This window comes from Oncorhynchus gorbuscha, unplaced genomic scaffold (assembly GCF_021184085.1).
Source record: "Oncorhynchus gorbuscha isolate QuinsamMale2020 ecotype Even-year unplaced genomic scaffold, OgorEven_v1.0 Un_scaffold_2113, whole genome shotgun sequence".
Taxonomy (NCBI): domain Eukaryota; kingdom Metazoa; phylum Chordata; class Actinopteri; order Salmoniformes; family Salmonidae; genus Oncorhynchus; species Oncorhynchus gorbuscha.
Window position 1 is genome coordinate 7,223 of NW_025746705.1, and position 72,089 is coordinate 79,311.

A 72,089-nucleotide genomic window follows, 5' to 3' on the forward strand; every position below is an offset into this window, starting at 1 on the left:
GAGCCCTAGGACCGTGCCCCAGGACTACCTGACATGATGGCTCCTTGCTGTCCCCAGTCCACCTGACTGTGCTGCTGCTCCAGTTTCAACTGTTCTGCCTTATTATTATTTGACCATGCTGGTCATTTATGAACATTTGAACATCTTGGTCATGTTCTGTTATAATCTCTACCCGGCACAGCCAGAAGAGGACTGGATACTACGTTGATACTACGGTGACACTACGGTGATACTATGGTGTTACTACGGGGATAGTATGGTGATACTATGGTGATACTACGGTGACACTACGGTGATACTATGGTGTTACTACGGGGATAGTATGGTGATACTATACGGTGATACTATGGTGATAGTATGGGGATACTACGGTGATACTACGGTGATAGTATGGTGATACTATGGTGATACTCTGGTGATACTATGGTGATACTACGGTGATACTATGGTGATAGTATGGTGATACTACGGTGATACTATGGTGATACTACGGTGATACTATGGTGATACTACGGTGATACTATGGTGATACTATGGTGACACTATTGTGATACTATGGTGATACTACGGTGATACTATGGTGATACTATGGGGATACTATGGTGATAGTATGGGGATACTACGGTGATACTATGGTGATACTAGGTGTTAAAATGGCCAGCTCTAATGTAGTAGTTACATCAACCCTAATCTAGTAGTTAGTTAGTACTTGTTCTCATTATTGGTACCTACAAGATCCCACTTGTATCAGCCAATCACAGTCCACCATTCCCTGTGCACCTCACTGAACCTCGCTCCTGTCTTCAGAGTGAGATCGCGGTCAGCAACAATGTTTATCTTTAATGTACAATCTGTATAAACTATGAGAATAGAAAAGTTCAGAACTTTTGTGAAACATCACAGCACAGTTGAACAATATATATAGCAAATATAAATCAAACTGGATGGTGTTAAAGTTAGATGGGAGGGGTTGAATGGAGCTGAAGGGTGGGACTAATAACAACAAGATAACTGATTTTAAATACACTGTGTCTGTAAAATGTATATAGCTTCAGAACCTCTGTGAAACAGCACAGTTAAAATATATATGGCAAATGGAAATCAAACTGGATGGACATCCGAAAAATACGGGAGATGACCATGTTTGTTATCAAGATGTTGCTAAGTTCATATTCACCATATTTAACAGGTGTTTTCCTGTCATGTGTGTCATGTTACTACTAGCCAGCTAAGCCAGAATATGAGCCATTAACGCTAGCTTGTTCGGCTTGGTGATGAAGCTCACATGTACTGTTTCAAGGAAAATATATTCTGTTTATGTTGTCTGTTGATGCGTATAGCTGTGTTTATGTACCTTTACAGTCTTTATGTAGCCTCATGCTACCATGTACTGTGTGTAGCCGTATGATGTATGTATGTAGCCTACATTTGCCTGTGCCTTCGCTTGTGGTGCAGTTGCTATTCCACGTTGGTCGTGGTCTTGTGCACATGTGCAGACCTTAGTTACATGGCAGTCATGTTGTATATATGCTCACCAGTCACTGGGCCTTTGTCCTGTCAGTGTGTTCTACTAGCTGTGTGTATTTGGCTTTGCCCCGCACGTTGTCTGGAAGCCCTGCTTATGCTTATTCTTTTCTTGTATCTTTCCATTGAGCAACTTTTAGAGTGTGGCGTGTTGAACCCAATATCTGCAATAAACCTGTTCTGAAGACATCTGATTAGTTCTTGCCAGACAGACCTGTGGTGGCTGAACCTTATCCACTACCACTTGTATCTCTCTATTAGTGCTGCTCTACATGGTCCCGACCCAGCAGCCTTTAGTATTGCTCACTGGGGTGGAAGTGTTTCACTTGTCATCTGGCACGGACACACACAGACGCACAGTGTAGCCACAAGTAACCACATACAGGAAACTTCAGTCAATATGAAGCATGTTTGGAAATTCCCCACAGGATTAACGATCATTTCCACATCCTCCTTCCATGGTACAGACATCTCTTTCACCATCATCCTTCCATGTTACAGACATCTCTTTCACCATCATCCTTCCATGGTACAGACATCTCTTTCCCCATCATCCTTCCATGTTACAGACATCTCTTTCACCATCATCCTTCCATGTTACAGACATCTCTTTCACCATCATCCTTCCATGTTACAGACATCTCTTTCACCATCATCCTTCCATGGTACAGACATCTCTTTCCCCATCATTCTTCCATGTTACAGACATCTCTTTCACCATCATCCTTCCATGTTACAGACATCTCTTTCACCATCATCCTTCCATGGTACAGACATCTCTTTCACCATCATCCTTCCATGTTACAGACATCTCTTTCCCCATCATCCTTCCATGTTACAGACATCTCTTTCCCCATCATCCTTCCATGTTACAGACATCTCTTTCCCCATCATCCTTCCATGGTACAGACATATCTTTCCCCATCATCCTTCCATGTTACAGACATCTCTTTCCCCATCATCCTTCCATGTTATGGACATCTCTTTCACCATCATCCTTCCATGGTACGGACATATCTTTCACCATCATCCTTCCATGGTACAGACATATCTTTCCCCATCATCCTTCCATGTTACAGACATCTCTTTCCCCATCATCCTTCCATGTTACAGACATATCTTTCCCCATCATCCTTCCATGTTACAGACATCTCTTTCACCATCATCCTTCCATGGTACAGACATATCTTTCCCATCATCCTTCCATGGTACAGACATATCTTTCCATCCTTCCATGTTACAGACATATCTTTCACCATCATCCTTCCATGGTACAGACATCTCTTTCACCATCATCCTTCCATGGTACAGACATATCTTTCCCCATCATCCTTCCATGTTACAGACATTTCTTTTGCTGAAAAAGCAATAAAAACATGTATTGTAGTCAAACATGGTTTGTTCTACTGGAAAACTAGGTCAATTGTGTCTGTCTGTGTACATATGTAAATGTCAAGCATCCCACCATCCAGTGTCTGTGTGTACTCACAGGCATGCATGTGTGTGTGTGCATGCTTACATGAAGGTATGTCAGTGTGTGTGTGTGTGTGTGTGTGTGTGTGTGTGTGTGTGTGTGTGTGTGTGTGTGTGTGTGTGTGTGTGTGTGTGTGTGTGTGTGTGTGTGTGTGTGTGTGTGTGTGTGTGTGTGTGTGTGTGTGTGTGTGTACGTGTGTGGTGTGTGTCTTCAGTATGCATGCATGTGTAACCGGTGTGAAATGGCTAGCTAGTTAGCGGTGCAATCATTGACGTCACTTGCTCTGAGACATTGAAATAGTTGTTTTCCCATGGCTTTTGTGGAGAGAGATAGGTAACAATGCTTTTGTCAATGTGTTCAGAGAGTGCCTGGTTGAAGCCCAGGTTGGGGGAAGGAGAGAGACGGAAGCAACACATTATACATGGGAGGTGTGTGTGCGTGCAGGAGCAGGCCCGTACCTTTTATTTTCTCTCAGGCTGTCTAAAGCTTCAAAGACCTTAGTACCCAGACCAGGAAGTGATGACAATTCTACTTTAAGCCAGAGGGGTGTGTGGTGGACGAGACGGGACAGGTGTCTACTACCCATCCCACACATGTTTAGTCATCTGAGAAACACACCTCTCTACGTAGGTGCTGCTACTGAGTCATCTTGACTTCCTGTTGGTCCTGACTGGGCCACCAAAGACCCTCTACAGTAGGCCTGGGCAATTCCAGTCCTCAGGGGCCTGATTGGTGTCACTTTTCGCCCATCCCTAGAAACACACATGATTTAAAACAAATTGCATTTTTAACTGAAGATCAAGTTTAGTTGGTTAGGTTGTTAGCTGGGACAGGTGTGTTAGCTGGGACTGACAGGTGTGTTAGCTGGGACTGACAGGTGTGTTAGCTGGGACTGACAGGTGTGTTAGCTGGGACTGACAGGTGTGTTAGCTGGGACTGACAGGTGTGTTAGCTGGGACTGACACTGAAGTATTAGCTGGGACTGACAGGGGACTGACAGGTGTTAGCTGGGACTGACAGGTGTGTTAGCTGGGACTGGGGGAAAAGTGTGACACCAATCAGGCCCTGAGGACTGGAGTTGTCCAGGCCTGCTCTACTGAGTTATCCTGACTTCCTGTTGGCCACCAAAGACCCTCTATTCCCATCAGGTACCGCAGCTCAATGACTATAGAGAAGAATGGGGCATGTTGAGCCATATTGTACATTCAGCATCACTATGTCAAGTGAAATATTACATTCTTTCTAACAAAGATATCTACAGTATATATATTCTAGGATGTTGTGTATCCCTGAAATAATCATCATTTATGTTAACATAACAGTTTTGAAAACATAGCTTGGTCTATTGGCATGACAGCAGGTATGGGGTATAGGGACAGAGTAAGTTGAGCTGCCTTGGTGTAAGAGTAATGGTGTCCTGTGACATTGGGGTTGATGGTGCTGGTAGGTCAAAGTTTCATTCATGGAATGGAGTTGCGGTATATTGTATATCTTAAATTTATGCATACATTCAGATATAGATTCTCTCTGTTCAATATCACTTACCCTTCCATTTGTTGACCAGTTGTCTGGGACAGGGATGTTGTTTTGATGCGCCAATTCGTAGACAAGTTCTCTGTGTTTGAGGCTACTAAGCCCATGAGACTGATCTGTGAGACTCCATGTCATCAGATATGAACTTGTGTTCCTCTGCTACTCTGGCTTTGCAGCTGTTCCAAAGGACTTCTACCATTCTCTCACTTCCTCTCTCAACAACGTCAAGGGAACCAGACCACTGCTTGTTTTACATTTGTACACACGGGACACGATGATGTCTGCTCTGTTATAATACAAATGCACTATCGTGAGTTCATATGCATGACATATCACAAAAACACTATGCATAAACCTGACCAAATGTAATCAACAAAATAGAATCATTATTTGTATGGGTTGTGGTGGCTATCGGCTCAACTTACCCCGAGGCAAACATATAGACTATGTTAATCCACACAGCTACAAGGATGCACTTTCCTGCTAGATTTAGGACCTCATATTTGAGCCAGTTTTCTACAGCAGGAAAATAATCTTGCAGCAACAGAAAAAGTGATTATAATTCATGGACATTTTTGCAGATGTTGATACATTTTTTATAAGAGGAAATCAAGTTTAAAAATTTAAATGACAAACTTCAGAAGCCTTTTTAAAACTCAAATACACTTTGATTTTTAAAATGTCCTTTCATTGCAGGAAAGTTCTCCTGAAACAGAGTGATCAAATGAAGATCTGTAAAACGATCTACTTTGGTTTTGATACGAGCATCATGAAACATATTAATACATTCATTTGACTTGGTGAAAATATATATATATTTTTAAATCTAACTTGCTTACCACTTTTTCCATGTGGTTTCATCCTTCACAGACTCCATGCAATGACAATCTGTTCCTAAATATCTGGTCATGATTAATATGGTTGGATAAAAAAAGAAAAAAAGTGACCTATTGGTAATGTGAAAAAGAGTTAGAGAGAGAGAGAGAGTGTGTGTGTGTGTGTGTGTGTGTGTGTGTGTGTGTGTGTGTGTGTGTGTGTGTGTGTGTGTGTGTGTGTGTGTGTGTGTGTGTGTGTGTGTGTGTGTGTGTGTGTGTGTGTGTGTGTGTGTGTGTGTGTGTGTGTGTGTGTGTGTGTGTAAGAAAGAGATAGAGGGAGAAAGCCAGAGAGGGAGAGTTTTTGAAAGAGAGGGTGTGTTCTGTGTTCTAGCCCACCTCCGCCAACCAATCGACTGTCACTAGCTATCGATGATGCACTGATGTGACTCGGGTCTCAGTATAAAAAAAAGTTGAGCTACACCCTTCAAACATCCCACAGACACTCCTAGGAAAACAAGCCTTCTTGGGAACAGAACCCCAGAGCACAGCAGTACACCTTCTCTCATCTCTCCTCGATGCCTATCTCTGATCTCAGGATGTGGACTCTACTGCTTGGGGTTATTTTCGGACTTCTGGCACCTGTTCAGTCCGACCCTGTTCCTGGTGAGTAACAATTTATTACTGTCCCAGGAAACAAATGAGTGAAACCCTGCTCTTTGGCTCAGTTGGTAGTGTGTGGTGCTTGCAAAGCCAGGGTTGTGGGTTCAATTCCCAGGGCCATCCAAAAGTAAAAATGCATGAGAAATTGTGTTCACATTAAACAAGATCAGATATTATTGTTGGGGTTGCTTGTCACAGTCTGACAACCATCCCGTTGTAACAACATACCCAGTAAGCTAAATTATGTTGAAAAGACACCTAGAAGCCTTATTTTCCAGACATTGAAAAGATGTCTATGTTTCACAAGTTTGGACAGCATGGTACAGTACAATGGAGTTTAATTCAGCACAGTACAGTACAGTTCAATTCAGTTTAATTCAGTATAGTACAGTACAATGGAGTTTAATTCAGCACAGTACAGTACAATGGAGTTTAATTCAGTACAGTCCAATGGAGTTTAATTCAGTACAGTACAGTACAGTTCAATGGAGTTTAATTCAGTACAGTACAGTACAGTACAATGGAGTTTAATTCAGCACAGTACAGTACAGTTCAATGGAGTTTAATTCAGCACAGTACAGTACAGTTCAATGGAGTTTAATTCAGTATAGTACAGTACAATGGAGTTTAATTCAGCACAGTACAGTACAATGGAGTTTAATTCACCACAGTACAGTACAGTCCAATGGAGTTTAATTCAGTACAGTACAGTACAGTACAGTACAGTTCAATGGAGTTTAATTCAGTACAGTACAGTACTGTATATTTCTCTGAGTCATTGTGTTAGCATAAAACAAAATAATAAAAAAAATGTTTGGGAGCAAAACATCCCCAGCTGGCCATTGGTTGTGTATTAATCAGGGTTATTAAAACATCCCCAGCTGGCCATTGGTTGTGTATTAATCAGGGTTATTTATGCATCCCCAGCTGGCCATTGGTTGTGTATTAATCAGGGTTATTAAGGCATCCCCAGCTGGCCATTGGTTGTGTATTAATCTGGGTTATTAAGGCATCCCCAGCTGGCCATTGGTTGTGTATTAATCAGGGTTATTAAGGCATCCCCAGCTGGCCATTGGTTGTGTATTAATCAGGGTTATTAAAACATCCCCAGCTGGCCATTGGTTGTGTATTAATCAGGGTTATTAAGGCATCCCCAGCTGGCCATTGGTTGTGTATTAATCAGGGTTATTAAGGCATCCCCAGCTGGCCATTGGTTGTGTATTAATCTGGGTTATTAAAACATCCCCAGCTGGCCATTGATTGTGCAGCCAAATAAAATGGGTCACTGTCTAAGACCTCCTGTTGTATCTGAACACAGGCTTATGGAATTCAAGTAATCCTATCCTCGTCTGATGAGTCTGCACTTTTCTACTTCACCGGAGAGCCTCATTGTGTTTCAAACCTACCTGTACTCCAGCTCAGTGAAATCTGGGGACCTATTGTTTACATGTTTAGTGCCTAAGTCCCCCTTCCCTCCCCCTTCCTCCCCCCCTTCCCCCTCCCCACGTAGACAAACACACAGCAGTCTTTGTAGCAATTGCTGAGCTGTTCCAACAGGTGCATTAATGTGTATATCCTGAATTTCTGTGAAACCAAAGTGCTTTGGTGAGTTTCATTCAAGCTTGGGTGAGAAGGGAGAAACCTCATACAGGTAAAACTGTTATTGAACAGGGAGAGAAACCTCATACAGGTAAAACTGTTATTGAACAGGGAGAAACCTCATACAGGTAAAACTGTTATTGAACAGGGAGAAACCTCATATAGGTAAAACTGTTATTGGACAGGGAGAAACGTCATTCAGGTAAAAAAGTTATTGGACAGGGAGAAACCTCATTCAGGTAAAACTGTTATTGAACAGGGAGAAACCTCATTCAGGTAAAACTGTTATTGGACAGGGAGAAACCTCATATAGGTAAAACTGTTATTGGACAGGGAGAAACCTCATTCAGGTAAAACTGTTATTGGACAGGGAGAAACCTCATTCAGGTAAAACTGTTATTGAACAGGGAGAAACCTCATTCAGGTAAAACTGTTATTGAACAGGGAGAAACCTCATTCAGGTAAAACTGTTATTGAACAGGGAGAAACCTCATATAGGTAAAACTGTTATTGAACAGGGAGAAACCTCATTCAGGTAAAACTGTTATTGGACAGGGAGAAACCTCATTCAGGTAAAACTGTTATTGAACAGGGAGAAACCTCATTCAGGTAAAACTGTTATTGGACAGGGAGAAACCTCATTCAGGTAAAACTGTTCACAAGTGAACAGGGAGAAACCTTTCAGGTAAAACTGGAGGCCTGGTAAAACTGATTGAACAGGAGAAACCTCATTCAGGTAAAACTGTTCACAGGATCATGTTAGAAATGGAGGCCTGTTGCTTGTCAAATATTAAGAACAATGTCAAAGATAAGAGCAGTTACTTCTCCTTTTGTTTGAAAACAGTATTTAATGACACTCAACATTCCATGAGACAGTTACGCTGCTTTGGAGGATTCAACAAATACCTAAGGAAAGGGGTCAGAGATACGTTTGGGATTGGGCAACAGTATTCCTGGTCAGCTCCCTAGTACCCCCTCTCGCCACAGTACACACTTAGAATTAGTGGTGACTTGAGGAACCCAGGAGATCCTCAAGGATCCCCTGAGTTTCTCAAGGAACCATTGCTAGTCAATGGCTCATATTTGCACCTTTGTTTAGTTGAGGGGTTCTTGGTGGAACTTTTAACGTTTCAATGTAGCAACAGGTTCCAGGAGGAACCCCGGAGTGGAGGCGTGGCTTATTAGGGGTGTGGCTTTAAGATATATCTTGTTGGGTCACCGGTTTGAGTAAATGTCCTTCCTGTTCATCTGTTCTGTTGTTCAAGGAAGCTTACTGAGGTGAATGACTTCCTCAGTCAAGAGCCTATGAAAATTGCAAAGTTGGAATAGTTACTACTTTATTACTATATTTAATCAGCAATGTTTATATTATTCATATTATATTAGAATATGCAATATGCATAAATATTGAAGGAACATTGAAATTTGCAGTGTACAAGATGAACATGGTGAATAGGAATGACATTTACTCTAATGGGTTCCCCCCAAAAATGATCTGAAAGCCACACGTCCAATAATCCACGCCTCCAGTCTCCTCATAGGCTGCCACCTCTACAATATATTATTAAAAGGTTAAAAATGCAACCCCTCCCATCACAAAAAGGTTCCGGTGGGGTTCCAATAACCTTTTTGAACTGGAAAGGTCCTGCCGGTGCGGCAACCCAAAAGGTTCTTCCGGGCATCTTCACTGCTAAGAGTGTATCCCTGGTTAGCTCCCTAGCACGCCCTCTTGCAGGAATAAGATATATGCACACCGTATTCACGTGAAAACCTCTGTTGGGGCGTAACATTTGGCACCTCTTCAACGCCTATCCTAAACTCTTTGGAAGTAGCACTGTTGACTAATTATGGCAACAGAACAGGGAAAAGAGACAAGCCAAGACATTGTTTATTTAAAGGTTTGGGTGTATTGATTTTGCGGTTGAATAAAACCAAATGATTTGATGAAACTACCTCTGTCAAACACAAAGGCAGACGATTAGTCATCCCAGTTAGTAATCATGTTTCCTGTATGGTGAGTCAGAACACGACAGGTTCACACAGGTACTCCAGGGAGGAGCCTGAAAGGCCACAATACTCCCAGGCCTTCCTTTGTCATGCAAAGACATCAAAGCTCAGTAATTTTCCTCTACTGTAAAGGTCAGGACATGATGTTAGTAGGTAATCATTGAGCTGAGGTCTTTTCTTCTCTTTGTCACAGTCTCGACAGAACCTCCCGCTCTGGCTGCTGGGGATTTTCTTGGGGAAACTTTCAAGGTCTTCAAGAAGCTTGTAGTGGGTCCCCCGGATGCCACCAATGGAACATCCAGCAGTGACGAAACAGTGGACCTAGATCATTTGGTGACCCCTGACCCTGTGACATCTGACCCGGAAGACCAACTGCCCACCTTTGACCCAGAGGAGGGCAGCACAGATGAGACAGAGGGCAGCACTACAGAGGGCAGTATGAAACACCCCACTTCAGGACAAGATGATGAAGGGGAGCTGTTTGATGCCAACCTTAAACCTAGCTTTAACCTCCGCCCCAGTCCAACTCCTCGCCCCAGTCCAACTCCTCGCCCCAGTCCAAGTGATAGACCTGATTCACCAGAGGAAGATGAAATGATCCTGGATACCGAAAGCCCCACAGCAGAGTTTGTCCCCACAGCAGAGTTTGTCCCCACAGTAGAGTTTGTCCCCACAGCAGAGTTTGTCCCCACAGCAGAGTTTGTCCCCACAGCAAAGATTGTCCCCACTGCAGAGTTTGTCCCCACAGTAGAGTTTGTCCCCACAGCAGAGTTTGTCCCCACTGCAGAGTTTGTCCCCACAGCAGAGTTTGTCCCCACAGCAGAGTTTGTCCCCACAGCAGAGTTTAACCCCACCACTGATTTGGAAGATGTTACTGCAGAGTTTGTCCCCACAGCCCCAGTTTGTCCCTCACAGCAGAGTTTGTCCCCACAGCAGAGTTTGTCCCCCAGCAGAGTTTATCCAACTCAGATGTTTAACCCCACCACTGATTTTTCATGATTAACCCCAGAAGATGTTAACCAACTCATGATGCTAACCCCAGCCCCAGTCCTTATCCAACTCATGATGCTAACCCCAGCCCCAGTCCTTATCCAACTCATGATGCTAACCCCAGCCCCAGTCCTTATCCAACTCATGATGCTAACCCCAGCCCCAGTCCTTATCCAACTCATGATGCTAACCCCAGCCCCAGTCCTTATCCAACTCATGATGCTAACCCCAGCCCCAGTCCTTATCCAACTCATGATGCTAACCCCAGACCCAGTCCTTATCCAACTCATGATGCTAACCCCAGACCCAGTCCTTATCCAACTCATGATGCTAACCCCAGCCCCAGTCCTTATCCAACTCATGATGCTAACCCCAGACCCAGTCCTTATCCAACTCATGATGCTAACCCCATACCCAGTCCTTATCCAACTCATGATGCTAGCACCACAACAGAGCTAGAGGAGATGGAGGACGATATATTCAGACCAAACTTTGTCGCCAGCCCTAGTCGTGTACCGGATCCCAGTCCCAGCCATAGTCCCATCTCAGAGTTTGAAGAAGAAGACCTGTTACCTCTTAGCCTTGATCCAAGCTTTAGTACCACCTCCAGACCTAGCCAAAGTTTGGGGAGCAGCCATACACCTAGTTCTAACCTAACCAGTATGACAGACTTGGAGGAAGGCGGGGCTGCAAAGATGAACACAGAGCTGGCCTTCACCTCAACCACCAGTTCTGCTGCACCTACAACAGTCAGGATGAATTCAGACATCGAAGGGTCAGGGTTGGGATTCATGCCTCAGAGTAGCACCACAGTAGCAGCCCCTGCTGGTGAGGAGGACCAAACGTACAACTCCCGAGTCGATAAGCCACTCATTGAAACAAAGACAATAATTCAAGGCAGCAATAGGCTTGCTCTACCAAGGGAGGAACCGGCAGTGGATACCTCTACAGGTACAGTACTGTTTATCCAGGAGAAGTGTACTAATATTCTGTCCCTTCAAAGTTCTTGTGTTCAGGTCTATATACCTGCTGTAATGAGAACAGAACTTTTTTTGTTAGTATTGAACACATCTCTTTGAGTGTAAATTGTAGTTAATCTCTATTTCCACAGTTCTTCGTGATGCAGCTGCTGTAAAACCAACCCCATCCAGACAACATGATTCATATACATCGGGTCAGTTCCTGAATCATACACGCCCAGCTAACAAGATATGCTACTGATACACCAGGGAACGTTCTGCTCCTTGGTGCAGTTTAAATGTGAAGACAATGTTTTGTGAACGTACTAGAGGACCCAGTAGACACGGTCACTTCCCCTCACTGTCTGCTTCGTCTTCTTCTCCTCCTCCTCCAGGTTGGTTGATCATCGTTGCCTTCGTCGCGGGCGTGGCGGTGTTGGTCGTAATCTGTGTCGCCATAGGTACCAGAGACAGGTAAAATCCACCACTTTCAAACCCATCCCGGAAAATATGTTCATGAGATTGAAACATGTTGTCACTTAGTTACAAACCATGGAATTAAACCATGTCAAATCATCTTGCAGGTGGAATGCACCGGCCCAGGCTTCTGAGAAGAAGGTCGCCAACGCGAGCTCAGGAGATGAGAAGGTGGAGCGGGAAATGGAGAGGTTTCTGTCTAAAGAGAGGCCAAGGGAAAACATCCACGCTGGAGAGTACACTGTTATACTTCTGGAGGACCTCCCTGAGAAAGAGCCGCTGGACTGAGACGGGCCAAGGAGATGCAGAACGGGGACAAAATAAGAACAACGGACACCTGAGAAATAGAATGGAACGGGTCTCCCCATTCTAGTCAATGGTGGCATAATGGGTGGCATAATGGGTGGCATAATGGGTGGCATAATGGGTGGCATAATGGGTGGATCCCCATTCTTGACACACACAGGAAACTGTTGAGTGTGAAAACCCAGCAGCATTGTAGTTCTTGACACAAACGGGTGCACCTGGCACCTACCCTGTTCAAAGGCACTTAAATATTTTGTCTTGCCCATTCACCCTCTGAATGGCTCACAGACACAATCCATGTCTCAATTGTCTCAAAGCACAATCCAGTCTCCTCCCCTTCTTCTACACTGATTGAAGTGACATCAATAAGGGATCATGGCTTTCACCTGGATTCACCTGGTCAGTCTATGTCATGGAAAGATTTCTCACAGCAGGGAAAGAATCCTGCAGCAACTGGAAATGTGAATGATTATGTGGTTTATAATTCATTTTTGTAGGGGTTGATAATGCATTTTTGTACTTACGGCAAATCAAGTCTGACATTTTTAAGCGTAAATTACAAACTTTAGAACTCTTTTTAAACTTTGAATAACTACAAGTTTACATTTCCTACCTTGCAGGAAATTTGCTGCAACAACCGGGTGATCAAATTAAGACCCTACATCTGTAGCTAGTGATTCCTGATTCTGTGACTATGAATGGAGACATTCTAGAATGTATGTGGGACACGTCTGTGGCGTGTGAGTTTGAACTGTCCCTTTGACCTTTGGTAGCCCAGATAAGTCAGATTGATAAACACCTGTTCCGATGGGCTATGGATGAACACGTCGCTATATCTCTGTTGACATTATGTATATTATCAAAGTTACAAACACTGTCAAAACCATTGATAGAAAAAAAGAAAACAAGGTCATACTGAATTTAAAATTCTCACTCACCGACCAGTGTTGTTGTTGTTGTTGTTGTAATTATTGTTGTTGTTGTTATTGTTGTTGTTATTTTTGTTTTGATATTGCACTATTTTTTATCAACAAATCTTATTTGTGTACATGTTTTTGATCAACCTGTAAAATAAAATACAGAATCCATACAGAATATAAATGAATGTGTTGTTTCATAGTGACACATACACTCAGGGACTCACATAAGTGCTACACAGCCACAATAAGTCAAGCATAGCAGAAAGACTGAATAGCAACCTACTTAGAGCCCTGCTTTTCACTACATTTCCACTGGGTGTAAAATCCTGCTGACTCTGGCATTACGTATTGTTCAGATGAATGCCGGTATGTGAATCATAGTAAGTATAATATACTTTATACTTCATATGTATTTGTTTTAAACACTCAGGGTTCTTCTAGTGTTAGACAGTTGTATGATGCACAGTGCATAGCTACTGCTGAAGTATAATGGATGCATTTTAAACCATTACAACACTTCATTAGTCAGCTACACTAAATGTTTACCAAATGTAGTTTCTCCCTTCCATTTCCACGTCTGTTCATATAAAGTGTACTGCAGATCATTTTAAACTATGAACTAACTACAACTAGTGGGGTTTAAATACAACTACTACCATGCTTTGGTACTCTGGGACCATATGTCAAGAAAGAAACAATCCGGTTTTCATTTTTCATTTCAACATTTATTGGTTTCCATAATTATATGTACACAAGAAGTAGTAAAACACTTTACCACACTTTTAGTCCATTTGTCTGACAGAGAAAATTATATTTTTTACATTTTAGACAAATTAAATTCATACTTTCTTTAGTTCACTCACACACATTCAACATTAGACAGATTCTAGAACCACACATTCACACAGTCAACATCAGACAGATTCTAGAACCACACATTCACACAGTCAACATCAGACAGATTCTAGACCCACACATTCACACAGTCAACATCAGACAGATTCTAGAACCACACATTCACACAGTCAACATCAGACAGATTCTAGAACACACACAGTCAACATCAGACAGATTCAAGAATCCCACATTCACACAGTCAACATCAGACAGATTCTAGAACCACACATTCACACAGTCAACATCAGACAGATTCTAGAACCACACATTCACACAGTCAACATCAGACAGATTCTAGAACCACACATTCACACAGTCAACATCAGACAGATTCTAGAACCACACATTTACACAGTCAACATCAGACAGATTCAAGAATCCCACATTCACACAGTCAACATCAGACAGATTCAAGAATCCCACATTCACACAGTCAACATCAGACAGATTCAAGAATCCCACATTCACACAGTCAACATCAGACAGATTCTAGAACCACACATTCACACAGTCAACATCAGACAGATTCTAGAACCACACATTCACACAGTCAACATCAGACAGATTCTAGAACCACACATTCACACAGTCAACATCAGACAGATTCTAGAACCACACATTCACACAGTCAACATCAGACAGATTCTAGAACCACACATTCACACAGTCAACATCAGACAGATTCTAGAACCACACATTCACACAGTCAACATCAGACAGATTCTAGAACCACACAATCACACAGTCAACATCAGACAGATTACACAACAATGAGGAAGAATGTTCCAACATGTTCTTGGACACATATGTGCATTGAATCAAAATCCAGGATAGAAAATAGACAGCAGAAGAATGGTCTACATGTACATTTCAACAGAGATTCATAGAAAAATAAAAAGAGGAAAAAGCCAAACGGAGAAAGAAAACATTTAAAGTGAATTTATGAATCACTGATGTTTAACAGTGTTCAGCTTTGTCTCTATGTCTGGACAAGACTCAAGAGCATTTTGCATAGGTGCATAGGTGCATAGGTGCATAGGTGCATAGGTGCATAGGTGCATAGGTGCATAGGTGCATAGGTTGCCTGAAAAAATGTTGCCTGAACCTGATATTCAGCTAACGTACATACATACAGTAGCTGCCAGCACCAACGCTCTGTTGATGCCTGCCCCTGTCGTCTGGATTCCACTCTGAGAAAGCTACACCTTTAATTGGACTTTTCCCTCTTATCTTGTCAACCTAACAACAAAAGTAACAAGGATACTGTAAAACAAACAGTAAAATAACACCACCCAGTCCATAGTGGTGGAAAATACAGCACTTTTTTCTCTTCTTTTTCCTCTCTTTCCAGACCATTTTCTGGATCATTCTGTGTATGCATTAAGAGTATTAACTACATCTGTCTCCCTGAAAAAGACCAAACAATTCCATATGTATATTGGTGTTGGATTCAACATTTTGAACATTGAGACATTAAATAAATGATAGAGAAGAAGCATAGAATCAAAGGAGAAAGTTAAGGGTTCTCTGTGGAATGTGTTTGATGGAGGAGAGGAGAGTGAAGTGTTGATATAGGGAAGACAGATGGACATCTGTGGATTAGGTGAAGGAGGGGTTGAGGTCAGCAAATGGGAGGTGAGGTCAGTAATCAGGGTTTCTTATCTGGTTACCTTCTTCCTGTTGGGCATATACTGTAAGGATTGGAGAGAGGGAGTGTCTTAAGTGGGATATAAATATCTGGATGGGACAAATGTTGGGTTGTCTGATTACAGCTGTACAGAACCTTTGGGAAGAATTCAACTTGGTTAAAGCTTCTCTAGTGTCGGTGGGTTATTTACTCTGAAAAATAAGAACCTAACATTGGAAAGTTAATATCTCTGTGAGACTAGTAGACTACTACCCAAAGTAAAAGGACAAACAACGTAGTTCTACTTTTGCATATGGTTTTCCTATCGTTACAGAAACCCTGAGCAGAACCCTCTGTGAGATCATATTTGTTTAGGATTCACTACAAAACGTTTCACCTAAATATCTACCTGGATCTAGTATATGTTATATCCACAAAGTGCAAGGAGGCACTTTGAACATGGAGATGTAAGATAATGCTGCTCTTCAACAGGTTCCGTCCAGAGTGTTTCTGAGACCCAGTACTGCTGTAAAGATCAGTTCCCTATTGAGATTCTACCCAGCATCCACTGCAAGGTAATGGTCTTGTTGTTATATAACCTTACTGGTCCAGGTACAGAGGTTTGTACAGTGCAGTGCTGGACACACACACACCGAGCTCCAAATAGTCCTATCTGTAATTGCAAGCTACTTTTTCGGTCTTTGTATTTATCATGTTGATACGACATACATTAGAGGAAGTGTCTGAAACAGAACTTTATAAAGGGAGGACCGGCCTTCCTTTTTTTCAGAGTCACAAATGAGCATGTTGGAGATGGAGCTGAACTTTTCAAATCCAAATTGAAGGGCAAATTTTCTGTTGATATGGATTATTTGACTGTAATAAACATTGTCGTAATCATCACGCTGACTGACTGAACAGATTGTGGTTGACAAGGCAAGGTTGTCGTTTAGCATAGAAATACAAACACACAAAGCACTGACTTTCAGGGCCGACCGGCTTACAAGCCTATATTCCCTCTACCATCGCCTACTCTCCCTCTACCATCTCTCTACCATCTCCTACTCCCTCTCTCTACCATCTCTCTACCATCTCTTACTCCCTCTCTCTACCATCTCATACTCTCCCTCTACCATCTCTCTACCATCTCCTACTCCCTCTCTCTACCATCTCCTACTCCCTCTCTCTACCATCTCTCTACCATCTCTCTACCATCTCTCTACCATCTCCTACTCTCCCTCTACCATCTCTCTACCATCTCTTACTCCCTCTCTCTACCATCTCCTACTCTCCCTCTACCATCTCTCTACCATCTCTTACTCCCTCTCTCTACCATCTCTTACTCTCTCTCTACCAACTCTTACTCTCTCTCTACCATCTCTTACTCCCTCTCTCTACCATCTCCTACTCTCCCTCTACCATCTCTCTACCATCTCTTACTCCCTCTCTCTACCATCTCCTACTCTCCCTCTACCATCTCTCTACCATCTCTTACTCCCTCTCTCTACCATCTCTTACTCTCTCTCTACCAACTCTTACTCTCTCTCTACCATCTCTTACTCCCTCTCTCTACCATCTCCTACTCTCCCTCTACCATCTCTCTACCATCTCTTACTCCCTCTCTCTACCATCTCTTACTCTCTCTCTACCAACTCTTACTCTCTCTCTACCATCTCTTACTCCCTCTCTCTACCATCTCCTACTCTCCCTCTACCATCTCTCTACCATTTCTTACTCTCCCTCTACCATATCTTACTCTCTCTACCATCTCTTACTCTCTCTCTCTACCATCTCTCTACCCTCTCTTACTCCCTCTCTCTACCATCTCTTACTCTCTCTCTCTACCATCTCTTACTCTCTCTCTACCATCTCTTACTCTCTCTCTACCATCTCTTACTCTCTATCATCTCTTACTCTCTCTCTACCATCTCTTACTCTCTATCATCTCTTACTCTCTCTCTACCATCTCCTACTCCCTCTCTCTACCATCTCTCTACCATCTCTTACTCCCTCTCTCTACCATCTCATACTCTCCCTCTACCATCTCTCTACCATCTCCTACTCCCTCTCTCTACCATCTCCTACTCCCTCTCTCTACCATCTCTCTACCATCTCTCTACCATCTCTCTACCATCTCCTACTCTCCCTCTACCATCTCTCTACCATCTCTTACTCCCTCTCTCTACCATCTCCTACTCTCCCTCTACCATCTCTCTACCATCTCTTACTCCCTCTCTCTACCATCTCTTACTCTCTCTCTACCAACTCTTACTCTCTCTCTACCATCTCTTACTCCCTCTCTCTACCATCTCCTACTCTCCCTCTACCATCTCTCTACCATCTCTTACTCCCTCTCTCTACCATCTCCTACTCTCCCTCTACCATCTCTCTACCATCTCTTACTCCCTCTCTCTACCATCTCTTACTCTCTCTCTACCAACTCTTACTCTCTCTCTACCATCTCTTACTCCCTCTCTCTACCATCTCCTACTCTCCCTCTACCATCTCTCTACCATCTCTTACTCCCTCTCTCTACCATCTCTTACTCTCTCTCTACCAACTCTTACTCTCTCTCTACCATCTCTTACTCCCTCTCTCTACCATCTCCTACTCTCCCTCTACCATCTCTCTACCATCTCTTACTCTCTCTCTCTACCATCTCTCTACCCTCTCTTACTCCCTCTCTCTACCATCTCTTACTCTCTCTCTCTACCATCTCTTACTCTCTCTCTACCATCTCTTACTCTCTCTCTACCATCTCTTACTCTCTATCATCTCTTACTCTCTCTCTACCATCTCTTACTCTCTATCATCTCTTACTCTCTCTCTACCATCTCTTACTCTCTTTCTCTCTCTCTACCAGCTCTTACTCTCTCTCTACCATCTCTTACTCTCTCTCTACCATCTCCTTCTCTCTCTCTACCATCTCTTACTCTCTCTCTACCATCTCTTACTCTCTCTCTACCATCTCTTACTCTCTATCATCTCTTACTCTCTCTCTACCATCTCTTACTCTCTATCATCTCTTACTCTCTCTCTACCATCTCTTACTCTCTTTCTCTCTCTCTACCAGCTCTTACTCTCTCTCTACCATCTCTTACTCTCTCTCTACCATCTCCTTCTCTCTCTCTACCATCTACTCTCTCTCTACCATCTCTTACTCTCTCTCTCTACCATCTCTTACTCTCTCTCTACCATCTCTTACTCTCTCTCTCTACCATCTCTTACTCTCTCTTACTCTATCTCTATCATCTCCTACTCACTCTCTACCATATCTTACTCTCTCTCTACCTGACATCTCTTACTCTCTCTCTACCTGACATCTCTTACTCTCTCTCTACCATCTCTTACTCTCTCTCTATCATCTCCTACTCACTCTCTACCATATCTTACTCTCTCTCTACCTGACATCTCTTACTCTCTCTCTACCTGACATATCTTACTCTCTCTCTACCATCTCTTACTCTCTCCCTACCATCTCTTACTCTCTCTCTACCATCTCTTACTCTCTCTCTATCATCTCCTACTCACTCTCTACCATATCTTACTCTCTCTCTACCTGACATATATCTTACTCTCTCTCTACCTGACATATGTTACTCTCTCCCTACCATCTATTATTCTGTCTTTTGTTCTCTCTCTCTTTTTCACTCTTTCTTTGACACACACATTCACACACTGGAATGCACGTATACGTTATATACAGACACACAAAAACATATAGAATATATAGATTGTCGGTGTGTTTGTCCTCTTACAGCCAGGGGAGGGAACATATTACATTCTCTTCCTGCCTCTGCACATGTCTTGTTAATGCTGTCCATATGCACCTTGGCGTCGTTGGCTGTCTATAAATACGCAACAGCCACATTTGGAGGCATTTAGTGATGTTAAGTCCAGAGGTAAGCTCCAGTGCTTAGAGGCTGATCATGTGTGCCGATGCCAGAGTTTAATCCTCTAAGTCAAAGGTATTGTAGCTCCTTCAACACACCCAACACTTGTTTTTATTCTGCCACTAGGGGAGCCACATGGTCAACATTCTCCTTCCCTTTGCTGCGGGATGTTGTTACGTTAACGGTTTCAGAACCTGTTTGCTGCTATTGGTTGACTGCAACAAGAGGCAGTAGTAAAGTCAAGGGCTTTTTGAGATAGTTCAGTGTTTGCCTTGACATTTTTGTAATTTTTTATTTTTAAGAAAATGTGCATTACCAAGGCTCTTTAAGTTATTTTATTCTTAGTGCTATTAGAAGGCAGCAGGTTTTAGAAAGCGTCAAAGCCACTCTGGAAACCAAAGAAAAGTGAATCGACCACCACTGAATATCTAGCAACCCCTGGAACATCAAGTGTTTCTGGAACATATTGTTATAAGGTTGTGCAGGGTCAGGAATAGGAATAGTAGTGACTGACAGGAGGGTTCTCCATGGAGGGGCTTCTCATCATAACACTCCTCAACTGGTCCTTGTATACAACTGGCAAGGCCACATCTCATAAGCACACATTCTCTGAACTGCCTCTGGCGCTAACAAAACCCCTACATTTTTTATACATAAAACAGACAGAAGGATTGCTTTTTCCCCAAAAGGTTGAGCAGCAACAAAAGTGCGGCATTGCGTATATCAGAGAACATGCACTGTCGAGTAAGGTTCAGAATACAACCACCTGAATGGGTCCATTATACTAAACAATGCCTTAAAAATCACCAGCACAGCTTAAGCAATGTCATTTGGAAGTCCTAATCTAATGGTTTAAGATAGGTACAAGTGGATGCGTACTACGTTGTCTTTGTGGGAGGGGAGCTTCATCCCATAGTCAATGAACTGACCATAGTCAGACCACAGGAAGTAAGACTGATGCACCAAAGCTTGTGATTACAGGGCTAAGTGTGGTTACGTTCTTTATTTTGGTCAGGAAGGGAAGCTTGTGGAAGTCAGGATGAGGTCGGAGCAGGGTGCTGCTTTACTCTCGTTTCCACGGTTCCTCCTCAACAAGAGAGAAATCTGCAGTGTTGGGGTGGCCGTTGGGGTGGCCGTTTCCATTGCCCATGGATACCTGCAAGCAATTACCAGGGACATCTAACTGTAAGACCAAGGCACAGTCATATTGAAGCTGTCAAAGGGTTTGAGCAGAGAAACCAAGGGGTAATACTTGCAGGCCATCCTTTTGGTTGAATTTGGTTGGTCGGTTGAATTTTGGTTGAATTGGTTGAATTTACTGGGATTCCCGCAAATTTGGTCCCAATAGAAAGAAAAGAAAAGAAAGAATATTCTCTGAGTACTGAAGCGACAGCAGATACAGAAGATAGATTGAATCCTCTTTGAATACTGAAGCGACAGCAGATACAGAAGATAGATTGAATCCTCTCTGAGTACTGAAGCGACAGCAGATACAGAAGATAGATTGAATCCTCTCTGAATACTGAAGCGACAGCAGATACAGAAGATAGATTGAATCCTCTCTGAATACTGAAGCGACAGCAGATACAGAAGATAGATTGAATCCTCTCTGAATACTGAAGCGACAGCAGATACAGAAGATAGATTGAATCCTCTCTGAATACTGAAGCGACAGTAGATACTGAAGATGGATTGAAATGTGTTTTCTCACTGACAGGAGACTGTAAAACATTGATGAGTCAGTTTTGTTTTCTATCTTGGCCATGTATTTTATGGATTCTCTGCCCAACAGAATTACCGGGACAATAATGTTGAATAAGAAAACAACTAAATTACAGTATAAAACAGGGATTAGTAATTGTCCCATGCAAGCAAAGCAATAGAACAATGATCCATGACAAATGGATCAGTAAAATGCTCTGAAAATAAGAGCATGGACTTTTCATTGAGTTTTTGGTCTAAAACATAGCTAGCTACAGTAGAAAGAAGGATTTTTGACAGGTCCATAATATGTCTGCCACTGTTTAGATAAACATGATGAAATAGCAGTCTTCATGTGTACCACTAGCCAGACAATGTTGATTTAAAAATGCGCCCTAAAAGTGAATCGAATCATGTAAGCAGGGCTGCCACAAATACATGTCCAATGAAGAAAAAGAATCCCACTCATGTCACAGGTTATTACAAGACATAGGAAGAAAAGGAAAGTGAGGAAAAATGTTTTCAAAAGAAAAATTATGTCAAAAACATAACATCCGAATGATAGTAAACTGTCGAGCAAAAGTACACAGGTATCACAAAAACTGCTTTTCCATATAGTGAGTGAGTGAGTAAATAAATATAAGAGCATATTTATTTAGTTTCTCCACCTTGAAATATTGTTTTCTCCAAAATAACTGTATAAGGTGACATCAATGTCTGTCGACATACCAAATGACAAGAGAAGGAAAGGCAGCCGTTACGGGGGAGTCTACATGCACGTCTCTATATCCTTAAAGATGAAATGTACCTTGCAATCATCTATCATGACTGTGCTGTGGGCTGCAGCGTAAACACACTGGTTGGTGTTGTTCTCCAAGAAGGATTGGGATTTTGTCAACTCAAATTCATCAACTTTTTGCGCGGCGTCAAACGCATCGAGCTCGTCTTTGGACAGGTGGTAAACGATACCGGCCCCATAGGAGTCCCCAACCACGTTGACGGAGGTTCGGAACCGATCCCTGTATTTTTTTTAGGGTGGGGAGGCAGACACAGAGACAGACAAGTGCAGAAGGTAATCTCTCGGGGAACAAAGCTGAGGACAATATTTTGAGGAAGACCAGAGTTTTATCCTGAGGTAACAAGAAGATATTGTGTGTGTGTGGAAACATTCTCTGTATGTGTGAATGCAGGTACAAGTGCAAGATTGAGTACTCACAGCAGCCAGTCAACAGCCACCAACAGACTGATGTCTTGGGTGGGTAACCCAACGGCTGTTAGGATCAGTAGCATGGTCACCAATCCAGCACTGGGGATACTGGCCGCTCCCACACTGGCCAAGGTTGCTGTCAGGCTACAGTCAGGATGAGAGATCTCAGTCAATTACACACTGGCCAAGGTTGCTGTCAGGCTACAATCAGGATGATTGATCTCAGTCAATTACACACTGGCCAAGGTTGCTGTCAGGCTACAATCAGGATGATTGATCTCAGTCAATTACACACTGGCCAAGGTTGCTGTCAGGCTACAATCAGGATGATTGATCTCAGTCAATTACACACTGGCCAAGGTTGCTGTCAGGCTACAATCAGGATGATTGATCTCAGTCAATTACACACTGGCCAAGGTTGCTGTCAGGCTACAATCAGGATGAGAGATCTCAGTCAATTACACACTGGCCAAGGTTGCTGTCAGGCTACAGTCAGGATGAGAGATCTCAGTCAATTACACACTGGCCAAGGTTGCTGTCAGGCTACAATCAGGATGAGAGATCTCAGTCAATTACACACTGGCCAAGGTTGCTGTCAGGCTACAATCAGGATGAGAGATCTCAGTCAATTACACACTGGCCAAGGTTGCTGTCAGGCTACAGTTAGGATGAGAGATCTCAGTCAATTACACATACATTAATTTCAACCTTATAGTGTAGGTACATGAATACATTTTTTAGTCAAGATCAATACGTCATGTATAGGGCACCTTGTTTTGAACAATCATGTCACATGACCTGAATTTGAACCTTTATTTAAAGGGTTTTCAACAAACGGTCCCTTTTCTTATTATGTCAGATGGGCCAGCAGCATCCTCCAGCACCATTCTCCAGCACCGTCCTCCAGCACCATCTTCCAGCACCATGCTCAGTTAATTGCTTTTATTTTTGGTGTAAATCTAATGTCTGGAAAAGGCTTAAAATAAAGATTAAATCCTAGGTCATGTGACATGATAGTCCAAAACACAGGGCCCTAGTCATGTAGGATTAGAAGTGTCCTACCTGACAGTGACGATCTGGCCGTAGTCGAGGTCGATGTTATTCATCTGGGCGATGAAGATGGCTGCCACGGCCTCGTAGCGCAGTGCCGTCCATGTTGATAGTGGCGCCCACGGGGAGCACGAATCTCGTCACTCGCTTATCGATGCCCAAGTTCTCCTCCAGACAGCGGAATGTGACTGGCAGGGTACCAGCACTGAGAGACGGGTACAGAACTCGTACTTAATACATCTTTTTTAAATATTTTACCTTTATTTAACCAGGCAAGTCAGTTAAGAACAAAATCTTATTTTCAATGATGGCCTAGGACCAGTGGGTTAACTGCCTGTTCAGGGGCAGAACGACAGATTTGTACCTTGTCAGCTCGGGGGTTTGAACTTGCAACCTTCCGGTTACTAGTCCAACGCTCTAACCACTAGGCTACGCTGCCGCCCACAAGACTTGGAATGGTATTAAACACTGAATTGACATAATATCTATATTATGCATTGAGCATTATGTTCCCTCAAAGGGGGACTTTTAAAGGGTCCTACTTTAAGCAGTAAGATTAGTCAACAAGAGTCTAACTACATTGTGGTAGCTAAGCTCTACAAATCTGGTGTCATGCATGAAGGTATCAGACGATCCGTGAAATGTGGACACCCCTCTAGGGCATCTCTGTTGCTGTTATCATCTCAGTGTGAGCTTCGGCTGTGGCTCACAACCTACTCTGTCATACAATCTATAAAATAGGTTGGGCAATGCAGAGTCCTTAATATAAATGAACTATTTATCCTAACCTAAGCTGAGGTTTTTAATCTTTGAAAGCAACTTTGCACTGTGTGCACCACGAATAACATTACTCTTGTTTTTAGTTTATCTGTAGAGTGGAGACAAAACAAGCAAGGTCAAGGCATCTTGTTTTGTCTGTCTTATCGTAAACAAGCAGAATGGGTTCAGAATGGGTTCTAGAATGGGTTCTAGAATGGGTTCTAGAATGGGTTCTGGGAAAGGCAATAATAAGTATGACAGAGGGAAAAGGGAGGGTGACAGAGAAGAAGCGAATAGGTTAGAGAATAGGTTAGAGAATAGGTTAGAGAATAGGTTAGAGAATAGGTTAGAGAATAGGTTAGAGAATAGGTTAGAGAATAGGTTAGAGAATGGGTTAGAGAATAGGTTAGAGAATAGGTTAGAGAACAGGTTAGAGAATAGGTTAGAGAATAGGTTAGAGAATGGGTTAGAGAATGGGTTAGAGAATAGGTTAGAGAATAGGTTAGAGAATAGGTTAGAGAACAGGTTAGAGAAAAGGTTAGAGAATAGGTTAGAGAATAGGTTAGAGAATAGGTTAGAGAATAGGTTAGAGAATGGGTTAGAGAATAGGTTAGAGAATAGGTTAGAGAATAGGTTAGAGAATGGGTTAGAGAATAGGTTAGAGAATAGGTTAGAGAATAGGTTAGAGAATAGGTTAGAGAATAGGTTAGAGAATAGGTTAGAGAATAGGTTAGAGAACAGGTTAGAGAAAAGGTTAGAGAATAGGTTAGAGAATAGGTTAGAGAATAGGTTAGAGAATAGGTTAGAGAATAGGTTAGAGAATAGGTTAGAGAATAGGTTAGAGAATAGGTTAGAGAATGGGTTAGAGAATAGGTTAGAGAATAGGTTAGAGAACAGGTTAGAGAACGGGTTAGAGAACGGGTTAGAGAACAGGTTAGAGAATAGGTTAGAGAATAGGTTAGAGAATAGGTTAGAGAACAGGTTAGAGAAAGGTTAGAGAATAGGTTAGAGAATAGGTTAGAGAATAGGTTAGAGAATAGGTTAGAGAATAGGTTAGAGAATAGGTTAGAGAATAGGTTAGAGAATAGGTTAGAGAATGGGTTAGAGAATAGGTTAGAGAATAGGTTAGAGAACAGGTTAGAGAATAGGTTAGAGAATAGGTTAGAGAATGGGTTAGAGAATGGGTTAGAGAATAGGTTAGAGAATAGGTTAGAGAATAGGTTAGAGAACAGGTTAGAGAAAAGGTTAGAGAATAGGTTAGAGAATAGGTTAGAGAATAGGTTAGAGAATAGGTTAGAGAATGGGTTAGAGAATAGGTTAGAGAATAGGTTAGAGAATAGGTTAGAGAATGGGTTAGAGAATAGGTTAGAGAATGGGTTAGAGAATAGGTTAGAGAATGGGTTAGAGAGTTGGTTAGAGAATAGGTTAGAGAATAGGTTAGAGAATAGGTTAGAGAATAGGTTAGAGAATAGGTTTGGGTCTTGTACCTAGATGCTGTCCCAATAGCGGTGACCCAGGCCTGAAAGATTCCCATGAAGAAGACATAGGGATTTTTCTTCACGATGACTAAGTATATTAGCGGTAGAAATATGGCACCGTGGATGACAAGGCCCACGATCACGGTCACCATGTACATTCCCAGTTGCCTGGCAACCATTTCCAGATCATCGATTGAGATGATCTTCCCACAGATGAGACAGGCGATACCGAAAGGGGAATACCTGGGAGAGACCTTGGTGAGATTAGTTTTGCAGTTTGGTAAAACTAATGAAAGGTCAATAGTGGTATGTAATTGGGAATATTGGGGCAAACATGTACATTGGGGGCTAATTTCCTGTAATAAATAACACTTTTCTCCTTTGGCCACAGTGACTAGAGTGGACTGCCTAGAATGCCTGTTATTTTAGAGGAGAGGGGGGTAGAGGTATATAACTCTAGAGAGGATAAGACTTACCACATAATCATGCCAACAATCCTCATGACGATCTCGTTGAGAACGTTAAAAAACTCCAGCATGAGCTTGGCCTTTTCTCCCATCTTCCCCATGATTATCCCGAAAGCCACAAAGAAACCGATCAAACCTACAGTTTCAAAAGGAGGCAAAAAGTGTCAAATCAATTATCTGGACTGCTAAGACAATCATTCATTCCAGTTAAGAGCATGTTTTCTATAAGTGTACCAACCTAGCACATTCATCCCACTCTTGTACTGAAGAGCCCTTTTGATGGTAAACTGTGGTGGACCCCTGGTCCTGTTGGTAGGTACGGGGACTTTTGTGGTGACTGTCTGGATCTGCTGGAAGCAGGCCTGAACCAGGTTTTCTGGGAAAAGGTTTCGAATTAGATCGAAGAAGGCGTCCAGACTGGAGACGTCGTCGTTCTTCTTGCCAGGCCCGAGGTTGGACTTCAGCTTGGGGTTACCTGGGTGGATGAGCAGCACCAGAATGACACCCAGAGCGGCAGCGATGACTGTGGTGGACATGTAATACACCATGGCTCGGGTGCCCAGGCGGCCACTGGACTTGGCATCCAACCCTGCCAGTCCTGGAGTAGGAGAGAGGTGAGAGAGGCCCACAGTTCAACAACCGGTTACGTAAACTACAGAAGATATGCATTCCAGATACTCTAGTGATAAATGCAGTGGCGGCTGCTGAGGGGAGGAAAGATCATAAAAATGTCATGGAACAGAGGAAATGGAACGGAACCAAACAGGTGTTTGATGTGTTTGAAACCATTCCACTGAAAGCTCATAAATGGGGATCCATAATAAAGAACTAATGGGGATCCATAATAAACACCAGGAAGAGTAGCTGCTGCCTTGGCAGGAACTAATGGGGATCTATAATAAACCCCAGGAAGAGTAGCTGTTGCCTTGGCAGGAACTAATGGGGATCCATAATAACCCCAGGAAGAGTAGCTGCTGCCTTGGCAGGAACTAATGGGGATCCATAATAAACACCTGGAAGAGTAGCTGCTGCCTTGGCAGGAACTAATGGGGATCTATAATAACCCCCAGGAAGAGTAGCTGCTGCCTTGGCAGGAACTAATGGGGATCCATAATAAACCCCAGGAAGAGTAGCTGCTGCCTTGACAGGAACTAATGGTGATCTATAATAAACCACAGGAATAGTAGCTGCTGCCTTGGCAGGAACTAATGGGGATCCATAATAAACCCCAGGAAGAGTAGCTGCTGACTTGGCAGGAACTAATGGGGATCTATAATAAACCCCAGGAAGAGTAGCTGCTGCCTTGGCAGGAACTAATGGGGATCCATAATAAACACCTGGAAAAGTAGCTGCTGCCTTGGCAGGAACTAATGGGGATCCATAATAAACCCCAGGAAGAGTAGCTGCTGCCTTGGCAGGAACTAATGGGGGATCTATAATAAACCCCAGGAAGAGTAGCTGCTGCCTTGGCAGGAACTAATGGGGATCCATAATAAACACCTGGAAGAGTAGCTGCTGCTTTGGCAGGAACTAATGGGGATCTATAATAAACCCCAGGAAGAATAGCTGTTGTGTCACGAACCTCGCCGAGGATGGTGCCTCTTCCTGTTCGGGCGGTGCTCGGCGGTCGTCGTCGCCGGCCTATTAGCTGCCATCGATTCCCTTTCCGTTTGTTTTTGGTTATTGGGTAATTGGGTACACCTGTTTTGTATTAGGGTTTGTTTGTAGATTATTTAAGGGCACTAGGCCTGCTGGGTATTTGTGCGGGCTTGTTTTTGTTACTCTGTGTTTGATGGTGTGAGGTATTCGTGTATTTATTCTCCGGACTATTTTGTCCTGTTGTTTGGACTGGCAACTTATATACGCCCTGTGTGTTGGCGTGACTGTTTTGTTGCGCTGGGGAATAAATTTGAAAGAAAGACTGAACCCTGCTCTCTGCGCCTGATTTCACCCACCACTCCTATTTGATCGTAACAGAAGCCCGCACCTTTACAAATGGAATCAGCAGGAGCAGCGACCACCCCTCTCCCCACTATGGAGGAGCGATTTCAACATCACACAGCAGTCCTCCATCGGATTGGCACCGCGATGGACCAGATGATGGAGAGGATGGAACGATGGGAGAGGAGTGGTTTACCGACGTCTACCCCAGCTCCCCCACTGCCGACACCACCTACTCCACCTACGTCGTCCTCTGGGTCCGGCGCACTGCGTCTCTCCCCCCTGAGGGAGTACGATGGAGCGGCGGCTGGGTGCCAGGGATTTTTGCTCCAGCTAGAGCTCTACCTGGCTACCGTGCGTCCGGCTCCCTCGGGTGAGGAGAGTGTGAGCCTCCTCGTCTCCTGTTTAACGGGCAGGGCCCTGGACTGGGCTAACGCGGTCTGGAACAGTCCAGACTCGGCTCGGGACAACTATCTGGAGTTCACCCGCCGTTTCCGAGCTGTGTTCGATCATCCACCAGAGAGTAAAGCGGCGGGTGAGCGACTGTTCCACCTCAGACAGGAGACAAGGAGCGCACAGGACTTTGCGTTGGAGTTTAGGACCCTAGCTGCTGGTGCTGGGTGGAATGACAGGGCCCTGAAGGACCATTACCGGTGTAGTCTCCGGGAGGACGTCCGCCGGGAGCTAGCTTGCAGGGACACAACTCTCTCCCTGGATGAACTAATAGACACACTTCGGACCGGTGCTGGAGGAGATCCTCTGGGAGTCGAGATGGTCGGCGGAACACTCCTCGGCCACCCCAGGTGAGTAAGCACCAAACTCACCCAGAGCTCCCTGTTGGTCACATGTTTTTGTCAATTTTTTCCCCTGCGTTTTTTCCCCTCTCTTCAGCATAAGGCGCTAGTCGATTCAGGCGCAGCTGGGAGTTTTATAGATCGCGGACTCGCCTGTAAATTGGGTATTCCGTTAGTGCAGATAGACCCACCTGTCCCCGTGCACTCCTTAGATAGCCGACCATTAGGGTCAGGGCTGGTCAGGGAGGCCACGATTCCGCTGGACATGGTAACGCAGGGGAATCATAGGGAGAGGATCAGTTTCTACCTTGTTGATTCACCTGGGTTTCCGGTGGTGTTGGGTGTTCCCTGGCTGGCTATTCACAATCCCCTAATTTCCTGGAAACAGGCGGCTCTTCAGGGGTGGTCAGACGAGTGTTCAGGTAGGTGTATAGGAGTTTCCATCGGTGCCACGACGGTGGAGAGTCCAGACCAGGTTTCCACCGTGCGCATTCCCCCAGAATATGCCGATTTGGCTATCGCTTTTAGTAAGAAGAAAGCGACCAAATTACCACCCCATCGACGGTGGGATTGCGTGATAAACCTCCAGGAGAACGCTGCACTTCCCCGGAGTCACGTGTACCCACTGTCACAGGAGGAGACACTGGCTATGGAGACATATGTCACGGAAGCTCTGAGACAGGGGTACATTCGGCCCTCCATGTCACCCGTCTCCTCGAGTTTCTTTTTTGTGAGGAAAAAGGAGGGAGGTCTGCGTCCATGTATTGATTATCGAGGTCTCAATTCGATCACAGTGGGTTTTAGTTATCCGCTACCTCTCATCGCTACGGCAGTGGAATCATTCCATGGAGCGCGTTTCTTCACAAACTGGACCTCAGGAGCGCGTATAATCTGGTGCGTATTCGGGGAGGAGACGAGTGGAAAACAGCGTTTAGTGCCACATCAGGCCACTGTGAGTACCTCGTCATGCCGTATGGGTTGAAGAATGCTCCAGCCGTCTTCCAATCCTTTGTAGATGAGATTCTCAGGGACTTGCACGGGCAGGGTGTGGTAGTCTATATTGATGACATTTTGATTTATTCTACCACACGCGCCGCGCATGTTTCCTTGGTGCGCAAGGTTCTTGGGCGACTGCTGGAGCATGACCTATATGTCAAGGCTGAGAAATGTGTGTTCTCCAAACCAGCCGTTTCCTTCCTGGGTTATCGCATTTCCAGCTCGGGATGATGATGGAGTGTGACCGCGTTAACGCCGTGCGTATTTGGCCAACTCCGACCACGGTAAAGGAGGTACAGCGGTTTTTAGGGTTTGCCAATTACTACCGGAGGTTTATCCGGGGTTTTGGCTAAGTAGCGGCGCCCATTACCTCACTGCCGGTGCGTCTGCGGTGGTCAGCAGAGGCTGATGGAGCCTTCAACCAGTTGAAGGCACTGTTCACTGGGGCTCCCGTGTCAGCGCATCCGGACCCTTCGTTAGCATTCATAGTGGAGGTGGATGCGTCCGAGGCTGGGGTTGGAGCCGTGCTGTCTCAGCCCTCGGGCACGCCACCTGCGATTTCTTTTCTAAGAAGCTGGGTCCGGCAGAGCGGAACTATGATGTGGGGGACCGGGAGTTATTAGCTATGGTAAAAGCCCTGAAGGTGTGGAGACACTGGCTAGAGGGGGCTAAACATCCTTTTCTCATCTGGACTGACCACCGCGTCAGGCTAGTTGGGCCATGTTTTTTTACACGTTTTAGATTTACGATCTCTTACAGACCAGGCTCCCTCAACACTAAGGCCGACGCGCTGTCCTGTCTCTATGATTTGTATTTATTTTTATTTCACCTTTATTTAACCAGGTAGGCAAGTTGAGAACAAGTTCTCATTTACAATTGCGACCTGGCCAAGATAAAGCAAAGCAGTTCGACAGATACAACGACACAGAGTTACACATGGAGTAAAACAAACATACAGTCAATAATACAGTATAAACAAGTCTATATACAATGTGAGCAAATTAGGTGAGAAGGGAGGTAAAGGCAAAAAAGGCCATGGTGGCAAAGTAAATACAATATAGCAAGTAAAACACTGGAATGGTAGTTTTGCAATGTAAGAATGTGTAAAGTAGAAATAAAGATAATGGGGTGCAAAGGAGCAAAATAAATAAATAAATGAAATACAGTTGGGAAAGAGGTAGTTGTTTGGGCTAAATTATAGGTGGGCTATGTACAGGTGCAGTAATCTGTAAGATGCTCTGACAGTTGGTGCTTAAAGCTAGTGAGGGAGATAAGTGTTTCCAGTTTCAGAGATTTTTGTAGTTCGTTCCAGTCATTGGCAGCAGAGAACTGGAAGGAGAGGCGGCCAAAGAAAGAATTGGTTTTGGGGGTGACTAGAGAGATATACCTGCTGGAGCGTGTGCTACAGGTGGGAGATGCTATGGTGACCAGCGAGCTGAGATAAGGGGGACTTTACCTAGCAGGGTCTTGTAGATGACATGGAGCCAGTGGGTTTGGCGACGAGTATGAAGCGAGGGCCAGCCAACGAGAGCGTACAGGTCGCAATGGTGGGTAGTATATGGGGCTTTGGTGACAAAACGGATTGCACTGTGATAGACTGCATCCAATTTGTTGAGTAGGGTATTGGAGGCTATTTTGTAAATTACATCGCCAAAGTCGAGGATTGGTAAGATGGTCAGTTATACAAGGGTATGTTTGGCAGCATGAGTGAAGGATGCTTTGTTGCGAAATAGGAAGCCAATTCTAGATTTAACTTTGGATTGGAGATGTTTGATATGGATCTGGAAGGAGAGTTTACAGTCCAACCAGACACCTAAGTATTTGTAGCTGTCCGCATATTCTAAGTCAGAGCCGTCCAGAGTAGTGATGTTGGACAGGCGGGTAGGTGCAGGTAGCGATCGGTTGAAGAGAATGCATTTAGTTTTACTTGTATTTAAGAGCAATTGGAGGCCACGGAAGGAGAGTTGTATGGCATTGAAGCTTGCCTGGAGGGTTGTTAACACAGTGTCCAAAGAAGGGCCGGAAGTATACAGAATGGTGTCGTCTGCTTCGTCTGATACCGAGGACCGGTCCATCGAACCCACTCCCATCCTTCCGGCCTCTCGGCTGGTGGCCCCAGTGGTGTGGGAGGTGGACGTGGACATCGAGCGGGCGTTGAGGGTTGAACCTGCGCCTACACAGTGTCCGACTGGTCGAAGTTACGTACCGCTTGGTGTCCGTAATAAATTGATTCGGTGGGCCCACACACTACCGTCTGCGGGTCATCCGGGGATTGATAGGACAGTGCGGGGTCTTAGGGGGAAATACTGGTGGCCCACCTTAGCTAAGGATGTGAGGCTCTATGTCTCTTCCTGTTCGGTATGCGCCCAGAGTAAGGCTCCTAGGCACCTTCCTAGAGGGAAGTTACAGCCCCTCCCGGTTCCACAACGGCCATGGTCCCATCTCTCGGTAGATTTCCTTACTGATCTTCCCCCATCCCAGGGGAACACTACCGTTCTGGTCGTTGTGGATTGGTTCTCTAAGTCCTGCCGTCTCCTCCCATTGCCTGGTCTCCCTACGGCCCTATAGACTGCAGAGGCTCTATTTACCCACGTCTTCCGGCACTATGGGGTTCCAGAGGATATCGTCTCCGATCGGGGTCCCCAGTTCACGTCCCGGGTTTGGAAGGTGTTTATGGAGCGTCTGGGGATCTCGGTCAGCCTTACCTCTGGTTATCACCCCGAAAGTAATGGGCAGATGGAGAGAGTAAACCAGGAAGTGGGTAGGTTTCTGAGGTCGTATTGCCAGGACCGGCCAGGAGAATGGGCGAGGTACGTCCCGTGGGCAGAGTTGGCCCAGAACTCTCTTCGGCATTCATCCACGAAGATGTCGCCATTCGAATGCGTACTGGGTTACCAGCCCGTCCTGGCTCCGTGGCATCAGAGTCAGACCGAGGCTCCTGCGGTGGAGGAGTGGGTACAGCGCTCTAGAGAGACCTGGTGGGCAGTCCAGGATTCTCTCAGGCATGCCAGTGAACGGCAGAAGAGAGACGCTGACCGCCACCGCAGTGAGGCCCCGGTGTTCGCACCGGGGGACAGGGTCTGGCTCTCGACCCGAAACCTGCCCCTCCGCCTGCCCTGCCGGAAGCTGGGGCCGCAGTGTGTGGGGCCATTTAAAGTCCTGAGGAGGATAAACGAGTTGTGTTATAGATTGCAACTTCCCTCTTATTATCGCATTAACCCCTCGTTTCATGTGTCTCTCCTCAGGCCGGTGGTAGCTGGTCCCCTACAAGACAATGAGGTACCGGAGGTCCCTCCACCCCCTCTGGACATCGAGGGGTCCCCGGCGTACACAGTACGAGCTATTCTGGACTCGAGACGCCGGGTGAGGGGCCTGCAGTACCTCGTGGACTGGGAGGGGTACGGTCCGGAGGAGAGGTGCTGGGTACCGGGGAGGGACATTTTAGATCCTTTCCTCTTGAGGGCTTTCCACCGCCTCCACCCGGATCGCCCCGCGCCTCGTCCTCCAGGTCGTCCTCGAGGCTGGGGTCGGCGCGCTGCGGGAGCCGCGCGTCAGGGGGGTACTGTCACGAACCTCGCCGAGGATGGTGCCTCTTCCTGTTCGGGCGGTGCTCGGCGGTCGTCGTCGCCGGCCTATTAGCTGCCATCGATTCCCTTTCTGTTTGTTTTTGGTTATTGGGTAATTGGGTACACCTGTTTTGTATTAGGGTTTGTTTGTAGGTTATTTAAGGGCACTAGGCCTGCTGGGTATATGTGCGGGCTTGTTTTTGTTATTCTATGTTTGATGGTGTGGGTTATTCGTGTATTTATTCTCCGGACTATTTTGTCCTGTTGTTTGGACTGGCAGCTTATATACGCCCTGTGTGTTGGCGTGACTGTTTTTTTGCGCTGGGGAATAAATTTGAAAGAAAGACTGAACCCTGCTCTCTGCGCCTGATTTCACCCACCACTCCTAGTTGATCGTAACATGTTGCCTTGGCAGTAACTAATGGGGATCCATAATAAACACTAGAAAGAGTAGCTGCTGCCTTGGCAGGAACTAATGGGGATCTATAATAAACACCAGGAAGAGTAGCTGTTGCCTTGGCAGGAACTAATGGGGATCCATAATAACCCCAGGAAGAGTAGCTGCTGCCTTGGCAGGAACTAATGGGGATCCATAATAAACACCTGGAAGAGTAGCTGCTGCCTTGGCAGGAACTAATGGGGATCTATAATAACCCCCAGGAAGAGTAGCTGCTGCCTTGGCAGGAACTAATGGGGATCTATAATAACCCCCAGGAAGAGTAGCTGCTGCCTTGGCAGGAACTAATGGGGATCCATAATAAACCCCAGGAAGAATAGCTGTTGCCTTGGCAGGAACTAATGGGGATCCATAATAAACACCAGGAAGAGTAGCTGCTGCCTTGGCAGGAACTAATGGGGATCTATAATAACCCCCAGGAAGAGTAGCTGCTGCCTTGGCAGGAACTAATGGGGATCCATAATAAACCCCAGGAAGAATAGCTGTTGCCTTGGCAGGAACTAATGGGGACCCATAATAAACACCAGGAAGAGTAGCTGCTGCCTTGGCAGGAACTAATGGGGATCTATAATAACCCCCAGGAAGAGTAGCTGCTGCCTTGGCAGGAACTAATGGGGATCCATAATAAACCCCAGGAAGAATAGCTGTTGCCTTGGCAGGAACTAATGGGGATCCATAATAAACACCAGGAAGAGTAGCTGCTGCCTTGGCAGCAACTAATGGGGATCCACAAGACTAGCTGCTGCCTTGGCAGGAACTAATGGGGAAGAGTCCTTGGCAGGAACTAATGGGGATCCATAATAAACCCCAGGAAGAGTAATAAGGAACTAATGGGGATCCATAATAAACCCCAGGAAGAGTAGCTGCTGCCTTGGCAGGAACTAATGGGGATCTATAATAATCCCCAGTGAAGAGTAGCTGTTGCCTTGGCAGTAACTAATGGGGATCTATAATAAACCCCAGGAAGAGTAGCTGCTGCCTTGGCAGGAACTAATGGGGATCCATAATAAACCCCAGGAAGAGTAGCTGCTGCCTTGGCAGGAACTAATGGGGATCCATAATAAACCCCAGGAAGAGTAGCTGCTGCCTTGGCAGGAACTAATGGGGATCCATAATAAACCCCAGGAAGAGTAGCTGTTGCCTTGGCAGGAACCTGCCAGGAACTAATGGGGATCCATAATAAACCCCAGGAAGAGTAGCTGCTGCCTTGGCAGGAACTAATGGGGATCCATAATAAACACCAGGAAGAGTAGCTGCTGCCTTGGCAGCTAATGGGGATCTAATAAACCCAGGAAGAGTAGCTGTTGCCTTGGCAGGAACTAATGGGGATCCAGGAAGAGTAGCTGTTGCCTTGGCAGGAACTAATGGGGATCCATAAGAGTAGCTGCTGCCTTGGCAGGAACTAATGGGGATCTATAATAAACACCAGGAAGAATAGCTGTTGCCTTGGCAGGAACTAATGGGGATCCATAATAAACCCCAGGAAGAGTAGCTGCTGCCTTGGCAGGAACTAATGGGGATCCATAATAAACACCAGGAAGAGTAGCTGCTGCCTTGGCAGGAACTAATGGGGATCCATAATAAACCCCAGGAAGAGTAGCTGCTGCCTTGGCAGGAACTGCTGCCTTGGCAATGGGGATCTATAATAAACCCCAGGAAGAGTAGCTGCTGCCTTGGCAGGAACTAATGGGGATCCATAATAAACCCCAGGAAGAGTAAACTACCCCCAGGAAGAGTAGCTGCTGCCTTGGCAGGAACTAATGCTAATAAACCCCAGGAAGAGTAGCTGCTGCCTTGGCAGGAACTAATGGGGATCCATAATAAATCCTGCAGGAAGATCCATAATAAACCCCAGGAAGAGTAGCTGCTGCCTTGGCAGGAACTAATGGGGATCCATAATAAACACCAGGAAGAGTAGCTGCTGCCTTGGCAGGAACTAATGGGGATCCATAATAAATCCCAGGAAGAGTAGCTGTTGCCTTGGCAGGAACTAATGGGGATCCATAATAGACTCCAGGAAGAGTAGCTGCTGCCTTGGCAGGAACTAATGGGGATCTATAATAAACACCAGGAAGAATAGCTGTTGCCTTGGCAGGAACTAATGGGGATCCATAATAAACACCAGGAAGAGTAGCTGCTGCCTTGGCAGGAACTAATGGGGATCCATAATAAACACCAGGAAGAGTAGCTGCTGCCTTGGCAGGAACTAATGGGGATCCATAATAAATCCCAGGAAGAGTAGCTGTTGCCTTGGCAGGAACTAATGGGGATCTATAATAAATCCCAGGAAGAGTAGCTGTTGCCTGGGCAGGAACTAATGGGGATCCATAATACATCCCAGGAAGAATAGCTGCTGCCTTGGCAGGAACTAATGGGGATCCATAATAAATCCCAGGAAGAGTAGCTGTTGCCTTGGCAGGAACTAATGGGGATCTATAATAAATCCCAGGAAGAGTAGCTGTTGCCATGGCAGGAACTAATGGGGATCCATAATAAATCCCAGGAAGAGTAGCTGTTGCCATGGCAGGAACTAATGGGGATCTATTATAAATCCCAGGAAGAGTAGCTGTTGCCATGGCAGGAACTAATGGGGATCTATAATAAATCCCAGGAAGAGTAGCTGTTGCCATGGCAGGAACTAATTGGGATCCATGATAAATACATATGATGGCAGGGTTCTGGTCTCCCACCTGTGATGAGACTGGAGATGATCAGAGGCAGGATGAGCATCTTCAGCATCCTCATCAGGATGTCTCCTGGGAACGAGATGACCATGACCACATCAGGGGGGAGCGGCGACATGGGACGCAGTAGTATTCCAGAAACAGAGCCTGTGATCACACCTAGAACACAGAGAGAGAACCCACAGTCATATCAACTGGACCTCTCATTGGTTTTCTGTTGCATGATTTAGAACCACACACCGGGCTATTTGTATTCATACACATCAGCTAGTGTTTATACCCTGAACACAACAAGCTCTACCTCGGCTCTCACTACACTTTCACCCACAAGTTTTAGGCAACCTTATGCACTGTGAGGGATGGGAGGTGACTAAGTGCAGAAAAACTAAATTATATCAAAACTAAATTATATCAAATCCAACACTTTTCATTGTTAAAGATTCAATCCGGGATCTTACTAATTTGTAACATATTGTACGAATTTGAATTTGTAACATAAAATGTGAGTTGCAAAAAACAAAAATACAAATAAAACTTGCTTTTGGTAATTCAACATACAAAATAGATGACATAGAACACAATTGCGCACAATTTTCAGGAACCCATTTCGGCTCATTAGTATTAGTTTCAAAACTACTGACTGAAAGTATACACATCTAAACAACAGGCTAACTTACCAAGACAGTAACAACCAGACACATCTAAACAACAGGCTAACTTACCAAGACAGTAACAACCAGACACATCTAAACAACAGGCTAACTTACCAAGACAGTAACAACCAGACACATCTAAACAACAGGCTAACTTACCAAGACAGTAACAACCAGACACATCTAAACAACAGGTTAACTTAACAAGACAGTAACAACCAGACACATCTAAACAACAGGCTAACTTACCAAGACAGTAACAACCAGACACATCTAAACAACAGGCTAACTTACCAAGACAGTAACAACCAGACCCATCTAAACAACAGGCTAAGTTAACAAGACAGTAACAACCAGACACATCTAAACAACAGGCTAACTTACCAAGACAGTAACAACCAGACACATCTAAACAACAGGTTAACTTACCAAGACAGTAACAACCAGACACATCTAAACAACAGGCTAACTTACCAAGACATTAACAACCAGACACATCTAAACAACAGGCTAACTTACCAAGACAGTAACAACCAGACACATCTAAACAACAGGCTAACTTACCAAGACAGTAACAACCAGACACATCTAAACAACAGGCTAACTTACCAAGACAGTAACAACCAGACACATCTAAACAACAGGCTAACTTACCAAGACAGTAACAACCAGACACATCTAAACAACAGGCTAACTTACCAAGACAGTAACAACCAGACACATCTAAACAACAGGCTAACTTACCAAGACAGTAACAACCAGACCCATCTAAACAACAGGCTAACTTACCAAGACAGTAACAACCAGACACATCTAAACAACAGGCTAACTTACCAAGACAGTAACATCTATACAACAAGCTAACTTACCAAGACAGTAACATCTATACAACAGGCTAACTTACCAAGACAGTAACATCTAAACAACAGGCTAACTTACCAAGACAGTAACAACCAGACCCATCTAAACAACAGGCTAACTTACCAAGACAGTAACAACCAGACACATCTAAACAACAGGCTAACTTACCAAGACAGTAACAATAAACAACAGTAACACCAAGACAGTAACATCTATACAACAGGCTAACTTACCAAGACAGTAACATCTATACAACAGGCTAACTTACCAAGACAGTAACATCTATACAACAGGCTAACTTACCAAGACAGGAACATCTATACAACAGGCTAACTTACCAAGACAGTAACAACCAGTCACATCTAAACAACAGGCTAACTTACCAAGACAGTAACATCTATACAACAGGCTAACTTACCAAGACAGTAACATCTATACAACAGGCTAACTTACCAAGACAGTAACATCTATACAACAGGCTAACTTACCAAGACAGTAACAATACAACAGGCTAACTTACCAAGACAGTAACAACCAGTCACCTCTAAACAACAGGCTAACTTACCAAGACAGTAACATCTATACCACAGGCTAACTAAAGACAGTAACATCTACCAGCCACCTCTAAACAACAGGCTAACTTACCAAGACAGTAACAACCAGTCACCTCTAAACAACAGGCTAACTTACCAAGACAGTAACATCTATATGACAGAATAACTTACCAAGACAGTAACAATCAGTCACCTCTAAACGACAGGCTAACTTACCAAGACAGTAACATCTATACAACAGGCTAACTTACCAAGACAGTAACATCTATACGACAGGCTAACTTACCAAGACAGTAACATCTATACGACAGGCTAACTTACCAAGACAGTAACAAGCAGACACATCTATAGGACAGACTAACTTACCAAGGATGGTGAGGAAAAGGACCAAGTTATTCATGATTTTGCTGCATATTCCCCAACACATAGGCTGAGGAGGCTCCACGATGGGCTCCAAATGGCTTTCATGCATTCTGACCTCCACTTGCCTCTGCATTGTGTTGGCACTAGAGAGAGAGAGAGAGAGATAGATGGGAGGTTTATTCATTTACTCCTCCTTGACCCATAATGCCTAGCTGTGTCGACAGGTATTACCATATTTGCTCCAGTGTAAAGGTCACTGATGCAGCACACCATAAGAGTTTGATGTGGCTTCTTGTCCATCTAAAATAATGTCTCGGGAACTGATGGCAAACAGAATGATACTGTATTCATACTATCACAAAGATGTATGAGGGAGAGGAGACTGAACGAGTGGGTAGACAGAGAGACATGGGAGATGTGAGTATGTAAATCATTCTAATTATATTTTTCCAAATAATTTGTATATTGTCAAAAACAATGATCTGTACTCTTATTTGTTGTATTAATTTGTGAGGGTGACCCCATTTCCCCGACTTTGAATACTACTGACGTAGCCCCTCGTATTAGTGAAAAGGCTCCACTTGAAACAAAGAGTTATTTTTAGAGGATTCACCTATTGGGACAATTCAAAGTGTGCCACCTTCTTTTCTAAGAGTGTACCTTGGGGCTTGATACCTGATATTTAGGCTTCAACGTACACCAGTTATTATTATTTTATTTTTTACTTAACTAGGCAAGTCAGTTAAGAAGAATTTCTTATTTACAATGACGGCCTACCCCGGCCAAACTCGGACAATGCAGGGCCAATTGGGCACCGCCCTATGGGACTCCACCTCTTATTAGTGAAAGGGTTCACGGCCGGATATGATGCAGCCTGGATTCAAACTAGGGACTGTAGTGACGCCTCTTGCACTGAGACGCAGTGCCTTAGACTGTTGCGCCCCTCAGGAGCCCACCATGACTTGTGTGTTAGTACAGTATGTGTGTGTGTCCAGTGTCTGTCGACAGCAACGGACTTAAACTTAACCTCTGTTATCTCTGCCCTCTGATCTGGGTCAGTCTGAGGATGCAGTGATTTTCCAGTGAATGGAGCTTCTTCGTAATCTTATTCCTCTGAGATGGAAGTCTTCCTTTTCAGGTCATGCCCCCATCTCACACTCCTCACACTCCTCCCTCCATCTCTCTACCTAATCGCCTCATCACGTCACCACAGCAACAAGTCTCCCAGCTTTGTTGTGGTCTGGCTTATTAAAAGCTCTTCAACTTAAAAGTCCCCGACCGTCCCTACTCCTAGCATCATTTAAATCACATCTCTTGGTGTGTATAACCTTGTGTGCTGTTGCGTAACTTTGTTCCCCCCGCCATTCTGGTACATCCGTGTGTTGTCACCGTGTCCCGTATTGTTTCATATTTACACTAACACACACTGTCAATACCGTCCATTTCCTGAGATGGAGCTTTCTGCTGGGTCCCCCTGCTACACTCTTACACTGTCCTAAAAATGAACAGCTCTGTACCCACTGGCAAAATATCTCTCGGATTGAGAGGAAAATGGAGTTTGGCGAAACTCCCTGTTTCTAAAACCACCTTGAGTGAATCTGTAACTGGAGTAACTGCTTGTATTGCTGTATTACTGTTTACATCCACAGAACCAAAGACGTGACGGCGAGGCAGTTAATAGGTTGTGACTGGCAAATCAATCAGAGGCTGTCTGACACACAGTGCCCGGACATAAGCCTGTTAAGGCTGACAAAATTAGCCTGTCAAGCACACCAGTGGTTTAGTTACATAACCTCTCAGGGGTGACCCAGGAACTGTCAAGGTGTGCCAAGCTGCGATTAGACCGTCTTGAGCAAGGGATTACTGTTTGATTCACAGATTCAGAAATACAGACTCACAATACATACAAATGAAATCACATATTTAAAAAACACAATTATTCACACAGCTCTTTGGCAAGAAATGGCCCCCTCACCAAGAGTCATCCATACTGCCTATCTGCTCTATGGTGCATCAGTACCAAAAGCTTTTCAAAGCCTAAACAATATATCGCTACAGTCAACTGAAGCCTGACTGTAGCAATTGTGAAGCACTTGAATCAGGATCCAGAGCACATACGATTTGCTAATGTCATTATGTGTCTCATTAGATAGGGTACATCTCATTGAGCTGGATGGTTCTCAAGGCCACCTGGCTGGGTTGGTGCAGATGAGGTCAAAGGGGAGAGTGTCTCAGCTCTCTCACCAGAAAGGAATGACCTCTGATTACCAAAGGTCAAATGACAATACATGAAGAATGATCAGACAAGTCACAGACGCCGGAGCATTTTCCCTTTTTGCGTCAGGGGACAACAACAATACTTTAGCATAATACTGTGATGAGGAAATTCTACTCAACAATACTGTTAATGCATAAAATACTGTGATAATACTGATGAGGAAATTCTACAATACAATAATGCAATACTCAACAATAATGTATAATACTGTGATGAGGAAATTCATAATGCTGTGATGAGGAAATTCTACTCAACAATACTAATACTGTTGCATAATACTGTGATAATGATGAGAAATTCTACTCAACAATACATAATACTGTAGCATAATAATGCTAATACTGTGATGAGGAAATTCTACTCAACAATACTAATACTGTTGCATAATACTGTTGCATAATACTGTGATGAGGAAATTCTACTCAACAATACTGTAGCATAATACTGTGAGATGCAAACTTTCAATCATACCTTCAAAAATCCATGACAGCAACTGCCTCTATAATAAATACAGCACGGAAAAGTAGAATGTAGAAGGTTTGAAGAGAAACATTCTGGAGCGCTTCAAGAAAATGTTTCAAACCTTTCATATTCAATTAAAAACCTTTACATTTAGCTTACCTGTAGTTGTTGTCTGTAATGTGGAATGGAAGGTGGCGTACTAAAGAGTCACTACTCAGTCAGCCATGGGCTGCAAGGATAGAGTCAAAGAAAGGAAGGGAAATTCACGGTCTATCCATCTTGGAGATTCAGTGAAGATCCACAAACGTATGAAGGTCCCCCCTTTGCCCCTTAAATAAGGGAATGTAGAAATCTGGAGGCTCTGCGGGAGTAGATCTCAAGAAGAAAGCCAGCAGCACCTTCTCAGCATCCAATCGAAATACAATTAATTAATCAGCAATGCCCATGGAAGACTAAGAATGGTATCCACAGTCACTGAAGACAACTCATCCAAGCATGTGTGTAGACCTGAAGTGACCAACCTGCAGGCTGGACTGTGGGCTCCACGTTCAGCTTAATTGTAAGCAGCGAGTGAAATCCTTGGTGCCCTCCTCTTTCTCCTTCTCTACCTGTCTAATCCGTCCTTAAAGCATGCGCTGTAATGCTTTTCCCTCGGATGTGAGGCGGGATAAAGACGCACGACATTCTGAAACAATCAAAGCAGGCCTGCAAGCCAAGTGCTGAAGAAAAGCAACACTTGGCCGTTGCATTGAAGAGACGTGTGGGTTGTATAGCCAACCCAGATGTAAACAATGAGGACAGGGAAGTTGGAGTAGTAATGAATCAGACAAGATGGGCTCTTTCAACTCACACTTTTAGAAAAAAGGATCTAGAACAATAAAGGATTCCTCAGCTTGTCCTTGCAGTTTAGAAGAACCCTCATTCCAGGTAGAACATTTTCTCCATAAAAAGAAGCCTTTTAGAACCTTTTCATAGACAGGTGTCTATATATGTCCAATCAATTGAATTTACCAAAGGTGGTCCCCAATCAAGTTGCAGAAACATCTCAAGGATGATCAATGGAAACAGGATAAACCTGAGCTCAATTTCGAGTCTTATAGCAAAGGGTCTAATACTTATGTAAATAAGGTATTTCTGTTTTTTCTTTTAAATACATTTGCAACATTTTCAAAAAACCTGTTTATGCTTTGTCATAATGAGGTATTGTGTAGATTTTATTTTTAAATGAATGCATTTTAGAATAAGTCTGTGATGTAACAACAGGTAGAAAAACATTGGTTATCTTGCTCTAGGACACCCACAGGCCTCACCAGACTTGTCTGAAGGTCCCCCGGTACCAGTTGAAAAATGAATGGAGGTATATACATACGGAGAAAGTTTAGTGCCAAAAATAATGCGTTAAGTACCAATAAAAAAATATGTATATGTTTCCTGATCATTCTTATATCTCTCAGATAGAGGACAGACACTTTAGAACAAACTTCCTTTAGATTGTTTGGGACTATCTGTTTTTCCGTGTAGTGAATCTGTTATTCAATGTGTTTGTATGGGCTAATTGTTTTTTGTTTTTTATGCTTCAAAGCGTCTTAAAATTCATTATCAAATAGCAAAATGATCCTTGGTATGACCTTCATCAACAATTTAATGTAGATTAGTTGAACCCCCTCCCTCCCCCGCTTAGACAGGGCTCTTATGAGTTAAGCATCCTAAATATGTATTATTTTTGGTAGTCCACTTAAAATGATTGCTGTAGATTGTGAGCTATTCTTTTTCGTATTATTTCATTTTCCCCACTTTAATTTGATATCCTGAGATTTTAGAGTATTCTGAAAATATTGATTTTAGCTAAGGGGGCATTGAGTGTTCAATATTGGTCAGGTATATAAGTAGATAATCTACAAATAAGTTTAGTTTATATTCATGTTTACCAACACTGATTGATACCTGTTACATTTGGTTCCTGTCTAATTCTTTCTACAAGTGGTTCAATTGCCTGTGCTAACAGGAGGGTGAGATGGGACATCCCTGTTTTGTGCCCCTTTCTAAAACAATCAGATAATGTATTATTTGTGTATACTTTTGCTTTAGGACATTTATACAATGGTTTTATTAAATGTATTATTTCAGCTCAAAAGTTGAGGGCCAAAGTTTTCAATAGAAAAAGCCATTCAAGATGGTTAAAAGCGTTTCGGCATCAACAGCCATTATTGATGAATCTAAGTGTCTATTTTTAATAAGCCCTGTTTGATGGACATGTAGCACGTCTGATAATACGTTTGCCATTCTATTGCTTATTAAGTTTTGTTGTCATTTTATTGTCACAATTTATTACATGTATGGGTCTGTAATCAGCAGGGGACTCTCCAGATTTTCCTGGTTTTAATATAACTGAAATAACTGTTTGATACATGGAACTAGGAAGTTCTGAATTGAGTGACATGTGTGTTGTCATTTGTGTAAATAGTGGGGATACTTTGTCCCAAAATGTAGAATAGAATTCCATTGGAAAGCCATCCATTCCTGGTGCCTTTCTCCTTTTGAATGTTTTAACAGTATCTAATATTTATTATTGTGTAATCTCTGTTTTTAGTGATCATTTTTTTTGTGTTTTGGTAATTGCTTCAGAGTTGATGAGTCTAAGAAGGATATGCGATCCATCCAATTGTTGTTTGATTCTTATTTATAAACATGTTCACAGAAGCTTTTAAAATGGTAATTAATCGCATTGTTTATTTCTAATGACCACTTTTGTATCTGTATCTTTTAAAAGTATAACTGGTTTAGCATGTATTTGTTTTGTGAGAGCTGTGAGATGTTTACCAGATTTATTTTGTATCTGTATCTTTTAAAAGTATAACTAGTTTAGCATGTATTTGTTTTGTGAGAGCTGTGAGATGTTTACCAGATTTATTTGCCATTTAGTAGTTTACTTGATTTAAATTGTACCTGTAGTTTTGGGCTCTCTTCAAAAGTAAAAGATTGTATTTGTGCTTAAGTTTTGAAATTGTATTAACTTCTTTACCTTGTAAAGATTTATGTTTGTTTTTTTCCTAAAATAGTGCAGAGTATGAGATTATCATTCCCCTAATGTACGCCTTGAAAGGCACCCCAAATTATATCAGGGGTCAGCTCTTCTCTGTCACCAACATCAAATGTATCACATTTTACAGGCCTCTTTCCATTCGCTATCTACATTAGCCATATTGGATTGGAACACACATCACGAAAAGAAGTCTCACTGATATCGATCTTTGGGTTGTCCAATGAGGGGATAAAAGATTTCCAAAGGAAACATATCATCGTGGTAGTTCATGACTTGAGACGTGAGCAACACTCATGCCAGAGAGTTCAGCATCATACAGATGTGGGATCTTAATTTGAATTTGAAAATAGTCCTGCAGCAAAGGGAAATGTGAATTATTATGTGGATTGTAATTAATGGACATTTTTATATTTTTTAAATATTTTTATATTCTCACTTGATTCACAAGAGAGAATCAAGTCAGAGATTTTTAATTGCAAATTACAAACGTTTTAAGCCTCAAATACACTAGAAGTTTAACTTTAGCTGCATTACAGGAAAGTTCTCATGCAACAGGGTGATCCAATTAAAATCCTACAGCTGTACTTTAGTGCATATTATACAAATCGTCTCTAGAATTCAGCTAGGTATGACAACTTCCTGTGTGTGTTACATTTTCCTTGGTGGTGGTCTGGTTTGTTGCAATAAGTGATCTCTGATCTTCATTGGTATGGAGTTAACCATGTTAACCGTGTTCCTACTGGGCACAGACGTCTAGTTTTGATCTACATTTGATAGAATTGTCCCATTACGTGAATTCAACGTGAATTCCCCCAAAACACTTTACCATGTCATTTGGATTTTGCTTAAAAGTTGTGTTGAAAAAAAAGGCTAACATTCCAACATCCCTTTACATTGATGAATCAAATCTGATCAGTTTTCCACATTGATTCAACATCATCACCTCAATGGTTATTGTTGGAATGACATTGATTCAACCAGTTTGTGTTCAGTAGGTTAGTCCACATGAAGGGAGCGAGAAGATGGCAACGCGTCTGTTTCTAGCTCATGCATCCCAACGTGGGACTCCACCCCCTTAGGTACACATTCCTCACGCTACCATCTGACCACACGAACCATGATGAGAGGACATGGTGTCTATAAATAACTCATCTGTCCTGAGCTCTCCTAATCTACCACACATACACACACAGGGACATACACACATGTGCAAATGTACACACTCATGACACAACAGATATACCATGATATGAGTTCACTTACCACTTCCTAATAATATATCTATCTAGTCTTCTCTTTTCTTAAAACTCACTAAGAATAGATAATCTTACAATCCAATCATTAAATCATGTCAATACCATGCTAGTAGAAATACAATTCCCAGCATGCATCTGTTTCTCTAATATAATGTTCATTGATCATTACATACACACGGTGTCCTGGACACCTTATGGTGGTGAATTGGCTCATATTGAAACCACAGTCTTTTCAACTCCTTTTCCTGAATGTTAATCTGTGCCGGGTTCCTGCATCCAGGTGTTATGGTAATTCCCTGCATTTTATCTTCCCTACCATTGATTACTTAGTAGAGTTGAAAATTACATAGCAATTAGTTGGACATATCAGTTCAGCAAACTTTACACAACAAGTGTCTTTACTGTTCCAACGTAATAAAATATTAATTCATGTCAATGTAATCTTGGAACCCTGAACCAAATCTCATGTGCGCTAGCTAGCTAGTTTACTTTATTTGTTACTTCTAGGGGCGCAAGTGGATAAACAGCAGATTCAGCCTCTCTTCACTACAAACCACCCATCTGTCTAGAGAGACTAGACATTCATCCACACAATTATGATGAATCAAAATAACAAAAAATAATTATAATCACATAAATGTTCCCATATCTCTGCTTCAGCAAGGTGTGCTGGCATCATGTAAACATGTATGTTTATGTCTGTCGCTACTGGGTCTCCTTCCCAACTGGACTCATTTACAACTCATGTGAGACTTCCTGAATAATTTGGACACCAGCTGAATACGGCAAATGGCCTACTGAATTATTGTTTCATCATCTTTGAACATCTGGTTAATTGAAACCGACTACCTTAAAAATGGCAGACTGTACTGACAATCAAGAATTCCCTACCATATCAATAGTGTTATAACAAAGGGGAAGCCGTTTTCCTGTATCATTGCTAATTTATGCTCAAAGATGAGCATGAATCTAGACCTACATGTAACAGTATCAATCAATAATCTAGACCGACATGTAACAGTATCTATACATAATCTAGACCTACATGAAACAGTATCTATAAATAATCTAGACCTTCATGTAACAGCATCTATAAATAATATAGACCTACATGTAACAGTATCTATAAATAATCTAGACCTTCATGTAACAGCATCTATAAATAATCTAGACCTACATGTAACAGTATCTATAAATAATCTAGACCTTCATGTAACAGCATCTATAAATAATCTAGAGCTACATGTAACAGTATCTATAAATAATCTAGACCTTCATGTAACAGTATCTATAAATAATCTAGACCTTCATGTAACAGCATCTATAAATAATCTAAACCTACATGTAACAGCATCTATAAATAATCTAAACCTACATGTAACAGCATCTATAAATAATCTAAACCTACATGTAACAGCATCTATAAATAATCTAGACCTACATGCAACAGCATCTATAAATAATCTAGACCTTCATGTAACAGCATCTATAAATAATCTAGACCTTCATTTAACAGCATCTATAAATAATCTAGACCTACATGTAACAGCATCTATAAATAATCTAGACCTACATGCAACAGCATCTATAAATAATCTAAACCTGCATGTAACAGCATCTATAAATAATCTAGACCTCATGTAACAGCATAAATAATCTAGACCTTCATGTAACAGTATCTATAAATAATCTAAATCTACATGTAACAGCATCTATAAATATTCTATGTAACAGCATCTATAAATAATCTAGACCTACATGTAACAGTATCTATAAATAATCTAAACCTACATGTAACAGCATCTATAAATAATCTAAACCTACATGTAACAGCATCTATAAATAATCTAGACCTACATGTAACAGCATCTATAAATAATCTAGACCTACATGTAACAGTATCTATAAATAATCTAAATCTACATGTAACAGCATCTATAAATATTCTAGACCTTCATGTAACAGCATCTATAAATAATCTAGACCTACATGTAACAGTATCTATAAATAATCTAAACCTACATGTAACAGCATCTATAAATAATCTAAACCTACATGTAACAGCATCTATAAATAATCTAGACCTACATGTAACAGCATCTATAAATAATCTAGACCTACATGTAACAGTATCTATAAATAATCTAAACCTACAAGTAACAGCATCTATAAATATTCTATGTAACATCATCTATAAATAATCTAGACCTACATGTAACAGCATCTATAAATAATCTAGACCTACATGTAACAGCATCTATAAATAATCTAGACCTAATGTAACAGCATCTATAAATAATCTAAACATACATGTAACAGTATCTATAAATAATCTAGACCTACATGTAACAGTATCTATAAATAATCTAAACCTACATGTAACAGCATCTATAAATAATCTAGACACATGTAACACTATCTAAAATATTCTAGACCTTCATGTAACATCATCTATAAATAATCTAGACCTACATGTAAAATATTCAGACATCTCTATAAATAATCTAGACTAGTAACAGCATCCTACATGTAACAGCATCTATAAATAATCTAGACCTACATGTAACAGCATCTATAAATAATCTAAACATAAATAATCTAGACCTACATGTAACAGCATCTATAAATAATCTAAACCTACATGTATAAATAATCAGCCTATCTATAAAATAATCTAAACCTACATGTAACACTGTAATGTAACAGCATCTATAAATAATCTAAACCTACATGTAACAGCATCTATAAATAATCTAGACCTACATGTAACAGCATCTATAAATATTCTAGACCTAATGTAACAGCATCTATAAATAATCTAGACCTACAGCATGTAAAATAATCTAAACATACATGTAACTATAAAATAATCTAGACCTACATGTAACAGCATCTATAAATAATCTAAACCTACATGTAACAGCATCTATAAATAATCTACCTATGTAACAGCATATCTATAAATAATCTAATGTAACAGACCTACAAACCTGTAACAGCATCTATAAATAATCTAGACCTACATGTAACAGTATCTATAAATAATCTAACACATGTAACATCTATAAATAATCTAGACCTACATGTAACAGTATCTATAAATAATCTAGACCTACATGTAACAGCATCTATAAATATCTAGACCTACATGTAACAGTATCTATAAATAATCTAGACCTACATGTAACAGCATCTATAAATAATCTAGACATCTATAAAATAATCATAACAGCATCTACATGTAACAGCATATCTATAAATAAAATAATCTAGACCTACATGTAACAGTATCTATAAATAATCTAAACCTACCAGCATCTATAAATAATCATGTAACAGCATCTATAATGTAACAGCATCTAATAATCTAGACCTACATGTAACAGTATCTATAAATAATCTAAATCTACATGTAACCTCTACATGTAACAGCATCTATAAATCTATAAAACAGTATCTATAAATAATCTAAACCTACATGTAACAGCATCTATAAATAATCTAAACCTACATGTAACAGCATCTATAAATAATCTAGACCTACATGTAACAGCATCTATAAATAATCTAGACCTACATGTAACAGTATCTATAAATAATCTAAACCTAAATAATCTATAAATATTCTAGACCTACATGTAACAGTCTATAAATAATCTATAAATAAAATCTAGACCTACATGTAACAGCATCTATAAATAATCTAGACCTACATGTAACAGCATCTATAAATAATCTAAACATACATGTAACAGTATCTATAAATAATCTAGACCTACATGTAACAGTATCTATAAATAATCTAAACCTACATGTAACAGCATCTATAAATAATCTATACATGTAAATAATAAATATTCTAGACCTTCATGTAACATCATCTATAAATAATCTATGTAACAGCATCTATAAATAATCTAGACCTAATGTAACAGTATCTATAAATAATCTAGACCTACATGTAACAGCATCTATAAATAATCTAGACCTACATGTAACAGCATCTATAAATAATCTAGACCTACATGTAACAGCATCTATAAATAATCTAAACCTACATGTAACAGTATCTATAAATAATCTAGACCTACATGTAACAGCATCTATAAATAATCTAAACCTACATGTAACAGCATCTATAAATAATCTAGACCTCATGTAACACTATCTATAAATAATCTAAACCTACATGTAACACTATCTATAAATAATCTAGACCTACATGTAACAGCATCTATAAATAATCTAAACCTACATGTAACAGCATCTATAAATAATCTCTATAAATAATCTGTAACAGCATCTATAAATAATCTACATGTAACAGCATCTATAAATAATCTATAAAACAGTATCTATAAATAATCTAGACCTACATGTAACAGCATCTATAAATAATCTAAACCTACATGTAACAGCATCTATAAATAATCTAAACCTACATGTAACACTATCTATAAATAATCTAAACCTACATGTAACACTATCTATAAATAATCTAGACCTACATGTAACAGCATCTATAAATAATCTAAACCTACATGTAACAGCATCTATAAATAATCTAAACCTACATGTAACACTATCTATAAATAATCTAAACCTACATGTAACACTATCTATAAATAATCTAAACCTACATGTAACACTATCTATAAATAATCTAAACATACATGTAACAGTATCTATAAATAATCTAGACCTACATGTAACAGCATCTATAAATAATCTAAACCTACATGTAACAGCATCTATAAATAATCTAGACCTACATGTAACAGCATCTATAAATAATCTAAACCTACATGTAACACTATCTATAAATAATCTAGACCTACATGTAACAGCATCTATAAATAATCTAAACCTACATGTAACAGCATCTATAAATAATCTAAACCTACATGTAACAGCATCTATAAATAATCTAAACCTACATGTAACACTATCTATAAATAATCTAAACCTACATGTAACAGTATCTATAAATAATCTAGACCTACATGTAACAGCATCTATAAATAATCTAGACCTACATGTAACAGTATCTATAAATAATCTAAACCTACATGTAACAGCATCTATTTTAACATAATCCTAAAACCTACTCTGAGTTGGGAGTTTTATAGTCTTAAAAAGGGTTTAACAGGATTCCAAGGACCTTTTGTGAGATGCTTTGTAGATACTGTTCCAGGTATTGAAACTTTCACTCAGACATTGGCCATGAATTCTCTGAAATTGAAAATCCTCTCAAATCTGTGTTCAATGATGCAAGCGAGTAGTTTCATTCAAGTGCAGCATCAGGTCTTTCCCGACAGTTTCTACTCTTACTATTCTGTCAGTACAGGAAAGCCTTGCACCTCCCTCTATCCTGCTCAGACAAACACATAGACAAACCCTTCAGGTGTTAGTGTGCAGGTGTGTATGTGTGATAGAATGGGGGGAGGGAGGTTGTACTCCAAGCTAAGAAGCAATGGATTACCAGGCTTCCGTCCCCATCACATTTACAGTGTCATGACAACCTGGATCCTCCAAGTGAAAGTCTAGATTCGATCAACTGACATCCCATTATTCTTTGTTAAAGATATACTTAGTTGTCGTTATAACGTGAGCGTTACTTAACCGCAAGGCCACTAAACTGGTATGGTGTCTTCTTTAGTATCACAATTCAATCACAATGACTCTTTTTGTTCATTAGTGTAACTGCCTTCTCCACTTGAACATGATGTTGTACAGTTACGATGCGAGTCATTGATTTAAAGAACAGTAACAGAAGCTTCAGGATGCCATTCCAACCACTTCTCAAATATATTCCATTTTATGGCCAACCAGCATTAGGGTTACGCATTGATATCCACACTAACCGTGGTAGTGACTGTTGCTATGGTAGCATGCATGGGAAGAATCTCAATTGCTATTCCTTGACTCCTCGCGTCCTCTCTCTTCGCCTCCTTCTCAAAACGCCTCTGACCTTCTCCTCCGAAGGTTCTTGGGAAGGAGGCGGGGAGAGAGGACGCGAGGAGTCAAGGAAATCCAACTGAGAATCTCCCATTGTGTAATTCTATTGGCTCTAAGGGTGTCGTCTTGTTCTGAGGAGCTGGGGGAAAGCTGAGGTGTCTGTCTGTCTGACAAACAGAGGATAAGGACGACAAATCCTCTAAGTGATTCTCAATGACTGACAGCACATGTTTGACTGTCTACAGTGAGGCTCACACACGCCAACACAGACACGCAGGTACACACAACACACAATCACCTTCACAGTCATTTTAATGTACACAGTACATACAGCATAGTATAGTACAGTATAGTACATTACAATACAGTACAGTACAGCACAGCACAGCACAGTTGTAGAACATAGTACAGTACAGTATAGTACAGCATAGTATAGTGCGTAGACCACTGTACTGTACATAGGGAGTGACATACGGACAGACACAACAGAACAGTACAGTACATGCATACAACTATACATACAACTATACATACACACATACGTTCAACAAAAAATTTTTTATTATTCTATTATTTAAATTATCCAAAATTTACAAAAAACTTGTATTTATTAACCCCGGATGAAACATGGCCATGATATGGTTATGATATGATTATGACATGATATGATTATGATATGGTTATGATATGATATGATTATGATATGGTTATGACATGATATGATTATGATACGGTTATGATATGATATGATTATGATATGGTTATGATATGATATGATTATGATATGGTTATGATATGATATGATTATGATATGGTTATGATATGGTTATGATATGATATGATTATGATATGGTTATGATATGATATGATTATGATATGGTTATGATATGATATGATTATGATATGGTTATGATATGATATGATTATGATACGGTTATGATATATGATTATGATATGGTTATGACATGATATGATTATGATATGGTTATGATATGATATGATTACGATATGGTTATGATATGATATGATTATGATACGGTTATGATATGCTTATGATATGATTATGATATGATTATGATATGGTTATGATATGATATGATTATGATATGGTTATGATATGATTATGATATGATTATGATATGGTTATGATACGATTATGATATGATTATGATATGGTTATGATATGATATGATTATGATATGATTATGATATGATTATGATATGATACGATTATGATATGATATGATTATGATATGATTATGATATGGTTATGATATGATATGATTATGATATGATTATGATATGATACGATTATGACATGATATGATTATGATATGGTTATGATATGATTATGATATGGTTATGATATGATATGATTATGATATGATTATGATATGATTATGATATGGTTATGATATGATATGATTATGATATGATATGATTATGATATTATTATGATATGATTATGATATGGTTATGATTATGATTATGATATATGATTATGATATGGTTATGATATGATATGATTATGATATGATTATGATATGATTATGACATGATACGATTATGATATGGTTATGATATGATATATATTATGATATGGTTATAATATGATTATGATATGATTATGATATTGTTATGATATGATTATGATATGATTATGATATGGTTATGATATGATTATGATATGATTATGATATGGGTATAATATGATATGATTATGATATGATTATGATATGGGTATGATATTATATGGTTATGATATGGTTATTATATGATTATGATATGATTATGATATGATATGGTTATTTTATGTTTCTGATATAATTATGATATGATTATGATATGGTTATGATATGATTATGATATGCTTATGATATGATATGGTTATTTTATGTTTCTGATATAATTATGATATGATTATGATATGATTATGATATGATTATGATATGATTATGATATGATATGGTTATTTTATGTTTCTGATATAATTATGATATGATTATGATATGATTATGATATGATTATGATATGAGTTTTTTTTTTTTTACCTTTATTTAACTAGGCAAGTCAGTTAAGAACAAATTCTTATTTTCAATGACTGTAAGGAACAGTGGGTTAACTGCCTGTTCAGGGGCAGAACGACAGATTTTGTACCTTGTCAGCTCAGGGATTTGAACTTGCAACCTTTCGGTTACAGTCCAATGTTCTAACCACTAGGCTACCCTTATATGATTATGATATGATATGGTTATGATATGGTTATTTTATGTTTCTGATATAATTATATGATTATGATATGGTTATGATATGATATGGTTATGATATGATTATGATATATGATTATGATATGGTTATGATATGATATGGTTATGATATGATTATGATATATGATTATGATATGGTTATGATATGATCTGGTTATGATATGATTATGATATATGATTATGATATGGTTATGATATGATATGGTTATGATATGATTATGATTATGATTATGATATGGTTATGATATGATATATGATATGATTATGATATATGATTATGATATGGTTATGATATGATATGGTTATGATATGATTATGATATATGATTATGATATGGTTATGATATGATTATGATATGATATGGTTATGATATGATTATGATATGATTGATATGATATGATTATGATGTGGTTATTTTATGTTTCTGATATAATTATGATATGATTATGATATGATTATGATATGATTATGATATGATTATGATATGAGTATGATACGATTATGATATGATATGATATGATATGATTATGATATGATATGATATGATTATGATATGATTATGATATGATATGATTATGATATGGTTATGATATGATATGATATGGTTATGATATGATATGGTTATGATATGGTTATGATATGATATGGTTATGATATGATATGGTTATGATATGGTTATGATATGATTATGATATATGATTATGATGGTTATGATATGATATGGTTATGATATGATTATGATATATGATTATGATATGGTTATGATATAATTATGGTTATGATATGATTATGATATGATTATGATATGGTTATGATATGATATGGTTATGATATGATATGGTTATGATATGATTATGATATGATATGATGATATGATTATGATATGGTTATTTTATGTTTCTGATATATTATGATATGATTATGATATGATTATTATGATATGATTATGATATGAGTATGATACGATTATGATATGATATGATATGATTATGATACGATTATGATATGATATGATATGATTATAATATGATTATGATATGATATGATATGATATGGTTATGATATGATATGGCTATGATATGATGATATGATATGGTTATGATATGATATGGTTATGATATGGTTATGATATGATATGGTTATGATATGATATGGTTATGATATGATATGATATGATATGATTATGATATGATATGATATGATTATGATATGGTTATGATATGATATGGTTATGATATGATATGGTTATGATATGATTATGATATATGATTATGATATGGTTATGATATGATATGGTTATGATATGATATGGTTATGATATGATTATGATATATGATTATTATATGGTTATGATATGATATGGTTATGATATGATTATGATATGATTATGATATGATATGATTATGATATGATTATGATATGATATGGTTATGATATGATTATGATATGATTATGATATGATTATGATATGATTATGATATGGTTATGATATGATTATGATATGGTTATGATATGGTTATGATATGATTATGATATGATTATGATATGATATGATTATGATATGGTTATGATATGGTTATGATATGATATGGTTATGATATGATTATGATATGATATGATTATGATATGATTATGATATGATATGATTATGATATGATTATGATATGATTATGATATGATTATGATATGGTTATGATATGATTATGATATGATTATGATATGATATGATTATGATATGATTATGATATGGTTATGATATGGTTATGATATGATTATGATATGATTATGATATGATTATGATATGATTATGATATGATTATGATATGGTTATGATATGATTATGATATGGTTATGATATGATTATGATATGATATGGTTATTTTATGACATATAATGATATGGTTATGATATGGTATTTATGTTTCTGATATAATATGGTTGGTTATGATTATGATATGTTATAATGTATTATATGTTTTACATTTTTTATAACTGCCTTAATGTGATTTTATGGTTATTTTGATATAATTATAATACATTCAAATACGATCTCTGGTTATTTGCATTTTTCATTGTCTGTAGTTTATGCCTGACCATAACCATAACCCCACTGCCACCATGGGGCACTTTGTTCACAATGTTGACATCAGCAAAGCGTTCACACAGCACCATACATGTGGTCTGCGGTTGGGAGGCCGGTTGGATGTACTACCAAATTCTCTAAAACAACGTCCTAGGCAGTTTATGGTAGAGAAATTAACATTAAATTATCCGGCAACAGCTATTGTGGACATTCCTGCAGTTAGCATACCAATTGCACTCTCCCTCAAAACTTGAGACATTTGTGGCACTGTAACCAAACTGCACATTTTAAAGTGACCTTTTATTGTCCCCAACACAAGGTGCACCCGTGTAATGATCATGCTGTTTAATCAGCTTCTTGATATTCCACACCTGTCAGGTGGATGGATTATCTTGGCAAAGGAGAAATGCTCACTAACAGAGATGTGAACACATTTGTGGACAACATTTGAGAGAAATAAGCTTTTGTGCATATGAAGCATTTTCTGGGATCTTTTATTTCAGCTCATGAAACATGGAACCAACACTTTACATGTTGCGTTTATATTTTTGTTCAGTGTACATAATAGTAATTAGTGGTAAATATACATCATAGTAAATAATGCCAGGGATGACTGTCCTCCCCACATCTCGTCTTAGGAAGTCTCCAATTGGCTCAGCCGAATACACTGCCAAGCACTTAGACCTTATCTGTTTCAGGGAACTGGCAACAGTGAGTAAGTGAGTTGTTAGAAAAATAACACAGGCTGTCAATGATGGTGACAGAGTGGCTGAGACTGGAGTCAAATCAGAGATCTACTTCATGTTTTTCTGTATCCAGTCTTTGAAGTTGTTTATCCGGGTATGGACTGTGTAAAGCCCTGGGCCACAGTTCCATTTCTCATAACCAAAACTTTCTAATGCCAGAAGCTCCCAGACAACACTATCATCCCCCTGTCCCGCCGAAGGACCCGATGATGGCTTAGTGGCAGGAGATGGTATGATTGTAATGCCTGCACTGACAGTGGGACAAGGCTTGGTGGGATTGAGAGGGTGGCGCATTGCACACAGCATATTGTCAGTGATGGTGACAGGGGCCCCGCTCTGAGCAAACTGCCTCTCGCACTGAACGACATCCCCCAGCTCGACTACTCCAGTCTGGGCTGTCTCGGCGTCTAGGCTGGGTTTGGAACTGGACCTTGAGTCAGATGCAAGGAGCCAGCCTGTGGCATAGCCCTGTGTGGCGGTCACCTCCCCACCTTGCATTTTGGGGAGACACACGGGCAGCACACGTTCACTGATCTTGGCCTTGTCCCGTAGCTTCAGAACGGCCAGGTCCGAGTCCAGTGTCACAGGATCAAAGCTGGGATGGACCAGGACAGAGGAAACCTGTTGGATCAGAGGAGACATGAGACAGATGGACCAAAATGAATGCCGTGCGGAGAGTTAGAGCAGTGGCAGCTTGCTTGGCTCAGTCTAAACACATAAGTGTCCCAGCATGCAACTTGGCCGGACCTAAGCACAGCTTACTGACTTGCCATGTGCATTGAGATTTGGTCGGTGAGGTTGGCAACAATAGTCTTCCAATCTGTTCTCCGGAGGGAAGTGTTTGTGCATAACGCAAGGAGGTCTAATTGTTTAGGACAAACCCCCAACCTTAGTTTCCTACATCTCCCATTGACATGACAATATATGTCATACAGATGTAGGATCTTAATTTGATCACCCTGTTGCATAAGAACAGTGATGGAAATGTAAAACCTGTAGTGTATTTGAGGTTTAGAAAGGCTTCTGAAGTTTGTAATTTACACTTTAAAATGCCAGACTTGATTAGCCTTATGCAAAATGTATCAACCCCAACAAACATGTCCATGAATTATAATCCATATAATAATTCACATTTCCTGGTGGTGCAAGATTATTTTCCTGCTGTAGCAAACTGGCTCAAATTAAGATCCTACACCTGTAGGTGTTTCTCAGTTCAGGATTTGAAGTGACTATATTGCCCAACATTTTAGCACCTTATGGGCCTACTTGAGGCTCCATTTACCTAATGATTTTACAATGCTGACAGAAATGTGTTTCAGTGAAATCTGATCATATCCAAATATTACATATGATATGTAATATCATATGTATTTACTGATGATATCCAAATATTATAATTTGTTGGAAATTGTTATGTGGAGGACACAGGATCTTTTAATGTTTTCTTTACAGTTAAACCACAACAAGTATTAGAGGAATAATCTGATATGGAAATCAAGACAATTAGACTGCACCTTTAAAATGGACCTATCATAAATCACCTTGGCATGTTTTGGTAGGCATTAAAGGAGCAATCTACACTTCTTTCATCCACTTATGAATGAATGATATATACCCATTGGTACCCATTCTTATATACATTCTTTTAGAATATAACTTAGTTCAATTGTCGTACCCCATCTGAACTCAACATATAAGCTTCTTTTGCTCCAATGTTTGTAAACAACGTAAATGTAAACAAACACTGTATAGCCTCAAAATACGGTTACAATATAATGTTCTATATCATTATGGATGGTCAGTCCTTGCAATCCATGGTCAGTCCTTGCAATCCATGGTCAGTCCTTACAATCCATGGTCAGTCCTTGCAATCCATGGTCAGTCCTTGCAATCCATGGTCAGTCCTTGCAATCCATGGTCAGCTGTGTCTAAGACTTTGAGAGTGGTGACATTTCTCCAGCCACATTCCACAGCTTTTTACCAAAAACACTGGTGGTGTGTCAGCTTTGTTATTGTTTCAACTGCAGATTGGACCTTGTAGACGTTGTCAAGACAGTATTATAACAGCTTCACAACTGTATTCACAGACTTCAAGAGACTATTTTACCCCCTGTGTAGATAGAGCATCCCCTTAGCTTAGCATCACTCACACCCACCTGCAGTTGTTTCAGTGTCCTCATCTGGCCCGGGCTGTGCATTCCCATCACCACTTTAATGTTGGCTGGATCTACCCACTGCGGCTTGCCCACTCCTGCCACCACCAGGCAGTGAGCTGCCACCAGCACACTGAGCTGGGTGACTAGTGCTCCACTGCACGCCAGCTGCCAGGGAGAGGAGGCCTCCTCTGGTGCCGTCTGTAGGCCAGAGCCAGCTCTGCGGATGATGTGGGAGCGGAGGTAGATGGCTGCATGCCAGGGCCATCCAATCTCAGTGAGGTTCTGAGGGCTGAAGCCTGCTGGGAGTTGACCACACACTGTTACAGAAAGAGAGAGGAGTAGGTGTCAGAGATGGGAGAGGAAATGGGTTGTTTCTGACTATATTTCTAACTACCATGTACACCTGTGGAGGCAGGTAACCTAGCGGTTAAGAGTGTTTGGTCAGTAACCGAAAGGTCGCTGGTTCAAATCCCCGAGCCAACTAGCTAAGAAATCTGTCAAATGTGCCCTTGAGCAAAGCACTTAACTGGAGCATCTGCAAAGTGACGTAAATGCATTAGGGACACTTGAACAGTGATTTAAAATGTATCATTAATGTGTACTGCATTGTATTGGGGTGGTTAGAGCGTTGGGCTAGTAACCGAAAGGTTGCAAGTTCATATCCCCGAGCTGACAAAGTACAAATCTGTCGTTCTGCCCCTGAACAGGCAGTTAACCCACTGTTCCTAGGCCGTCATTGAAAATAAGAATTTGTTCTTAACTGACTTGCCTAGTTAAATAAAGGTAAAATAAATGGATCAAATAAAGTGGCACCATATTTGTAAAACCAAACGTGTTCATTCCCTCAAGATAAAGTTTGAGTACATCTCCCTTTCTCTGCATCTGTTCTTTAAGTCAGCGCTGCCCTCACCTGGCGAGCAGGAGACATGATGCCCGCTCCACCTGCCAGTCTTCAGACAGGAGCGCCGGGGGCTACCGTAGTGTTGGTAGAGAGAGGAGGCACACTCATACTCTATGCTAGTGGACAGCTGGTGGAAACCACGGGGTAATTCCCTCAGGACAGGGTCTTGGGTGTTGGGGAGGTTCCCTGAGGAGGGTGGGTCCATGCCAGGGGGGTGACTGTCATAGACCGTATGGGTGGATGAGGTGTGAAGCCTGTGGACTGGACTATTCCTGTAGTAGGGGACAAAGAAGGTGTCTGTGTTCAAGGAGAAAAGCTTAACAATGGGCATGTTTAAAAGAGATGTAGAATAAATGTTTACTGGGAAGTTATTGTCTGTAAAACACGTGTCAAACTCATTCCAAGGAGGGCAAAGTGCCTGTGGGTTTTCGCTCCACCCTTGTACTTGATTGATAAATTAAGGTCACTAATTAATAAGGATATCCCCTCACCAGGTTGTCTACAGCTTAATTGAAAGGGAAAAAACTAAAACCTGTAGACATTTGGCCCTCTGTGGACTGAGTTTGACACCACTGCTGTAAAATAAAACCTAATCCACTCAAAAACTAGAAGCAGTGTATAAATTCAATCAAGGTGCCGGCTTTGTACAGATTGACAGTCAGAATGACACGTATAGTAGTGTTAGTACGGGTCATACCTGGATGTACGGATCATACCTGGATGTACGGGTCATACCTGGGTGTACGGGTCATACCTGGATATACGGGTCATACCTGGGTGTACGGGTCATACCTGGGTGTACGGGTCATACCTGGGTGTACGGGTCATACCTGGATATACGGGTCATACCTGGGTGTATGGTGTCATACCTGGGTGTACGGGTCATACCTGGGTGAACGGCGTCATACCTGGGTGTACGGTGTCATACCTGGGTGTACGGGTCATACCTGGGTGAACGGCGTCATACCTGGGTGTACGGGTCATACCTGGGTGTAAGGCGTCATACCTGGGTGTACGGGTCATACCTGTCATACCTGGGTGTACGGCGTCATACCTGGGTGTACGGGTCATAGCTGGGTGTACGGGTCATACCTAGATGTACGGGTCAAACCTGGATGTACGAGTCATACACGGATGTACGGGTCATACCCGGATGTACAGGTCATACCCGGATGTACGGATCATACCTGGATGTACGGCGTCATAGATGGGTGTACGGGTCATACCTGGGTGTAGGGGTCATACCTGGATGTACGGGTCATACCTGGATATACGGGTCATACCTGGATGTACGGGTCATACCTGGATGTACGGGTCATACCTGGGTGTACGGGTCATACCTGGGTGTATGGTGTCATACCTGGGTGTACGGGTCATACCTGGGTGTATGGCGTCATACCTGGGTGTACGGGTCATACCTGGGTGTACGGGTCAAACCTGGATGTACGGGTCATACCCGGATGTACGGGTCATACCCGGATGTACGGGTCATACCCAGATGTACGGATCATACCTGGATATAAAGGGTCATACCTGGGTGTACGGGTCATACCTGGATGTACGGGTCATACCTGGATGTACGGGTCATACTTGGATGTACGGGTCATACCTGGGTGTACGGGTCATACCTGGGTGTACGGCGTCATACCTGGGTGTACGGGTCATACCTGGGTGTAGGGGTCATACCTGGATGTATGGGTCATACCTGGATGTACGGCGTCATACCTGGATGTACGGGTCATACCTGGATATACGGGTCATACCTGGATGTACGGGTCATACCTGGATATACGGGTCATACCTGGATGTACGGGTCATATACCTGGATGTACGGGTCATACCTGGATATGGACGGGTCATACCTGGGTGTAGGGGTCATACCTGGATGTACGGGTCATACCTGGTATACGGGTCATACCTGGATGTACGGGTCATACCTGGATGTACGGGTCATACCTGGGTGTACGGGTCATACCTGGGTGTACGGCGTCATACCTGGGTGTTAAAGGGTCATACCTGGGTCATCACCTGGGTGGGTCATACCTGGCGGTCATACCTGGGTGTACGGGTCATACCTGGATCATCAGCTGGGTGTACGGGTCATACCTGGGTGTACGGGTTATACCTGGGTGTAGATACCTGTACATACCTGGGTGTTCAAACCTGGATGTACGGCGTCATTCCCGGATGTACGGGTCATACCTGGATGTACGGGTCATACCTGGATGTACGGGTCATACCTGGATGTACAGCGTCATAGATGGGTGTACGGGTCATACCTGGGTGTAGGGTCATACCTGGATGTACGGGTCATACCTGGTATACGGGTCATACCTGGATGTACGGGTCATACCTGGGTGTACGGGTCATACCTGGGTACGGGTCATACCTGGGGTCATACCTGGGTGTACGGCGTCATACCTGGGTGTACGGGTCATACCTGGGTGTACGGCGTCATACCTGGGTGTACGGCGTCATACCTAGATGTATACGGGTCATACCTGGATGTACGGGTCAAACCTGGATGTACGGGTCAAACCTGGATGTACGAGTCATACCCGGATGTACGGGTCATACCCGGATACCTGGGTACGGGTCATACCCGGATGTACGGGTCATACCCGGATGTACGGATCATACCTGGATGTACAGCATCATAGATGGTTGTACGGGTCATACCTGGGTGTAGGGGTCATACCTGGATGTACGGGTCATACCTGGTATACGGGTCATACCTGGATGTACGGGTCATACCTGGATGTACGGGTCATACCTGGGTGTACGGGTCATACCTGGGTGTACGGCGTCATACCTGGGTGTTCGGGTCATACCTGGGTGCACGGCGTCATACCTGGGTGCACGGCGTCATACCTGGGTGTACGGCATCATAGCTGGGTGTACGGGTCATACCCGGATGTACGGGTCATACCCGGATGTACGGGTCATACCCGGATGTACGGATCATACCTGGATGTACAGCGTCATAGATGGGTGTACGGGTCATACCTGGGTGTAGGGGTCATACCTGGATGTACGGGTCATACCTGGATATACGGGTCATACCTGGATGTATACCTGGGTCATACCTGGGTGTACGGGTCATACCTGGGTCATACCTGGGTGTACGGTGTCATACCTGGGTGTACGGGTCATACCTGGGTGTACGGCGTCATACCTGGGTGTACGGCGTCATAGCTGGGTGTACGGGTCATACCTGGGTGTACGGGTCATGCCTGAATGTACGGGTCAAACCTGGATGTACGAGTCATACCCGGATGTACGGGTCATACCCGGATGTTCGGGTTATACCCGGATGTACGGATCATACCTGGATGTACGGCGTCATAGATGGGTGTACGGCGTCATAGCTGGGTGTACGGGTCATGCCTGGGTGTACGGGTCATGCCTGAATGTACGGGTCAAACCTGGATGTACAAGTCATACCCGGATGTATGGGTCATACCCGGATGTTCGGGTTATACCCGGATGTACGGATCATACCTGGATGTACGGCGTCATAGATGGGTGTACGAGTCATACCTGGGTGTACGGGTCATACCTAGATGTACGGGTCATACCTGGATGTACGGGTCAAACCTGGATGTACGGGTCATACCCAGATGTACGGGGTCATACCTGGATGTACGGGGTCATACCTGGATGGGGCCTTTGGCTTCACAACTTTGTGTCTCACCAGCTCAGATACCTTAGGCTCTCGACAGGCTGTGGACACAGAGGAAGAGCCCTTAACCACGTAATCAACAGTATTGTCCAGTAACCTAAACAGCAGCACTAAAGCACTATACAGTCTGATGTTATTTAAGCAATAAGGCCCAAGGGGGTGTGATATATCGCCAATATACCACACTTAAGGGCTGTTCTTATGCACAACGCAACAAAGAGTGCCTGGACACAGCCCTTAGCCGTGATATATTGGCTATATATCACAAACCCCAGAGGTGCCTTATTGCTATTATAAACTGGTTACCAACATAATTAGAGCAGTCATAAGGTGAATGCACCAATTTGTAAGTCGCTCTGGATAAGAGCGTCTGCTAAATGACTTAAATGTAAATGTAAATGTAAAAATGTATGTTTTGTTATACCCGTGGTACACTGTCTGATATACCACGGCTTTCAGACAATTAGCATTCAGGGCTGGAACCACGACTCTCAGCCAATCAGCATTCAGGGCTGGAACAAGTCAGTTTATAAATGTGGATAAACATGTGCAGGTGTTTTATCTAAATGGCTGTTTGCTGTCAGTATACCTCTCACACACAGTGGTTGCCGGCCACTCCACGAGCCATCTGGGAGACAGGTGCTCCGGGAGCCGCCACTCAGGATGTAGGAGGGGTTACAGAAGTAGTCCACTGTGTCAGGACCTCCTCCAGAGCCCCGGACCAGCTGGAGGTAGCCATGGTGCAGCCTGGCTGGAGAAGGACACACCCCGAGCCCTCTGACTGGGTCTGCACCCCTCTGACTGGGTCGAACGGGCTCTGACTGGGTCTGCACCCCTCTAACTGGGTCGAACGGGCTCTGACTGGGTCGAATGGGCTCTGAGAGACACGAAGAGATGGAGGAGAGTCATGTTTTGAGAAATGGGCTGGTTATTCAATGGTCTACCATGACTATGTTGTGTATGTTCATTCATTGTGTACTCTCTTCTTGTTTTCCTTGTGTACTCTCTTCTTGTTTTCTTGTGTACTCTCTTCTTGTTTTCCTTGTGTACTCTCTTCTTGTTTTCCAGTACTCTCTTCTTGTTTTCCTTGTGTACTCTCTTCTTGTTTTCCTTGTGTACTCTCTTCTTGTTTTCCTTGTGTACTCTCTTCTTGTTTTCCTTGTGTACTCTCTTCTTGTTTTCTTGTGTACTCTCTTCTCGTTTTCCATGTGTACTCTCTTCTTGTTTTCCTTGTGTACTCTCTTCTCGTTTTCCTTGTGTACTCTCTTCTTGTTTTCCTTGTGTACTCTCTTCTTGTTTTCCTTGTGTACTCTTCTTGTTTTCCTCGAGTACTCTTCTTGTTTTCCTTGTGTACTCTTCTTGTTTTCCTTGTGTACTCTCTTCTTGTTTTCCTTGTGTACTCTCTTCTTGTTTTCCTTGTGTACTCTCTTCTTGTTTTCCATGTGTACTCTCTCCTTGTTTTTCTTGTGTACTCTCTTCTTGTTTTCGTTGTGTACTCTCTTCTTGTTTTCGTCGAGTACTCTCTTCTCGTTTTCCTTGTGTCCTCTCTTCTCGTTTTCCTTGTGTCCTCTCTTCTCGTTTTCCTTGTGTACTCTCTTCTCATTTTCCTTGTGTAGTTTATTTTATTGACACGTGAGGCATCATCTAATGTAATGCACCTGTTCCATCAGTACTCAGGTCTGCAACATTCCTGTCTGTGGAGGTGATCAATAACGTTGATCCATTCATTTACATGATCTTTAACATTACCTTTATCTACCTTCCCACAGATGGGCACCGTGCCACTCCAGGTGGCGTTGGGCAGACAGGTCCTCTGGGGGGTGCCAGTCAGTGTGTAGGGTGGGTGGCACAGGTACTGAACAGCCAGGAGCTCATCCTCCAGGCCGTACACAGAGAGGAGCTCCCCGTTCACGGGCCTCGCTGGCAACACACACACCTGACTCCTAGCAACTGGAAGGCAGAGAGAGTGTTGTCTGTGTAGAAATATTATATCAACCATCCCCAGTTTGGTCTGGACTCCTGAAATGACCCGTAGCCTTTTCCTGCAGTCAGTGACCAATAGCGCCCCCTTTTGGCCTCATGGGTGGAATGTTATATTTTAAATAAAAGATTTACAAAAAATGTAACTGATGAAAATCTGGTGTTTCTATGTCAAACAGTTTTGTTATATGTCAGTCTCCTGTGCATATAAAGTGTAATATTGTAATGCAAACTCAATATTGAAGACATTTCAACTCCATATCTGACAATGTCTTCTTTTTCTAAGCCCATAACCATGTGTGTGAGGTGCATACTTCTGTTTCAATGTAGATTTGTTTAAGACTACCAAGAAACACTCTGTGTGAACCTGATATAACCGAACGCAGTAAAACGTTCTGTATGACCCTGATATAACCGAACGCAGTAAAACGTTCTGTATGACCCTGATATAACCGAACGCAGTAAAACGTTCTGTATGACCCTGATATAACCGAACGCAGTAAAACATTCTGTATGACCCTGATATAACGTTTCTGTATGACCCTGATATAACCGAACGCAGTAAAACGTTCTGTATGACCCTGATATAACCGAACGCAGTAAAACGTTCTGTATGACCCTGATATAACCCAACGCAGTAAAACGTTCTGTATGACCCTGATATAACCGAACGCAGTAAAACGTTCTGTATGACCCTGATATAACCGAACGCAGTAAAACGTTCTGTATGACCCTGATATAACCGAACGACCTGTATGACTGATATAACCCACTGCAGTAAAAGGTTTTCTTCCCAGGAAGCAGTAGAGCTAGGTTTTATAATACCTGAATGATAATGAATAACTCACTTTGTTTGGGGAGGAAATGAGGTTATGGCTACCAGACGGATCACTAACCATTCTCACACAGTTGACCTGTGTAGCCTGGCAGACATGCACAGCGAAAAGACTGTACTGGGTTCAGCAAACAGGTTCCATGGTGCTGACAAGGGGAGGGGCTGCACGCTGCAAGGGAGCCGCAAATACAAAACAAACAGACAATTAGACAAATTATTCATGAATAATGAATAATAGGCTGAGCAACAGACAGGCTGACTGACAGACCTGCCTGGCTGATAGATTTAAATAATTTAAATCATCTTGGCCAAAATGTAACCATATAAGGACATGCAACATCTATGCTAAAGTCTCGTTCATAAGGGCAATAAAACCTGCCTGTAGCTACCTGAGCTCTGCTGAAAAGTGGCGAAGAAGCCATCAAAGTTGTTGTAGCCATCTGAGACAAACAGGACGTGCAGCCTGCTTCCAGAGGTTCTGATTGGTGGAGGCAGCTCATTCCCACAAAACCGGCCAATGACGGGGGCGCTCAGGCTGTCACCATCTCGCAGCTCCACGTAGTCATAGTGACAGTTGTGGTCAGGCTCTAGACTAAGCATGGAGAACCTGGACGGATCCAAACAAGGTCTTTGTTATCATCATGTTTGTCTGTTAAGTAGGATAAGATATTAATATATATAGTGTCCATACTAGGACATCATCTTACTACCCTTTAAAAAACAAATTCAGTACGGATCCATGAAAGCTGTGACTGGATTGTGACAAACTACTTCCTCATAGAATACCATTCAACTTCATGAAAGCCAATGAGAGAATCAATGAATTTGACAGTGTAGTACAGTATAATCAATTCAGGGACCCACCTGAGCTCCACGTTCTCCCCTTTCTCTACCTGCACCCTCCACTCACAGTGCGCATTGATGGGGTAACTCTCCAGCATGATGTGGCCCTGGGCTCTACGAATCACCCCTCCACATGCTAGGGACAAGAACACATACTCTGAGCTCCCATAATGCAACACAAAATAACTAGAGATTAGAACATAGATGTTTGTAGCAAGTCATTCAAGTCGATGTGTAATGAACAGCGTTGGGGAAGCTCCTCTGAAAATATAGTTTACCAAGCTACCAATTACATCACATCCGCAGAGGTTGAGCTACACTGAAGTTATAAACACAGCTTTCTTAACTGTAGTTATAAACACAGCTTTCTGAAATGAAGTTATAAACACAGCTTTCTTAACTGAAGTTATAAACACAGCTTTCTTAACTGTAGTTATAAACACAGCTTTCTTAACTGAAGTTATAAACACAGCTTTCTTAACTGTAGTTATAAACACAGCTTTCTTAACTGTAGTTATAAACACAGCTTTCTTAACTGTAGTTATAAACACAGCTTTCTTAACTGTAGTTATAAACACAGCTTTCTTAACAGTAGTTATAAACACAGCTTTCTTAACTGAAGTTATAAACACAGCTTTCTTAACTGAAGTTATAAACACAGCTTTCTTAACTGTAGTTATAAACACAGCTTTCTTAACTGTAGTTATAAACACAGCTTTCTTAACTGTAGTTATAAACACAGCTTTCTTAACTGAAGTTATAAACACAGCTTTCTTAACTGAAGTTATAAACACAGCTTTCTTAACTGTAGTTATAAACACAGCTTTCTTAACTGAAGTTATAAACACAGCTTTCTTAACTGTAGTTATAAACACAGCTTTCTTAACTGTAGTTATAAACACAGCTTTCTTAACTGAAGTTATAAACACAGCTTTCTTAACTGAAGTTATAAACACAGCTTTCTTAACTGAAGTTATAAACACAGCTTTCTTAACTGTAGTTATAAACACAGCTTTCTTAACTGAAGTTATAAACACAGCTTTCTTAACTGAAGTTACTTTTGATTTGATTTGATATACTGTATATATATAAAATGTCATAGAATACAAATTGCAAGAACAGATAACACTGGAGTCAGAAGATAACATGGTGTTTAATTTAGCCTATTAAACATACAAACTGTGTTTCAAGTGAGAATTAGACAGGTCTGATGAATTAGACAGGTCTGATGAATTAGACAGGTCTGATGAATTAGACAGGTCTGATGAATTAGACAGGTCTGATGAATTAGACAGGTCAGATGGATTAGACAGGTCTGATGGATTAGACAGGTCTGATGAATTAGACAGGTCTGATGAATTAGACAGGTCTGATGAATTAGACAGGTCAGATGGATTAGACAGGTCTGATGGATTAGACAGGTCAGATGAATTAGACAGGTCAGATGAATTAGACAGGTCTGATGAATTAGACAGGTCTGGTGAATTAGACAGGTCAGATGAATTAGACAGGTCTGATGAATTAGACAGGTCTGATGAATTAGACAGGTCAGATGGATTAGACAGGTCTGATGGATTAGACAGGTCAGATGAATTAGACAGGTCAGATGAATTAGACAGGTCTGATGAATTAGACAGGTCTGGTGAATTAAACAGGTCTGGTGAATTAAACAGGTGAATTAGACAGGTCTGATGAATTAGACAGGTCAGATGAATTAGACAGGTCTGATGAATTAGACAGGTCAGATGAATTAATAATAATATAATAATATATGCCATTTAGAATTAAACAGGTCAGATGAATTAGACAGGTCTGATGAATTAGACAGGTCTGATGAATTAGACAGGTCTGATGAATTAGACAGGTCTGATGAATTAGACAGGTCAGATGGATTAGACAGGTCTGATGGATTAGACAGGTCAGATGAATTAGACAGGTCAGATGAATTAGACAGGTCTGATGAATTAGACAGGTCTGGTGAATTAGACAGGTCAGATGAATTAGACAGGTCTGATGAATTAGACAGGTCTGATGAATTAGACAGGTCAGATGGATTAGACAGGTCTGATGGATTAGACAGGTCAGATGAATTAGACAGGTCTGATGAATTAGACAGGTCTGGTGAATTAAACAGGTCAGATGAATTAGACAGGTCTGATGAATTAGACAGGTCAGATGAATTTAACAGGTAGGATGCCAAAAAAGTAAGGAATTATTGCCTACTTCATACATTTTCTTTTAGCAAAAAAAGTAGTGTGTAGTTCCAGTATTTAGATACACCACTATATGGCTAAACATTAATTAACTACTGAAATGTTACCAACATTTCAATGTAGTTCACTACTCCCCAACACTGGCAATGAAACAAGTGAAAAACTCCCAAGGACTGTAATTTAGAAAATGCTCTACCCCTGAAACAGCTGACTCACTCTTGCAGTCTCCACCTGCCCAGCCCTGACGACAGTCCGTACAGAATCTTCCTCGGATGAAGAAATCATCCTTGGCCTCCCACGTCCCATTGTGACAGGTTTTACAGTTCTCAAACAGACTGCAGCCTGAGGGAAGAGGAGAAACAGGGGAGCCATGAGGTCAGGTCAGTGTTCTGCAAGCAGCTAAATGACATGTCATTTCAACCAATGTTTAATCACGTTCAATGTTTTGGTTCATTTAAACGTTTATAAATCTGTAAGAAAAAGTGAATCCTTGTAATTACAACTTAACGTTAAAGCTTTATCAACATGTGAAGAATAAGAAGATAAATGTCAGTATGCAAAAAGTTGTATTGGGTAAGAAAGCTGGAAGGGAGTAAGAGGGAAGCAGTAGAGGGCACAGATTAAATAGAAGGAGACAGATGTCTCACAGGATGTAGAAATCTGAAGCGTCCGTTTACAGCTTCTTCTCACCACCAAATTTGGTGATGGGAGGAAGTCCAGGGGCGGAATGTGGGAGAAAATGGAGTTAAATGAAACTTGGTGTCAATACAGTTCTCTTCCCAAATTACAATCTGTTATGAACAGAGTGAACTAAGTTTTGTGTACTTGACCCTTTACCAAAGTTCCAAAAAATGGTTTTGTTTACAAGGAATGCAACGGCCAATTGAATTATTGCACATGAACACTTCACAAAGAACGTGTTACCTAGCAGAAATATGCAAATATATGCTAAAACATGACAACAGGATCTCGCTAGGTCGTGCTTGGTTCTGCCCACCTCCATGCCTGTTCTGCCCACCTCCATGCCTGTTCTGCCCACCTCCATGCCTGTTCTGCCCACCTCCATGCCTGTTCTGCCCACCTCCATGCCTGTTCTGCCCACCTCCATGCCTGTTCTGCCCACCTCCATGCCTGTTCTGCCCACCTCCATGCCTGTTCTGCCCACCTCCATGCCTGTTCTGCCCACCTCCATGCCTGTTCTGCCCATCTCCATGCATGTTCTGCCCAACATGCTTCATTTGCTCCCACTTGAAATGACAACGATGAGATATTTTGGGGATTAGTTACCAGTATCTTTGGTAGAGGTCTGATAGGTTGTTTACCAGGGTGGATGATGCAGGGGTCACACTGGTCCAGTTGGTTGCGGCAGCAGGGGACGGAGTAGCCCACCCGTGCCCCCTGGGAAGGACATCTACACTGGATCAGCTGGTACTCACAACAGTCCCTACACATGTGGTTCCACTCTGAGCTGGGACACTTGTCATCCACCACACCTCTGGAATCTAAAATCAATCAATCAGTCAATCAAATGTATTTCCTAAAGCCCCTTTTAGCGTGGCAAGTAGCCTAACGGTTAGAGCATTGGGTCAGTAACCGAAAGGTTGCTAGATCGAATCCCCGAGCACGGCAAGTTGAAGAATGTGCCCTTGAGCAAGGCACTGAACCCTAATTGCTCCAGGGTCACTGTTGACAATGGCTGACCCTGGTCGTGACCCCATTCCCTGCGGGTGTCTCAGGGAGAGTTGGGATATGCAAAAAGAAACACATTTCCAAATGTATTAACACATACCTGCACAACACATGATACCCAGCCTAAACTCAAAACAACAAGCAATGTCGTATCAAGGGAGTTTCACATAAAGAGACTGGCATGTTGTGAATCAAGGTATCCTAGTGGTCAGAGCGGACTAGTAACCAGCAGGTAGTCTAGGACTAGTAACCAGCAGGTATCCTAGTGGTCAGAGCGTTGGACTTGTAACCAGCAGGTATCCCAGTGGTCAGACTTGTAACCAGTTCCCAGGACTTGTAACCAGGTATCAGGGTATTGGACTAGTAACCAGCAGGTATCCTAGTGGTCAGAGCGTTGGACTTGTAACCAGCAGGTATCCCAGTGGTCAGAGCGTTGGACTTGTAACCAGAGGTATCCTAGTGGTCAGATTGGACTTGTAACCGAA

General features: G+C 41.8%; 3 protein-coding genes and 1 pseudogene across 5 annotated transcripts in view; 2 read left to right on the plus strand and 2 right to left on the minus strand.

The window, feature by feature from the left end:
- The first annotated feature begins 5,919 nt into the window (after positions 1-5,919).
- On the plus strand, positions 5,920-10,611 carry LOC124025001 (cell surface glycoprotein 1-like). The gene is made up of 2 exons (XM_046338705.1): positions 5,920-6,009; positions 9,806-10,611. Exons 1-2 carry the CDS (start codon positions 5,922-5,924, stop codon positions 10,609-10,611), a joined length of 894 nt encoding a protein of 297 aa, XP_046194661.1. The 5' UTR covers positions 5,920-5,921.
- A 104-nt stretch (positions 10,612-10,715) lies between these two features.
- On the plus strand, positions 10,716-12,480 carry LOC124025003. Its single transcript, XM_046338707.1, has 4 exons — positions 10,716-11,553; positions 11,714-11,776; positions 11,957-12,035; positions 12,146-12,480. Exons 1-4 carry the CDS (start codon positions 11,067-11,069, stop codon positions 12,324-12,326), a joined length of 810 nt encoding a protein of 269 aa, XP_046194663.1. The 5' UTR covers positions 10,716-11,066; the 3' UTR covers positions 12,327-12,480.
- An 8,088-nt stretch (positions 12,481-20,568) lies between these two features.
- Positions 20,569-42,471, minus strand: LOC124024999 (annotated as a pseudogene).
- A 14,563-nt stretch (positions 42,472-57,034) lies between these two features.
- Positions 57,035-72,089, minus strand: part of LOC124025000 (inactive serine protease PAMR1-like) — an 18,353-nt gene continuing 3,298 nt past the window's right edge. The window contains exons 2-12 of one of the 3 annotated variants that reach the window (XM_046338704.1): positions 71,238-71,313; positions 70,132-70,257; positions 67,724-67,838; positions 67,249-67,466; positions 66,921-67,028; positions 65,794-65,994; positions 64,634-64,921; positions 64,019-64,085; positions 60,372-60,634; positions 59,462-59,778; positions 57,035-57,926 (exon numbers count right to left, since the gene is read on the minus strand). In XM_046338704.1, coding sequence (XP_046194660.1) covers positions 57,354-57,926; positions 59,462-59,778; positions 60,372-60,634; positions 64,019-64,085; positions 64,634-64,921; positions 65,794-65,994; positions 66,921-67,028; positions 67,249-67,466; positions 67,724-67,838; positions 70,132-70,257; positions 71,238-71,313 — 2,352 coding nt within the window. In that variant the 3' untranslated portion in view covers positions 57,035-57,353. Of the gene's footprint in view, positions 57,927-59,461; positions 59,779-60,371; positions 60,635-64,018; positions 64,086-64,633; positions 64,922-65,793; positions 65,995-66,920; positions 67,029-67,248; positions 67,467-67,723; positions 67,839-70,131; positions 70,258-71,237; positions 71,418-72,089 lie in introns of all 3 variants that reach the window. The other 2 variants (XM_046338702.1, XM_046338703.1) reach the window with 2 other exon arrangements.

What these genes read in the sequence shown, in the direction of transcription:
- LOC124025001 (XM_046338705.1), top strand. Translation starts at nt 5,922, where the DNA reads ATGCCTATCTCTGATCTCAGGATGTGGACTCTACTGCTTGGGGTTATT. An exon ending in TCAGTCCGACCCTGTTCCTG is followed by an intron (nt 6,010 to 9,805) that starts GTGAGTAACAAT and finishes TCTTTGTCACAG; the next exon opens with TCTCGACAGAACCTCCCGCT.
- LOC124025003 (XM_046338707.1), top strand. Translation starts at nt 11,067, where the DNA reads ATGGAGGACGATATATTCAGACCAAACTTTGTCGCCAGCCCTAGTCGT. An exon ending in GGCAGTGGATACCTCTACAG is followed by an intron (nt 11,554 to 11,713) that starts GTACAGTACTGT and finishes CTATTTCCACAG; the next exon opens with TTCTTCGTGATGCAGCTGCT. An exon ending in ACATGATTCATATACATCGG is followed by an intron (nt 11,777 to 11,956) that starts GTCAGTTCCTGA and finishes CTCCTCCTCCAG; the next exon opens with GTTGGTTGATCATCGTTGCC.